General features: G+C 36.4%; 1 protein-coding gene across 1 annotated transcript; it reads left to right on the plus strand.

Annotated features, from left to right (window-relative positions):
- Window positions 1-267: 267 nt before the first annotated feature.
- Window positions 268-45967, plus strand: LOC123527425 (uncharacterized). The gene is made up of 14 exons (XM_053524296.1): window positions 268-400; window positions 17141-17227; window positions 18085-18314; window positions 31343-31497; window positions 32127-32296; window positions 32664-32731; window positions 33435-33540; window positions 34458-34554; window positions 35211-35306; window positions 37696-37746; window positions 38568-38712; window positions 40625-40801; window positions 44160-44298; window positions 45855-45967. Exons 1-14 carry the CDS (start codon window positions 373-375, stop codon window positions 45965-45967), a joined length of 1662 nt encoding a protein of 553 aa, XP_053380271.1. The 5' UTR covers window positions 268-372.
- Window positions 45968-72089: the final 26122 nt, after the last annotated feature.

A 72089-nucleotide genomic window follows, 5' to 3' on the forward strand; every position in this document is an offset into this window, starting at 1 on the left:
ACGATACTTGTCAATACAACATAAACCAGTATCAACATTTGATTACTGATAAAACTTATCAAAAATGTTATTTCATTCAAGATTCCTCATATTTAAGACTGTCTGTAACATGTTTCAACAAATGTTGACTTCAGTTCAGTTTTCCATAGAAAGTGTCGGCTGCGCAGAAAGATGCGCATAAAAAACTATCGGAATTCCCTTTAATGATGCATGTCTCACAATTTACTGTAATTTACAAATCTCGGTTTTAGTGGGTGTTTTATGTTTGTGTAGATGTTTACGAGTAGTACTCAGTGTTAAAGTCTTACGTAAGATATGCAATGAATTGTCCATAACGCAAACCTTGAGGAAAGTATTAGATACATTCTTACTATGGAAAATTCAAAATCTAAAAGTAAAGGTAAGTTTTCAATGTGTTTAAGAAATAACTTATAGCAAAAGAGTGCTTTTAAATTAAAACTATTTATGAACGATGGGCGGTTATCAGGTGCGTAGCGTGATCCATTTAGATGTTACTCAAGGGGAGAGTGTGGGAGGAGGAATCCCCTCCTCTGGTGGGGTCCGGGGAGCCTCCCCGTGGAAATTTTAGAGCAAATTTTTGGTGACTTTTCTAACCAAAACTATGCTCCTTTAGTTTAGAACAAAATATTCACGAACGGCTCGGAATGTAAAGAAAGGTCTAGATAAGTTGATTAACGTTACAAATCGGGGTCGGGGAGAGGAGTGGGGCTGACCGTGATTTTGAAGGACTTGGACTAGGCAGGACGAAATTTAGTATTCACAAATTAACAACACGAGTTCTTTTTCCAAACTTATTTGTTGTATACAAAATTTGCATTCACTATACATTTTATATGGAAAGACAAATGCGTTAATTGTCATAAAAACAACATTAGAGTGATAATATCAATGACCCTTTCCGCGAGATTGCACGCGTAATCTGACGTCCTTCACCAAAAACATGAACAGAATGGTCACGTTCCAAAAATTATTTCAAAATTGGACGCCAAAACTTTGAAAAAGAACATTTAATTATAGCTTTAACTAATTTTTCTGGTGTCAAAAAATACAGAACACGACTGTATGATATTGACACTGGAGTTAAAATATTTCAAACAAAAACCAGGAACTGTATTTTTATCGGAAGGCGAATTATACTTGAACGTGGGCGGGCCTTTTTGACTGTTCTGTTATAGGATGACGGAAAGATCAATATCTTGACATTTATTTTGATTTTCTGATACTCCTAGAAAGCAAATCAGTTATTTTTGTAGCAAGCTATCGTAAAATGTAAATATAAGAATTGAATGCTATTTTTTTGTGCGTTCATTTGGGTATGAACCATACTGGAAGGCCAAGAATCGCTTGCGCGATTCATGAATTTGCAGGAAGTCCCAATGTGCTTTATACCCGTATAAACGCACATAAAATAGCATTCAATTCTTAAATAAAGTACACATGTGTTCATACGTGTTACAACAGAATATATGCAAATTACCTTGCAGTAAATACTCTAATATGTCTATGAACTGATCAGACTGCTGAGGACAAACTTTGACTTATGCACAATTTCAAAACAGACAAAATGATGAAGCTATTTCAACAGATTCTTATTTCATTCTTCAACTAAATTTACGCTAAATTCTCTTTTAAATTTTGCAGTTATAGGAAAGTAAGCATTATATTGATTTCTAGACCAAGTTATTGTTTGCCATCTGTTGCATGTTTTTGATATCACAATCGTCTTCCTTTCAAAATTTACAATTTATCACTACATTATTGGAAACCATCAAGTAAATAATGATACAGAGACAAAGGCCTTGTGACAGGTGTTTAGGCTGAAATATAAAATCTATATCATGAAACAATAATAAAGGAATTGTCTAGACGATATTAGTAATTAAATATTTGCTGGTTCTGAGTATTTATTACACAGATAGATAGATAGTTTATTCAAACAAAAGGCAATATGCACATATGTATATCCTAGGTTTCTAAATTACTTTCTGACACTTATAACATGTGTAAATGTTTAGTTCTACTTGGGGCTAGAGGGCTTGCACTTCCACTACCGTCAATCAAGCCAAACCTGCAACATTTTCGTTTATGTCGTGTTGGGCGACCTGTGGTTTTCCACTTTTTTATTTTAAAGAAATCGAGGTATTACCGTATTTCAAAACGTATTAAGGTGTAGGATGTATACTTATTTCGTGCGTTAAATAATTTTGATTGATGTATTTTTTCTGCAATAAATTTTGGGAGATGCGTGTAAGGGCATAAGAAGAAGGCGGCTGGAATTGAAATTTGGTTTCTTTATATTACCCCCTCCCTCGACGGAGTGATGTAGGGTTGAGTAGGTGCTTTGCAGTATAATGACCCAGAAATATATAGTCATAACGGTATGTTTTCCAAGTAGAAATTAATGAATTGATAGTTTATATGACTGAAATTGAGTGTTATACTATGGCAATGAGGATAACAAAGTCTAAATGTTAATTTATGAATCTGTTCTTTTTGCTCTCGTTGATTCTCTTTGATTATGGGATAGATAATTTATTTTTGTTTAGGAAATAATGCTTGGGAATTGATAGTTGTTACAGACACGGTTGCTTATCCTTCCAAGTTTTACTAGTGATGGACAATTGCCATTATATTAGGAAGATCGTTCTTATAGTCAATACCAGCTACAGTATATATGCATCTGAAATCATACATATATTTAGAATTTTCAATGTATTTAGATTTAAATATGTATTTACAATAACAAGTGCAAGTGGAGCAAGAAAAAACAACAAAATTTATAAATTTTGATCGAAATTTTGATAAAAGAGCAACAGCAATCTGCCGACACAAACTTTATTAGTCAATGACCAAGACAACAACATACTCATATGCTATGACATTGTCCCTACCCCTATACCCATTCCTGATCAGTTTTATATTGCTTCTATGGAGTTTTTAGCCTTTTTAAAATGTTACTCAGTCGAGTAACTGAGTATGCCACGCTACGCGCATGGTTATACGTCGGGCGTGATAATTTCACGTATATAATTACGACGTATTACCGCCCGAGTATATAAGAAGTGCTAAAACACGATTTTGCTATAAATTATTCAATTAAAATAGTAGATAAAATATCGTAGCGCACTTTCTTGGTCGCAAAAATACCTTTGACGTCATCGCACGTTTACGTGATGTCATTCTAGCATAGGCGTGTTTTAACAGAGACAAGCATATTAAAACATCTAAATAGAATCTAGTACAGCCAAAAAGATGCGCGTTCAACTGTAATTCACCATCCGATCAAAATACAGTTCTTGGATATTTTATCTAAACTATCCGTCTAAATCCAATGCAAATCCATGTATTTTTTGTTGGGTTTAACGTCGCACCGACACAGTTATAGGTCATATGGCGACTTTCCAGCTTTGATGGTGGAGGAAGACCCCAGGTGCTCCTCAGTGCATTATTTCATCACGAGCGGGCACCTGGATAGAAGCATCGACCTTCCGTTTGCCATCTGGATGGCTTCCTCACATGAAGAATTCAACGCCCGAGAGATGCTCGAACCCACATGGATGAGGGGCAAGTGATTTTGAAGTCAACGACCTTAACCGCTCGGCCACCGAGGCCCCCGAAAATCCATGTAGTCGTGTCGAATCGTTACCGTGGGAAAAATTCGTTTTAGTTATAATTTTCTGTTCTTTTTGGCGTCCAGTTTTGAAAGAATGTTTCGAATGTCGCCAATTTATTCATGTTTTTTTTCTGTTTTTTCTTCTGTTTTTTTTTTGGTAAATGAGTCAGATTGCACGTGCAATCTCGCGGACCGTCCTTGATATCGTTACGCCAATGTTGTTTATACGAAAGAACGCTACGCGCGAGTGAAAATGTGAACATTTTCTCACTTCGAGGTGAGATATATTCTATATTCACGAAAAACAAACACATTTTCTTTTTATTTTATGCTCAATTACGTTGAGATGTGCATTTTGCAACAATTTTAATCTCAGCGCGGGAAACAGACGCGCGTAAACAGACATGACGTCAGACGTGTTGTGACGTTAGAAAGACGCACACAATATAAAGTTCCATTTTATTTTATTTTTTGCTGCATAACGTTATGAAATTCTCATTAAGTAAAATAATTTGAATCGAGAAATATACTATAAAGAACAAAGTGCGACTACAATTTACATCATGTTTTAAGCAAATAATTTAAAATTCATACACAATGTATGAGGGGGCGGAGCTATATATCTCACAGTGTGAAAATATAAATTGTAAGTGTGAGTGATGAGATATTAAAATATTTAACTGATAGAATACAGTATTTCATTTGATAGCATTTGTTATATATATATATTTTTTTTTTTGGTACGGTTTTTGTTTCGTTTACGTTTAGAACCAAGGATAATTTTTAGACCCGTTTCACGAGGCTGCATGTTCTTATACTTATAGGTATTTCCTAACAATTATTTTATTTAGTTTAAACATATTTATTCCCAAAATAGAGTACATATATTTATACATATGCGCGTAGCGTGGCATACTCGGTTACTCAGCTGAGTATCATTTAAGATCCAAAAATAAAAAATAAAAAGGTTAAAAACTCCATAGAAGCAATAAAAAACAGATCAGGAGTAGGTATGGAGGTATGGACAATGTCATAGCATATGAGTATGCTGTTGTTTTGGTCCTTGACTTTGTTATATTTTTTGTGACGGCAGACTGTCGTTGCTCTTTTATCAAAATTTCTAAATTTTGTTTTTTTCTTGCTCTACTTGCTCTTGTTATTGTAAATACTTATTTAAATCTAGATATATTTAAAATTCTAAATACACATATGATTTCAGATGCATATATACTATAGCTGCTATTGACCATAAGAACAATCTTCCTAATGGCAATTGTCCATCACTAGTAAAATAACAATTGTGTCTGTAACAACTATGAATTCCCAAGTATTCTAACATGGCTCGATTTGATTTCCAGTTAAACAAAGGCGGAAATGCTGTGATTTATTGTTTAATTTACCACGGTTCAGATGCTTCAGTATTTAACCACTCGGGCTAACACCTTCGTGGTTCAATTCCTACGCATCTGAACTCTGAACCGTGGGAAATTAGACGATAAACCACTCGAATGCCTTGATTATTTGTTAATTATTAGAGGCACCTACTCATCCCTACTGCACCCAGTCGTGGGAAGGGGGACTCTAGAGAAACAAAGTTTCAACACAGTCACCTTCTTATGCCCTGACACCCATTTCCCAAAATGTATTGCCAGAAAAATACATCAATCAAAATTATTTAACGCATGAAATAATTATACATACACCTCAATACCTTTTATTTGAAATACGGTAATACCTCGATTTCTTTAAACCAAGGATGCACAAATGTAATAAATGCTCATAACCACCATTTACGGTAAATTCTCTTTTAAATATTGCAGTTGAAGAATAATGTTGTAAGCATTATATTGATTTCTAGACCAAGGTTATTTTAGCCATCTGTTGCATGTTTACAATGTTTACAAGTTGTATGTTGCATTTTAATATAACAGTCGTCCTTGCTACGAACATTGATTTTCTAAAACATGTATCTCTACATCCTTGGAAATCAAGTAAATAATGATACAGAGACAAAAGTCTTGTGACAGATGTTTAGGCTGAAATATAAAATCCAAGTTCACGAAACGATAATAAAGGAAATGTGTAGACGACATTAGTAATTAAATATTTGAACTTGAAGAATGAAATAAGAATCTATTGAAATAGCTTCATCATTTTTTTTTTCGGTTTTGAAATTGTGCATAAGTCAAAGATTGTCCTCAGCAGTCTAATCAGTTCCTAGGCAGTTTATAGTATTTATTGCAAGGTGATTTGCATATATTTCGTTGTAACACGTATGCACACATGTGTACTTTATTTAAGAACTGAATGCTATTTTTCTGGGACTTCTTGCAAATTCATGAATCGCGCTAGCGATTCATTTGATTGATTGGCAAGAAGCCTTCCAGTGTGGTTCATGCCCATATAAACGCACAAAAATACCGTTCAATTTTACGACAGCTTGCTACAAAAATAACTGATTTACTTTCCAGGAGTATCAGAAAATCAAAATAAATGTCAAGATATCGATCTTTTAGTCACAGTAAAAAAGACCCGCCCACGTTCAACTATAATTCGCCTTCTGATAAAAATACAGTTCCTGGTTTTTGTTTAAAATATGTTTAACTCCAGTGATAATTTATACAGTCATATCATTCAGCTGTGATCTTTGACGTCAGAAAAATTAGTTAAAGCTATAATTAAATGTTCTTTTTGAATGCTTTGGCGTCCAATTTTGAAAGAATGTTTGGAACGAGGCCATTTTATTCATATTTTTGGTGAAGGACGTCAGATTACGCGTGCAATCTCGCGGAAAGGACCGTCATTGATATTATTACTGCAATGTTTAACGCTTTTGTCTTTCCATAGTAAAATGTATAGTGAATGCAAATTTTGTGTACAACAAATAAGTTTGGAAAAAGAGCTCATGTTGCTTAATTTGTGAATAACAAATTTCGTCCTGAATAAATAAACAGCCTAGTTCAAGTCCTTCCAAAATGCCAGCCCCACCCCTCTCACCGACCCCGATTTGTATCGTTCATCAACTTATATAGACCTTTCTTTACATTTCGAACCGTTTGTGAATATTTTGTTCAAAACTGAGGAAGCATAGTTTTGGTGAGAAAAGTCACCAGAAGCCACCCTGCTTTCTCTAGGTTTGCTCTAACGTTTCCACGGGGGAGGCTCCTCGGACCCAGCCGGAGGAGGGGATTCCTCTCCCCCACACTCTTCCCTTGAGTAACATCTAAACTGATCACGCTACGCCCCTGCATATCACATACTGTAGTGAAGACAAAACAGGAAAGGATAAGAATGAAAGACATGTCTTATAGAATTCTTCTCCTTTGCGGACAAAATATAACTGTATGGGCATATCGAGCTTTAATCTGTAATGGGGCTAGGAATATAGTTTTATGATATGAAAAAAAAAAGAAAAAAAAAAAAAGAAATAATAAATCGCTGTGAATGTAAAAAATGGAAAGGGGACAATGTATATGGTAGAAGGAAAGTATTCACATAAATGTAGAGATTATAACAAGTCAAAGGTAGAACAGAAGAGAGAAAGTGGGAAGAAATGGGAATGTCTCAGGTTTGCTAACCAAATCTCTTACTTTCGGAAATATATGCCTGTACATGAGTAAATATAGTCATGTTATCCTGATCAGATAGGTCTGGGTTTCCAAACAGAATAGTATCCAAGTCAATTTCGAAATTCCGCAGATTATTAAGAAGATCGTTGCGACAAAGATAAAAATTTCTGCATTCAAAAAAGAAATGGAAATTAGTTTCCATCTGTCCACACTGGCATAATGGTGTAGGAGAAATACTTTTTAGGTAAAGATGTTGATTCAATGCACTGCACTTAGTTCGTAGTCGTGTATGGAGCACCTGGAGTTTTCTGATTCCGGTGTAGTAATAGGCTGGAGTACGCAGCTTGTTTTTATTTAGATTACTTTTAAATGATGAAAGTGTTTCAGAATTACGAATATCTGGTCTCAATAAATTCCAATCACGTACAACGGAAGGCAAAAAAGAATTGAAATATAAAGATGTCCTTGCAGGTACACCATGGATATTTTCAGAGTTTCTTAGGTTGTAACGAGTATCACCTGAGTCAGGAACTAGAGAGGATAGATATGCTGGAGTCAGATTAGATTTCATTTTAAAGAACATAAGAAGTCGATGTTTGTAACGTCTATCGGAAAGTGGCTCCCATGGTACGCCTCTCTAGGTTTTCCAAGGAAACAAGTTTGGTAGCTCCGGAGACTATTCGAGCACATTCATTTTGAATTTTGTCGAGTTGATCCATTTCATACTTTGTACAGTTACCCCACACCACGTCTGCATATTCGAGTATTGGCCTTATGAAAGAAATATAAATAGTTTCAAGGGAGCGACGGTCAAGTGAGAATTTCAATGTACGCATTATATTAACCCTCTTCCAAGCCTTTGCTACAATGTAGTTGATATGAGAATGCCAGCAACAATCATTTGACAGGAATACACCAAGATGTTTATGTTCAAGTACCTCTGGAATAATCTGGTTAAACATTCGAAGAGGAGGGTGTAGTTGAAAATTCCGTTTTCTTGAAATTAAAAGCGCTTCTGATTTGGAAGGATTAAATTTAACAAGCCATTTTTCTGCCCAAGATGAAATTGTTTGGATGTCAGACTGGAGAAGATTTGCCGCAATGTCCGGTTGCTGAACTATAATGTAAAGACTTGTATCATCAGCAAACAGGTTGATACATGATCTGATTTAATCAACGATGTCATTGATAAAGATAAGGAAAAGAAGAGGCCCGAGAATTGAACCCTGTGGAACTCCAACTTTGAGAAAAGCCCAATTCGATTTGACACCTGGCAGTACAACACGTTGACGTCTATATAAGAGACAATCCTGAAACCACATATGAAGAGAACCTGAGATTCCTGCGTATTTTAATTTACATAGTAATCCTTTGTGCCAGACTTTGTCAAAGGCCTTACTTATATCGAAAAATACCGCACGAACCTCTAGACCGTTACCCAGAGCTTTACAGAGAGTATCGTATATGAAAACAAGTTGATTAACTGTGGAGTCACCCGGAATGAAACCAGACTGTACAGGAGTTAGAAAGCGAGAATCATGAAGATGGTTATAAACATGCTTGAAAATAAGGCGTTCAAGAACTTTTTCAATAGTGTTTAAGAGTGATATTGGACGATAGTTATTTGGAAGAGTGGCATCATCTTTCTTGAAGATTGCGCTAACATTAGCTTCTTTCCATGTGACTGGAACAGTAGAAAATTGAAGTGAAGCATTGAAAAGGTCACAAAGAGGAAAAGATAGTTCATGAGAAGCCTCAAGTTATTACAAAGAACTATTTCCACCCATAGACATTCGAGACGATTGATCTCAAGGTCTGATCTACGCATGTAATGTATATTCTCTCTAACATACAAAATAACTCCTCCATGAGAATCACCATCACGATCTTTTCGTTCAGGTTTATGATATGAGTGCAGCACTAAGTCTTCAGAAGTAATTGAGCGATTTAACCATGTCTCAGAAAAGGCTAAGATATCAAATTCAGAAAGTTCTGCGTATAAGATATCGAGTTTGTGTTGTATACTCTGAACGTTTAAATGTATGAAAGAAAGATGGTTTGGTATCGCTTGTGCATACGGTAATGTATTTGTCTGAGATGATACAGAAGAAGAAGAAGTTGATTCTGGACCTGGATTCCTGTGGACATCACCAGCGGTAAGTAGGAGGCATGCAAGCCATAATGAGAATGTGACAACAAGTAAGGAACTCAAAATACGAATAATAAACAAGCGATTATCATGTAGTCGGTTCATGTTCGGCTGCATGGTTCTTCGAGGATATTTTATATCGTTGCAGATAAGAGCATTCGCTAGCAAAGAGTTGTGCAGTGACAGGACGTACTCCGGACAACTATAAATACTTACGAATAGAAGGAAATGGGATAAAACTGGTAGGAAACCGTGGTATCGATACGTGTACGTGACGGCATGTTTTGGCAATGATTTCGTGGTCAAGTGATTGAAAGGGTGGATAGTATGAATTCAAGAAAAGCCGTCATAGGAAGGAGGATGAAATCAGGATAACTTTTATAGCTTACAACCCCGAATGAGACATAAAGGATACGGAAGCATGGGACAGGAGTTATGTACCTGAGGCAAGTAAGAAAAAGTGTACAGAAAAATAGAAGCATATTTATGAAGAAGTAGTAGGTGAGATGTTATCAGTGAGGGAAAACTCTAGTATTGAAAGCAGGCCTCCTTGAAAACGTCATTTGTCATTTTAGTAAAATGGTAAGGACAATTTTGTTCAGACTTATTATCTGGTCGCAATGTTATTGTTAAAGTGAATGCTGTTTCGGCACTACGTTTAGATTGAGAAGAATTCTATGGACAAATTATGAAATAACATATATAACGTACAAATAAAGTTTCACACAAATCAAAAAAAGTGAACATATATACATCCACATACAGTCTTGAAAACATTCTTATTCATGTGAAGAAAGACGGTAGCTAACAATCAACATTTACATTTGCTATCATATAAGCTAGTTAAAGGAAACATATATTTTAAAATGTGTCAATATTCCTAATGGTAACAAATTAGTGTGTAGCATAGTTAAAATACAAACTTGTATGCAAATGTTAGTTATTAGGTTTTTTTCGTTTATAATTTTATATAGATTGTTTTGGAGTGTTTAAAAGTTCAGTTATAATTTTAATATAATGACTTCATTTAAAAGCAGAATTTATGAAAACAATAACATTAAAACTACATACATTACTTGTCAAAACTGAATGTGGAAGAGAAAGAAAAACAAAGTCATTACGTGCAGTTTTTCTAACTAGGTAGTTTAACAAAAAGGAGATCTAAATTAAACCAGGCAGTCTTTTGAATGTACATTACATAAATAATTTGAATTGTAAAGCGACACTAGAATTTTGCTGGAATTTCGTCACTATTGATCGTGGAAATAGTCGCATTGACTGCAATGTATAGGAAAAATAAATAGTTATCACTAGATCGTGCGTATGCAATTTAGTAACTCAAATTCTATTACACGCAAAAGTGAAGTACTACTTAAGAGAAAATGAAACCAAAACAACTGATATGAAACGATTGATCAGTTTAGTGTAAATACGGTACGCCTACTAATCTGACCTCTGGGTATTTCCAGTATGGTTTTCACGTTCTAAAAATAGCACCGAATATCACGAGTTTTACGCATAGTATTTCAAACCGTGTAGTTCTATTTAGTATGGAAAGCCGGTGTAATGAAGTATTTCGACCCCCATAGAATAACGACCCCCCGGTCATTATTCTATAGAAAATGTGACTCCTTTCCTGTAAAATATTGACTCCCCTTATAAAAAACTGACTCCCTTTGAAAACTCTATAGAATAACGACCCCCCGGTCATTATTCTATAGAAAAACTGACCCCTCCAAGTAAAATACTGACTCCCTAAAAATGACTCCCTTCGAATCTCATAGAATAACGACCCCGGTTATTATTCTACAGAAAAAGTGACTCCTTCTATGTAAAATACTCACTGCCGAAATTACTACATTCGAACTCTCATACAATATCGATTCCCGGACATTATTCTATTTAAAAAAGTTACTCTTTCCGTGTAAAACACCGGCTCCTAAAAAGACTTTCGACGATAATATCTATTAAAAAGTGATCCCCACCAAACCTAACGGACAATTGTACTAGATCTACAACTCTAATACCCTCCATTGCCAATAGTTAACATTTTGATTGTACTACTACTACTGGTGCCGCTACTTCTATTGCTATTACTACATGTACTTCTTCTTCTTCTTCTACCACTACTACTACTTCTACTACTACTACTACAACTGCTACTACTGATACTACTATACCTGCTTCCACTAATACGTCTTGTACATCTACCTCTTCTTCTCCAGCTGCTGTTGTTGCTGTCACTTATTCCTCTGCTGCTGCTGCTACTACTGCCACTGCCACTACCACTGCCACTACTACTACTACTACTACTACTACTACTACTTTCTATTGTTGCCGCTACCGTACTTTACTGCCACTGCTAAATATTGCAACTTCTTTTAATACTAAGTTCTATGCTAGCAGTTTCTTATGCAGTTTTCTTCTGAAGAATAACTTCATACACTGGTGTGTTTTGTGAACGTATTGTGAATTGTTATTTTCCTGAAAAAAAAATGTATACACCAAGATACAGCGTCTAGAAATAGAATCCCTTTTCCCGTTGCGGAATGCTCTGATTTCTGTGTCAAGTGATGGTATCTGGGGCTAATGGTCAAACGGAAGGACAGACGGACGGACGGACAAGGGCAAATCTATATGCCCCCCTCCACCGAGTTGGGGCATAAAATGCAGCAATTAGGCCTTAGATACACGAGTTATCACTAAATTTGACCAAATGATCGGGGGTCTTTTTTTTTATGGGAGTCAATATTCTTCATGAGGTTCAGTTTACTTCACGTGGGGGAGTCATAGTACTATGATCTGGAGGTCATAATACTATGACCGGGGGGTCACTTTTTCTATAGAATAATAACCGGGGGTCATTATTCTATGGGGGTCGAAATACTTCATTACACCGGCGCGCCATGCGTGTTGCGAAATGGTCCTTGCGTTCTGCGAAATGCTCCATGCCAATTGCCCAATGTGTTATGCCCCCTGCCAAATGCAAATTGCCCCCTGCCAAATGCCCAATGCGCAATGCCCTATGTGAAATGCTGAATGCGAAATGCGTCTTGCTTCCTGCTAAATGCCCCATGCGGCATGCAAATGCGGCGCGCCACCACGCGCGACCCTGCTACTATTTATAGTGATTCTTGCCAATTATATAGTATCATAGAGGTCCAAGTTTCGACCAATCAGACATAGCAACCGTCGGCACCGCCGCACATGGGGACCCCCGCAAATCTCCGCGCCAAACCGTCATGGAAGCCGCATGCAAGACGCGTGGCGCGTCCCCAAGCAAATTTCCTGCAGCTCACCCTTGTCCCCATTGTGGGGCAAAAGTGATGAGAAAGAAAACCTGTCTGAGATGCAATTTCACTTGCGAAATTGAATACAGGTTTTGTCCACACAAAAGTGAGCTGCAGGAAATTCACCTTCATTATTTTATTTTATAAGTAGATCAATATTCAGATAGTGGAGTCGCTATGACATTCAGCTGTTTTAACATGATTACCGTTTATTAAACGTATTCTTGATCGGCGATACGTTAAAAGAGCTCTCTTCGTAAAAACCGAAGAATACCGAAATCGCATACGGAGAATTTACGGGTCCACTACCTTAATTATTCGGTACTTTAAGGGACGAGAGTCAAACAAAATAGAATTGTCATGCAAAATCGTTGAAACTAAGACATATTTTAGACAGTATATTTTATGTTAAAGAATATGAAAACAAAAATCGTTGCAAAAATCAGTATCTAAACGAAAGCTTTGAATCTTACGAAAGCATGGCTCGCAAGTACAGATTCCAACCAAAATGTGGAACAAAATGAAATGAAGAAAAAATAATAAAAAAATTGTAGAAATTGTAAGATTTTCTAATTTTCCCGAGAGACACTGCCTTTTATAAACAGTTTAAAAGTGTTTTCATTGTGATCATATATGTGCGAGAAATAAATTGACCCTGGAAAAGGGAAATAATTAGAATATTTTAGAATCTTTTGGGAAGCATAGACTAAACTGCAAATTGATAAAGACACATACATGTAACTAAAATGGTAAATTTGAGCAATTCTGTAAGAACACAATTTGATATTTACCCCATTCAAACTCGTATGGTGTAAAGAGTTTACACGTATGTGTGTCATATATAATCAGTTTTAATGTTGAAACTTGTCTTTCATATGACTGATAACCATATTTTATCAAACTAAAATTGATACAGTTTAAGATGTCCTGAATTACACCCCGTTTAAACAGCCATTTAAATGTTATACAAAGGCACAGACGTAATTACAAACGCGGTTTATCCAGAAGTCACAGACGTAATGACAAACGCGGTTAATCCGTAAGTCACAGACGTAATTACAAACGCGGTTAATCCGGAAATCACAGACGTAATTACAAATGCGGTTAATCCAGAAGTCACAGACGTAATTACAAACGCGGTTAATCCGGAAGGCACAGACGTAATTACAAACGCGGTTAATCCGGAAATCACAGACGTAATTACAAACGCGGTTAATCCGGAAGTCACAGACGTAATTACAAACGCGGTTAATCCGGAAGGCACAGACGTACTTATAAACGCGGTTAATCCGGAAATCACAGACGTAATTACAAACGCGGTTAATACGGAAGTCACAGACGTAATTACAAACGCGGTTAATCCGGAAGGCACAGACGTAATTACAAACGCGGTTAATCCAGAAGTCACAGACGTAATTACAAACGCGGTTAATCCGTAAGTCACAGACGTAATTACAAACGCGGTTAATCCGGAAATCACAGACGTAATTACAAACGCGGTTAATCCAGAAGTCACAGACGTAATTACAAACGCGGTTAATACGGAAGTCACAGACGTAATTACAAACGCAGGTAATCCGTAAGTCACAGACATCATTACAAACGCGGGTAATCCGTAAGTCACAGACGTCATTACAAACGCGGGTAATCCGTAAGTCACAGACGTAATTACAAACGCGGTTAATACGGAAGTCACAGACGTAATTACAAACGCGGGTAATCCGTAAGTCACAGACGTCATTACAAACGCGGGTAATCCGTAAGTCACAGACGTAATTACAAACGCGGTTAATACGGAAGTCACAGACGTAATTACAAACGCGGTTAATACGAAAGTCACAGACGTAATTACAAACGCGGGTAGTCCGTAAGTCACAGACGTCATTACAAACGCGGGTAATCCGTAAGTCACAGACGTAATTACAAACGCGGTTAATACGGAAGTCACAGACGTAATTACAAACGCGGATAATCCGGAAGGCACAGACGTAATTACAAACGCGGTTAATCCGGAAATCACAGACGTAATTACAGACGCGGTTAATCCGTAAGTCACAGACGTCGGAATCCCTACGTTTTTCATACGAGTTTAAATGTAATTTCATAGAAGGAAACGCCTTTGGACTTTAAACATTTAAAGATGATCAGTGCGCTTTGTACTGCTTTCCTCAACCACGTATAAAACCTGAAGGCTTAGTATAACGGTTATCAATTTACAAGATAAAACATACGAACCGTTTAAAGACTCTCAAAACTTGCAATTAGTATATGTAAATAAAAAAGATTATTAGACAATATACATATCTGACCAGCTTGCCGTTAGACAAAATACATAACTGACCAGCTTGCCGTTGATCAGCTTGCCGTTAGACAAAATACATATCTGACCAGCTTGCCGTTAGACAAAATACATATCTGACCAGCTTGCCGTTAGACAAAATACATAATTGACCAGCTTGACGTTGATCAGCTTGCCGTTAGACAAAATACATATTTGACCAGCTTGCCGTTAGACAAAATACATATCTGACCAGCTTGCCGTTAGACAAAATACATAACTGACCAGCTTGCCGTTGATCAGCTTGCCGTTAGACAAAATACATATCTGACCAGCTTGCCGTTAGACAAAATACATATCTGACCAGCTTGCCGTTAGACAAAATACATATATCTGACCAGTCTGCCGTTAAAAAATTTGCCGTTTATACATATATGTATACCGATATTTCTTTATTATTTCCCGTAGTAAAATAGACGCCATTTGTAGTACATAAATAGATCTATAATAGTAGTTATCGATAAATGAGTGATTAACTGAAATTGCAAAGGCTTTTTAAATGTGTTGTAACGGAATTAAGGTGCTGCAGCATATAGATCTCAAACATATTTAATAAAAACAATTCACGCATTTATCAAGTTTAAATTTATTGAATTTGTTGATGATTTTGGATGTTAACAACGACAATGCACATAATAATGCATATACAAATAGTGTTTTGCTTATTGTTCGTTTTCACGGAAACACATTCCTTTAAGTTTAAACGTAAGTCAATACTATGTATGTTGTGTATATTGATCTACATGTATTAGTGTTAACATGCTCAACAAAAAGAACATATCCGGATGAGTAAATATAATGAATCATTTATCAATATTGACTAAACTTTAGCGGTTTCATGACGAATAAGCAACTGCGATCAAAATATAATATGTAAAATCGTAATGTTTTTTTTTTATATTACTATGTCACGTTCGCTTATTTTCTGTTTTGTTAGATCTAAAAACAACGTAATTTTCAGCAACATTTCATAAAACCTTGCATATCTTTGAACAGTGGTAGAATATTTTGTACAATGTTTAAATTGATCGAATAGTCTATTTGAAGTACGTTTATGATCAGCGATTAAATTTCAAACGTCAATACATGTATTTAAAATTTTATGATTTACCGATCGTTTAAAAGTTTATAACAGGAAGTAGCAGATACAGGTAAACAGGTGTGTTGACTCATACAATGACACACTAGACTACATGTCATTGATAGCTTTTTTACCCAAACCCGTAATAGATACTGTCAAACCCATGTTTAAGTCCACCTCTGAATACAGGCCACTACTATAAAATCTGCTTCCCGTTCAACGTTATGTAGTGTAAATTTACTTGTTTTGAGAGAACACCTAATATTATAGACCACATTTTTGTTGTCCATGGATTCAAACTTATTATTTTTAGCACACCTACAGATACATTTTTCTTGGCTTATCTAACTTAATGCAATTATTATTCATGTACATTTTCACCGTAAACCACGATCATGTTTATAATGACAACACCCCGATGGCTTTTAATTTTGTTCTTTGTTTGACATGTTTGATATAGGGTTAATGCCGTTATTTCGACAGTATCATTTTAGTTATTAAACATCGGTCATTTAACTTATTTAGTGACCTAGTATAGACATATTCTCCGTATTTACCTGACAACGTGCTAACCTGAAACACACTAAGAGGACAGAAAACTTACGACAAAATCCTTTTCCTTCCGTTACATGTTGCATTTTTATCATGTCTTACTTGGAACAAGTGTATGAACAGTTGCCACTGGTTACCAGGAAATATTGATCTCCTGAAGTCAGAAGACCGTTTTTTCTTTCAAGAAAATGTTTAAAGATACATATATCAGCACGATCCTAAAATATTAATTGATTCAGTAACGTGAAACTGTTGTAAAGCAATCGCATGGGACCTTGGTTTAAAATGTCATCCGAAAGATTGTAAAACAAGTTTAGTCATGGAAGCGTGGGATCGGTATCGCTGCACCTAGCAGTCCGGCGTAGTCTCACTGGACCACTGGGGGATCGAACTAGCGACTAGTTAAGTGTTGTTTTGTGTCCGAAGGGATCGTCGATGAATTTCACTAATGGAACTATCTTGATTTTAAAAACAACAGTGCAACAGAAAAGATCGATTATTATTATTATTATTATTGATATTTTCAGGGCACGAGACCAAGCATCTCCGATCTGGAAACGATGATTTTGTCATCAGTGTCGTAACGAATGGCTCCTACAGCATCATCATCAATGGTAAACTCAAATTTTCCTCAACTCGAAAGAGTCAAAATCTTATATATACATGTTTGTATCTGAAAATTTCTCTCTGTCTGTTCTGGGGGCTTTATTTCACTCTGTCCCTTTGGTCAGATCGCTCAGTGTCTGTACTAGTAGAGGATGATTTCGCGCCCTGTGTGGCTGCAGTTGCTGTAAAGCGCCGTTGAACGTGTTTATCATGAAAAGGGCGCTATATAAAATCTGGTATAATAATAATAATAATACCCAAACCTGTATATAGACAGGGCGTCTTTTAAATAAAAAGTTCGCTATTTTTTAGATGTAAGCATTTCTTGTATATTTAAACCTGTCAATAAACTAGGACGCTTGCAAATAAAGACCACGTGTTGACCCGTAGAAGCGTGGCATTTATATGCATTTTTGGCTGTATTTCGAAAGTGCAAACTTTTATCAATTACCATGACTTTGGTTAATCTTTAGCTTGCTGGCGGCAAGTGATTCTGCCTTTGCGACCAGTGCAGACCAAGATCAGCCTGCACATACGTGCAGTCTGATCATGGTCTGCACTATTCGCTATTCAGTCAGTAAATTTTCAATGAAAACTCCTTCGAACAGTAAATGGTATTGCCCATATTGAAGGATGGACCTGTCTATTTTAGAAATTTAGCAGGCTAAGGGTTAAGCTCGGAAATATTGACTAAAAAAATTATGAAACTGAATTCGGAGACCAGTGTCAAAATTGAAGTATTTGATCGGCTCTCTCTGGATGCAATCTTAGAATAGGCCATTCGCAAGGATGGGCTCGGAGGCTGGTTTTCAAACATAGTTTCATAACTTTTGAACTGACTGGTTAATATTCTTTACATTTATAGGTACAACTTGGCTGAACAATGCGCCTACGTATTTCAACGCCAACAACAAAACGTACAATAGCTCGGACGGAACGCTGAAGCTGGTGCAATCAAGCGCGACTTCCGGGACGGACAAAATCGGACAATGGCAGTCTACCATGTTCTTGTATGAGACAAATGACGCAGCGGCTGTCCAATTTACAGCTATCATCAAGACTTATCAGCAGTTGCCTATCATAATATTCCAGCAAGTGAGTAGAATGTAATTTTACATTTTATATAGTTTAATGTAATGTTTGGCATCAGGAGTCTTTCCTATCAATTTTGACAACCTTAAAAATCCCTTGTGTCACCCCTTCGCCCCAACCAGCTCAGTTTCTTTCTATACACTTATATAGTTGACTCGGCTACATGATATGGTAATTTCATTGAGGGTGGGTCGGATGACAAAACAATTTAATCAGTTCAATAATGGGTTTATTGGTGATAGTTACATGATGTTGTTTTACTGTCAAGAAGTAATTGTAATCTGAAAATATAAAACAACAAATAGTAAACATAAGCGAGAAATAGAGAAACGTCATTTGACAGATGACAGCTGTCAAAAATGTAAACAAACGAGTGTTAAAAAAGGTGTGGTGTATTGTAACATCATTGAATTAAGCCACAGTCAGATATACCTTATTGGCCAGGGGGAGGACGGGGACTTACCCACGGAGATGTAAATTAGTAAGAAGAGATTACATACGTCTGTTCTCTGTGGTGACACTGTAAAGTCTGCTCTTCTAGTTGGAGAATCCCGCCCTCTAACGACTTCCGGAAGTAGGTATCACACCACTAATAATACCAACCTTTAGGAACACGGCCGCTAAATGTATCATCCGTCACAACACTCCCCCCAACTTATAATGAAAGCCTCAGTCCAGTGTGGAGAAATGTTGTGAATAATAAACCAATGATGATTAGAAACCATCACAAATTTATTAGCCTGTGGAGAACTAGAAGTCCTTTAACTGTACATGACTGTAGTTATCGAACTGGACTGGAACTCTGTATATTGGACTAGAAGCCCAATAACTGTCATCTGGAACACCTTCTGTACATAGTTTGGATTAGAAATCCAATGGTTTGGCTTCTGGCACTCATGGACATCTGGTGATGACGACATAAGTCCATCCTGTGCGGACGATGGTGCACCTTAGCCGACTAGAAGTCAGGCTAATGTGGACTTTACGTTACATTACTGGGACTGCCCTCTGTAGAGATACATTGCGTTGGCAACTGTGATCTCTAACACTCGCTCCACAGTCATCTGTCGGTGTGTGGCTACACTCTTGGCTGCTGCGAAGATCTGACTTGGAGATGATGCCTCGAACCCATACTTGGAAAATATGGCGCGTCTGACTCCAGAAGTAAGCGGTTTTCGTCGATACTTTGAAGTGCTGCAACCTGTTCAGGATTGAACGACTCGACCAAGTTGGTAAATCCAAAATAAGTTCTTGGGAATATCTCCAACCATCTCTGTATCACATACTGGTTTCCCGTGAAGCAGTGTAGTGAATGGGGTGATTTTGTCGTACCTTCTGTTGTAAGAAATGGAGAAGCAATAGGAAGGCTTCTGTACCACAATTCCCTTTCATCCCACGGCAATGAATAATCAATATGTGACGGTCTTCAAGCAATGGCAGTACTTTTTCCAGTAATTCCACCTGGTACGACCAGTATTTTATGGCTCGGAATGATCGAGACCTATCTCGCCGAGCGCTTTTACACGAGGATTCTGTAAAAGCCTCGATAAACTGCATCGTGTCCACATCAAGGCTACGTACGCTGTTCTTTGCATGTTTTGATGAAATCCAATAGCAACTGTCATATCCTCTGGCAAGTCTAGAAGACATTGTTCAGACGGATAGCTTCTAGGATCGCAGTAGACGGCGACTGTTCCAACTAGATTGACCTTTTTATCTGCGTCTACTGGAACACAATTGAAAATGTCATCCAGGTTTCCGGCTGATTGATGTTAAGCTTGCGTAGCGTTCTGTCCAGGTGGAAATGGCTGTCGAAGGCTGCTGGTAGGCGTACTTGTGCTTCAACTTGGGGCTGGATTTCTGCGTTCTCTGGTACTGGATAGTAGTCTTGCCAATACTGTCTCTCATCTGCGTCCAGACTTGCAGCAATCAGCAGGACAGCTTTCCAGTGAATGAGGCATCCTGGTGAATTAGCTGGTTCCAATACAAAATTATCAGGAACTGGTATCCGCAGAAATCTGCACAACTCGGCCATGGCTTCTTCTTGTCTAGGTGTTACCTCGGTGTTATCAGCCGTACTGAGCATTCTCTGTATAACAACGAAAGTAACCAGTCATCTAACGAAGCAGGCCTACCCAAAAGCCATCTAGTAGCTTGATTTAAAGCATTTTCTCCTACCCCGTAGAACTTGTTCATCATCAGTCTAAGCCTTTCGTCGAAAATCCGGGCACATGGTACTTGAAAGCGTGTACCTTCATATAGCTGTTTGGTTTTGTACAGCCAGGTACCCAGCAAGTCTGGAACGACTTTTAACCCCGAGGATTTTCTTCTTTCCTCTACAGTTTCTCTGACCTGATGCAGAATATCATCAGTCTTCTGTTTCTTCAGAACTGTTGTAGATATAACCAAAGATTCTAGAGGAACTGCAGTAGCTGATCTCTTCTTCAGGCCTACAGTCGCTTGTTGGTAATCAACGGTCATACCTCTGCCAAATGTCACGTGGCGTTCAACATCTCTGAAGCCGGTTCGATCTGATGATCTTGGTGCCTTCTCATTCCCGTTCTTCCCCGAGCTAGAAGCCCCACTGGAGGTACTGGAATGTGGCCTCGATTTTGCTTCGGAGTAAGCATCCCGTTCTTGGTGATGATGAGATGAACTAGAAGCCCGGTCATCCTGGCGAGACTTAGAACGGTCTGAATGCTTCTTTCTGTCTTCAGCCATACTTGATGTCCTAGAAGTATCTTCAGAGTGCCTTCTGGGTTCATGTCTATTCTCTCTCAGATGTCCAGATGAGGAGCTAGAAGCCCTCTTCTGGTCTTCTTTGTCCTTTGATCTATGTTCTTTTGGATGTCTAGAAGAGGAGCTAGAAGCCCTCTTCTGGTCTTCCTTGTCTGTAGATCTCTTGGAAGCTTTAGGAGACTTTGGTTTGGCGACTTCCTGGGGAGGTGCTTTTACCGGTGAAATCCTGGATTTCTCAGCCAGTCTTGGAGACTTCCTGGGACTGACTTTGGCAGTAGCTGATGGTGAATCTGCCTGCTGATCCACTTCCATGGGTTGTTTTGGATCCGCTGCAGTTTCTGTATTAGACTGGACTCTTGGTGACGCAAGAAGTTCGTCTTCGTTTAACTCCAAATCCAATACATCTTCATCAACACTTTCGTCTCCTACTTCTTTTTTCCAACGCTTTATCTGATTTTGAAGTTGGAAAGTATCGGATGTCCCTTTTCCCCTTTTGTTGGATCATATACTTGTTCCACGGGTTTAGGTAGATCCGGAGCTTCCAAACATTGTTGCTTATCCAATCCCTGTTGGCTACTTGGAAGTCAACATACTGTGTGCTGCCTCTTTTAGCCACTGTGTGTGCCTTCTTTTGTTTCTGGTGGCATTTTTCTTTCCTTCGCAAGTTTTAAACCATTTTCAACAGGGTGTTTAGCAGAAGTTCAGCCTTTTCCCTCCCTGCCAATCTTGGGCAAAGTGAAAGGTTCTTGACAAAGTCATCGGCTGAAAAATAGACATGACCCCTTTCTAGGTGTTCTTCAACTGTGGTCAGGAAGTCCTTGACGTTACTTGATGGTACAGCCATATCTGAAAAGTACAAGCAAAATGACTTACATGATTTACGCTCACCCTTATCATTGTTTTTTGGCCTTACATGCCTTGCACTTATATTTATCAATGTCAAGAGCGTCTGTCGCGGTGATGTTTGATACAAGAGCCGTGGAACCATTCATCACAGTAGTCACACTGTATCATAAATCTTCCGTTCCATGGTTTCCTGCAGATACAATACATATCGTTATCATCATCACTGTCATCTTGCTGTGAAAGATCTGTGTAATCAGGTGATTCCTTGTATTTCGTAATCCACACGGGTATCTTTCGATCCTTGCAAGGCATCATTCTGTCGTGGTTCGTTTACGAAAACTGCATTCCGCAATTTCACCCGATACAAATGATGTGATCTTTTTCATGATGATGGCTGGACCTTTCCAAGGCGAGCAGAGTTTGCGAGATTTGCCTTTCTTGACTGCTGTATCTAGAAGATACACAATGTCACCTTCTGAATAAGGTCTTAATAAGATCTTTAAATCGTAGTCCCGCTTCATGCGCTTCAACGATGTTTTCAGAGTTTCTCTCGCAGCTTCGTGTGCTTTCTGGATGTTCTGCAACAAATTAGAGACATATTCACCATATTCTCAGACTTTTCTGCTTTGGCATTTGGAAACATTAGCTGAGCTGGTGTATTCACCTCTCTTCCCAACATTAACATGTTTGGTGTAAACCCCGTACTTCTGTTTACCGAAGCCCTTATAGCTGCTGCTATCTGTTGGATGTTTTGGTCCCATTTATCTTGCGATTTACCAATGAAACATCTAACAGCATCCATCACCGTACGGTTAAAACCTTTCGACTTGTCCCATTCGAAGACGGTCTGTACGGCGTTGTCCTGGCTTTATGAATGTGTAATGCTTACACAAGGTCTCAAACAATTTACCATCAAAATTGCGCCCTTGGTCTGTATGGATCTGAAGTGGAAAGCCGAATCGACTGAAGAACTCATCGATGGCTGCCTTGGCAGTAACTTCAGCTCTCTGTGAAGGTAGTGGTACACATTCAACCCACTTGGTAAACTGGTCTACCATCATCAAACAATGTTCGTTTCCGTGGTAGTCCTTTGGTAATGGTCCCATAAAGTCTATGTGCACACGTTCCATAGGTGCTCCCGCTTGGAATCTGTCAAAGGACTCTACCATAGCGTTTCGTTTTCTTGTTCCGATTGCAAACATTACAGGATAACACATATGCTTCGACATCTTTTGAAAGTCGGACCCAGAAGAATTTTTCCTTTAACTTGGCTTTCTGTCTAGCTACCCCTTGATGCCCTGAAGAAGGTATATCATGATGCCAAATCAATGCTGCTCTTTCAGACTTTCTGGCACTACCAACTGAAGATCTTCTGCATCTGGATTCTTCTTAAAAAGTACACCATCAATCAACAGGAATACTTCTTTATTAAGCCAGTAGTATTTTGCTTCTGGACTGGATAGGAATAGAATTCCTTCATCCGGTTCTTTCTGTCTTTTCAACCAGTCGATAATGATACGCAAATTTTTGTCTTTTGCCTGTTCTGTTTGCAACTCTTCGAAAGTGAACCCCCAACAAGAAAGTTGAGTTATACTTGAATCTATCGCTGCATTTACTGGGCATGCGCAAAGGTACCGCTTCTCACCATCCCCTATTGTAACGATATCGAAATGTGATTCACTTCCGCCAAGACCCATGAGGTCTACTGTAAGAATACTGTCTAGAAGACTAGTTTTCTTCACTGTTTTTAGTACTGTCTAAAAGACTTGTACTTTTCCCTGTCAGATGTACCATCTAGAAGACCTGTACATCGTTCATGATCCCAGGGCTGTTTAAACTCTGGTTTACTGTTGAACTCTGCATTGTTATACTTCGAACGAACAGTATCTTTTACCATTGCTACCTCTTCTGGCGTTGACTTGTTCATCTCTGCAGTTGCCCCTAAATGAACATTGCTGTTCTTCCTTACGGTTGTCTGACCTTCCTGCATTGACAGTTTGACCGCATCATCTACTTGTTTTGTGAATTGGTCCCACTGGTTGTGAGCTCGTTTGCAGTGATGACAGCCACCACATGGCAAATCTGCAGGCTTTATGCCAGCTATATATGCTGAACACGGTACCAAGGTGTCCGGAATCCTTGAAAGTGCATCCGCATTTCCGTGTTTAACCCCAGGCCGATGTTTTACAACCATGTTGTATTGAGACAGTTCCTCAATCCATCGTGCCAGCTGACCCTGCGGTTCTTTGAACCTTAATAACCAAGTCAAGCTCGAATGATCTGTTCTCACTGTGAAGACTTTGCCTAGAAGGTAATGTCTAAACTGTCTAGTAAACCTAACAATGCTTAAAAGTTCTTTCTGGTGGTGCAGTAGTTTTTCTGTTCTGGAGTCAATGTGAAACTGCTATAAGCAATTACTTTTTCCACTCCATCTTGCACTTGAAGAAGTTCTGCACCTATAGCCTTGTCTGAGGCATCACATCAAGGATAAATGGATCCTTGTTGTTTGGTAAAGCCAGAACTGGTGGTTCAGTTAAGCTTTCTCAACGCCTCAAATGACGCTCTCTCCTTATCGCCCACTTAAACTGATTTTTCCCTGTTAAGTTGTAGAGTGGTTGTGCTTGTTCCGCAAAGTTCTTTACAAAGGAACGATGATAGTTGACCAATCCTAAATATCTTTCTACGTCTTTCGATGATGTAGGTACTGGCCAATTAGCTACCGTTTCTGTGTCTTTTCTAGTCATAGCCAGATTATTTTTGCTAACGATTCTCCCCAGAAATTCGACTTCAGTCTGGAAGAAAATACATTTTCGTGGCTTCAACTTGAGACCATACTTGCGGAACCGCTCAAGGGCGTCTGCTATATTCTTCAAGTGTTCCTCAAAACTTGTCCCCATCACCAGTATATCGTCCAAGAAGGCCAATACTGTTTTCCAGGTCAAACCTCTTAGTATTAAATTTACTACTCGGGAAAACGTTGCTGGTGCATTGGTGAGACCGAAACCCATTCTAACATGTTCGAAGAGTCCAAATTTGGTTAGAAATGCTTTTCTTTCGATCTTCTTCTTTAACTTTTACTTGCCAATATGCTGAATTAGCATCTAGTTTAGAAAACCAGAAACTACCTGACAATGTATCTAGGCAATCTTCCACCAATGGTAGGGGGAATGTATCCTTAATCGTGACGTCATTAAGAGATCTATAGTCAATACACCATCTGACTGTATTGTCACGTTTCCGGATCAGAACAGGTGAGGATGCCCATTCTGAAACTGATTCTTGAATGACACCGGCATCTAACATTTTCTTCAAATGTGCTTCCTCCTCTCCAACAAAACAAGCTGGTGTTCTTCTCATACGATGCTTTATTGGGCGGGCATCTCCAGTGTCAATCTTGTGTTCAATTGCGGTGAAGTTCCCCAAATCAAAATCTTCTTTTGCAAATACATCTGCGTAATCACATAGAAGTTTTTGCTAACTTCTCACATTGCCCTTCATCTAATTTTCTTTAGAAGCTTTAAATACTTCTTGTAAATGATCTGGGATCTGTGTTATTGCATCTTCTTTCTGTTTGGTGCTTGGTTCTTTACTGCTGCATTTATCTTTGACATAGGTTCTCTTTCGACTGTTTTAACAGAATAACTAGAAGTCAATTCGGTTTCCTCATGTACACCATACTTGCAAGTATCTGAGTGGCTATAAGTCACCTCAGATTCTACATCATCTGTTTCCAATATACCCTGTACTTCGAAGGCATTGGCAATTTCTTTACCTTTCTTGAATGTCTTGTAAGAGTTTGTGGCATTGACTAACAAACTATTGGTTTCGTTTCTGAAGATCTAACTGTTCTTGGCATCATTACACCCAACCGATCCAGTAAACTCATTTGGCTCTATGAAGTAGTCACTGAGCTGACCATCCATTGCATGACAACCGAACAGCTGAATTTGGTGGAACCACGGTTCTTTTAGCCACTGTTACTCTTGCAACAACTGGTTTACCTTCTTTGAACTTGGTATTCATTGGAATTTTTCCCCATTTAGCACCAATGTGTCAGAGTGCATATCTAACATCACGCCTAAATGATGTAGGAAGTCGTGTCCTAGCAGCATTTCATCGCTAATTGGTGCTACATAAACTCTTTCGTGAAATGTTTGAGAACCTATTTGCATTCTTAAAGGTGTGTTGTAAAACCCTTTAAGACGGCGTCCTTATCTGCCATTTGCATAACGACTTCTTTAACCTTGCCTGGCTTTTTCGTAGCTTCTCATACACTTGCAATGATAAAATGGTTATTTCTGCACCCGAATCTATTCTGGCCTTGACCTTGGTGTTGCCAACTGTTATGTACACATAGGAAGACCCTGCGCGAACTTGTGTACACTAACCACTTCATCTTCATTGGTTTCTTGTGTAAGTCGTCCCTCTTCTACTGTTGTATGTGTACTAGAAGTATCACAAACTTTACCGGTTTCCTGAATGCTATGTAGACTAGAAGTCTTACAGTTGTTTGCATTCTTGCTAACAGAAGATTGGTTCTCTGGAATATTATCAGACTTGCTCAAGAAATTGACCGTTTCGTCTGTGTGAGGACTAGAAGTCGCTGCAGCATTTTCTGTATCTAGCCCACTTACTTCTTCGGGCTCGGATGAGAGGCCTGCACACCCGGCCCTTCCTTGTTTAAATCTCTGTTCATGCCTCTACCTCTACCTCTGCCTTTGCCTTGTGCTACCCATGCTTTGTATCTAAGGCAATCTTTCTTGCATGGCCTATCTTTCTGCAGAAAAAACACTCGATAGAACTGTATCGTTTGGCTGGTTTTTCTGTACCAACATTCATCTTCTGCATTTTGCCGTCAATTTCTCTATTGCTTTTTCTATCATCTTCTCAACCCTTGCTTCAGATGGAGAATCGACAGCATTCACCGAAATATCTTCTTTACTTTTTCGTGCTTTTGTTTTCCGTCGACTGCCTGTGAGATATACTGGTAATGTCTTACTGAATTTAATGCGGTTTCCATGCTTCTTGGTCGTTCAAAACATGCATTTTTTCCAGCTTCTTTATCAATACACCCCTGACAGAATTTGGAAATGGCCTCCTGCATTCGGTGTTGCTCAGGAAGATCTCTAATGCAGGTGTAGCTAGAGTTAGAACTCTGTCTGACCAATCTTCAAGTGACTCATCGGGACGCTGTGAAGCTTGCTGAAATTTGGCCTTGGATGTTTCCGCCAGTTCTCTTGCACCAAAACGACCTTCAAGTTTCTTCATAATCTGACTGAAGGAAAAGTGATCTCCCATTCTAGTTGTTAACGTAAAGAAATCCAAAGCTTTTCCTTCAAGACTCCAATTCAGATAATCTCTGCTTTCATTTTCAGACCAGTTCAGGACCGACATGTAGCTCTTGAACTTCGTTTAAATGACAACCAACAGGACTTCCCATCATACCTTAAATTCTTAGGAAGTTTCTTTGGGTCACCCCGCCTTTCTTGATACTTTGGTACATATTTATGGTAATCATTATCATCTTCCTCTGAACTACTGTAATAATAATGTCGATTACCATATTTACTGCGTCGGGGTTGAAAGTGTTGTTGTCTATCTGTAGACGAAGATCTAGAAGACCTATGTCTTGAAGAAGTTTTTCTACTGTCATAATACGCAGATTCCTTAGCTTTGGAACTGTATTTATCACTATGTCTTGTCTGTCTACATTTTATGCAAGTACATCGTGACCTTGACCTTTTGTTGGAGTTTGCTTTACTATGATGGTTTCCTGAACTGTGTCTATCCCCAGATCTGCTACTACTACTTGACCTTGATGACCTTTCAGATGACATTGATGATTCAGATGACCTTGAACTTTCAGATGACGATGACCTATCATAGGACCTTGACCGTTATTGTTCGAGTGGCTAGATTTCTGATGTCTTGAAGATCTTTCTTTATATTTAGTATCTTCTGACCTTGATGTATGAGACCTAGCACCCTTGTCATCTGTCCTTGTTCTTGATGATTTAGTGTCATCTGACCTTGCTGTTTTGTCCATCTTTTTCACTGTGTGGATGTTTATGATGTAATTTAGTATTATCTGACCTTGGTGTTCTTTTGCCAGATTTAGTGTCTTTTAACCTTTTTTCTTTACTACCGGATTTAGTGTCATCTGACCTTAAATTGTATTTTTCTTGCTTGTGATGTTTACTGGGAGATGCAGAACGTTGAGGCGAAGATTGATATGGATATGATTTTTTTATCTCTTGACCTTACATCACGTGACCTTGATCTATGACCATTTGACCTCGTGTGGAGACTGAGACCTATTTCTTGAAGAACCATGATGTGACTCATGTCGCGATTTAGATCTATCTGACCTATGTCTAGACGGAGATCTAGAAGAACTGTGTCTAGTAGATCTATGCCTTGTATCAGATCTTTGATGTTTGGGCGACCTTGACCTGTGACGTTTGGAATGTTTATCTGTAATATTACTGTCGCTGGATTTGGTCGGTTCTTCGTGTACCTGTCTGTCGCCTGAATTTTTGTCGCTTGATCCTAATGGCTATCGGGATTATATGATGACTATTTATCTGCTACCGGTTCTGGGTGCGAAATATTTTGGTCAGAGATATTTGTTGGTGTGACAATTTCTTTCTTGATAGGAGACCTTGACCTTGCCCATGTACTAGAAGTACTAGGCCCTGTATGTAGTGATGTTGCTTGATTTGGGCGTTCATCAGACTGTGGTGTTTTTGGTAAGGCTCTAACATTGAAGCAATGTCTGTTCTATTCATGCCTTGACTTAAAGCTAACAACTGTTCAAGACATTCTTCAATTTGTTGATTTAATATTTTGCGTGGGGAATGGGAGATAATGGTCCCAAGGCGCCTGTCATGATGACGTCCCTTTCGGAGTCGTAAAACTATCTGTCAGAGTCGGTCGCACTAGTGGACTGCTTGTAACAGGTGCCTCTGTTGTTTGTTTTTACAGATAAAGTATCTGGATTAGGCGCAGGTTTTGGTGAAACACTAACTGCTACATTCCCCCTGTCTATTAATTTTATCTGGTGAAGTAACTGGAATTGTGAAATCAATATTTTCCAGTATATCTGTTGTTAATTCACCAGGGAACACCATAGCCAAAGCTTCTTTTGTGACAAATCCATATGTCTGTCTAAATGCTATTATTTTTTCCGCCTTCTTCGGTCCTATTGAAGGGATGTTCTGCAATTCCTCTTTGCCTGCCGTATTAATGTTGATGGACATTTTGTGTGTAATTAAATGTCAGTTGTCGGACAAAGCGTAATCACAATTTTTAATATTATGGGTATAGAATACACCAAAATATTTTATACTTTTTGTTGTAAATTGATATAAGTATAGAATACTCAGACACAATTTATTTTTCTTGTTTATTTATTTTCATGTATTTCCAGTATAGAATACTGAAGAAATAATTCAATTTTTATGGTCAAGTAGGTAGAACTGTTTTGTTTTGTGTATAGAATACAACAAAAATAATTTATCTCCAATGTTTATCTATTTAAATATATTTCCAGTATAGAATACTGAAGAAATAATTTAATATTAGAGATCTATATGGTAGAATTTATTTGTTTCGTGTATAGAATACGCCGAAAACAAAACACCTCAGATTACAAGCTACAGACACCCACTTGTGTATAAAATACACTTTTTACTCAAATATTTAAACCGGTCACTCAGACTCAAACAATAAATATTCAAATTTCTTATAGCAGTGTATTGGATACACTAAAATATTTTTCCATTGGTAGACACCACCATTTATATGGAAAAAAGTAAACCAACCTATTTCTGTCTGTATATCTGTTGAAAATAGTAGGTCTAGAAGACTGCTACTCTATAGTTTTTATTCTGTAATCTGTTAGAACCTGTAAGAAGAGCAAAGTGAGTCTAGAAGACTTCACCGGAAGTGGACAGGTTTCGTGAAAAAATTTCAACTAATTTCCGGCAGAAGTTGAAAAATTACTTGGCTTGAAACCTGGAGACTTTACAATTAAATCTATATTTCTTCTCCCAAGCTACAAAAGCCTTTTTCCTGACCGAAACCTTATTGTTGATTATATGATAAATAAATCAAACTAGAAGTCTGGAATTTATTTACCAGCCTGCTCAACCCTTCAGACTGCGCTTAAAACGAAAACCTTCAAGTCACTGCCAAACCTTATGTAGTGATAATCAATTTCGCCCTTATGCCGTGCCGGCCTATGACAAAAATGTCAACTCGAAATTGATGCTGTCTACCCTTACGGCAAATGACTGTATCTGCCCGCTAAATTGCCATTTGAATCCTCGTCGCCATTATTGTAAACATCATTGAATTAAGCCACAGTCAGATATACCTTATTGGCCAGGGGAGGACGGGGACTTACCCACGGAGATGTAAATTAGTAAGAAGAGATTACATACGTCTGTTCTCTGTGGTGACACTGTAAAGTCTGCTCTTCTAGTTGGAGAATCCCGCCCTCTAACGACTTCCGGAAGTAGGTATCACACCACTAATAATACCAACCTTTAGGAACACGGCCGCTAAATGTATCATCCGTCACAACAGGTGGCGCGTAACTGACCGCTTTCGACACAGTAAATTTAAACTCGTAATAATGTATTAAATACATTACATATCAATACAATATATTAGACACAACTAGAAATATAATTGCAAAGTACAAAAATGGTATTTACCTGAATATATATGTAATATATCCAAAGATACTTGGCTTATTTTGCAGAGTATGTAAATATATATGTTTCAAAAGATTGACCTTTGAAGTGACCAGATCGTGATTGGTTAAAATAAGTCACATGCCAAAATATTGGGGAGATTAATATAGGAGGTCATGATTTATTTCCCTTGGACCATTCATAAGTATTAGAGTATTTTGGCAAAAGTATGGAACACCAGACGGGAAACAAATAGGAAAATGAAATAAAATAACCAAAACTTTAAAGAGATTTACGTGTACCGTTATTTTACCCTACGACACTTGCATGAGAAAAAAGGCACTGAAGGGGAATCTCAGATGTACATTTTCGTCGTAAAATATTTAGGGCTATCGTTGTTTCATTAAAGATTTAGGAAAAAGTCGAAAAGGTATATAAAGATAGAAAATGGTGTTATTTCTTTATGGCGACATCTAAAAAATCAGCCTCTACTGATATAGTATGGTTATATTGCTTCGAGTTCTACCTTTTAACTGAAAAATATATTAACCCAATTCTCAGTTTCGTCTATCCTACTGTGACGGAGGGTTGGTGTGTCTGAAACTTGGCATGCGATTTCTCAAAAATCTACCAAACGGCAAAGTGTTTGTGGTAAGAAATATACTGACGATAATTGGAAATGTAAAGTTCTACAATAAAATTCTGTATAAAACATTTTGTGTCCGACATGTTTTTTTTTCTCTATAGTATTTCAACGACGGTGCCACCTGGGCTCAGGCGTCTACCTATGAGTCATTGTGCGGTGGTTTCCCTGGGTTTAAGATGGAAGGTGATCCTGGAAAACTGGGGTTTCTTTCCTTCGGAGGCCTCATGTTTGGCGACACGAATAAACATATAGGAAGGTACGTGTTCCGTTTCGTGTGGGTAAGTCTTAATCCTTTATACCCTGTTAAATTTCGCCCATCTTTCAATTTTGACAATACCATTAACTGTTAAAAGGGGTGCTTACCAAAAAGATACTGACTGAATGGCGAACAGTGCAGATCATGATCAGACTGCACGGATCTATATAGGGAGATGGCAGTCTGTGCGTTAGTATTGGTAGCAGCTGTAGCAGACATTGTGTAAATAGGATTTCCGCTTAAAATTATGCTTCAAAAAAATCAGAGATTTTTTGCAAAAAGCACGATACAGATGTCTATTGTTTGTTGTAAATATTTGCGCAAAAATGAATACTCAGCACTTGCATAGCGTCTGAACAATAAAATTCATTATCGGTACGTGCATTGTTATGTTTATACAGTTACTACAAGCCCGGACACTGCAGTTTTTATGCAAGTGTATTTAAAATGTTCTATTATTCGAATAATTGTAAATTTTGTCTCATTGGTTATTTTTTATATATATTCTTGCTGAACACAACCATGATAATTTCCAAATACATTTAATGTTGTAGAAGCTGCGTGGCTGGAAACCCATCTGAATGTTTTTGTAAAATTTCAGCCCATAGCTTACCCTTTTTATATTTCAGCTGGTCAAACCAAACGAGTACTATAAATGACGGTATAACAGGTGGCCCTCTGGCTCTGTTCGATCAAGATGGGCGAACGCTTGTTATTTCACCTTTCAACAACTTTATGTCAGCGTCCTTCCTCCATGATCAAAATAAGGGAGGCAACTACTACGGTGGCATAATGGGAGGTAAGTCGTATGTTACCGAAGATACAAAAAAATGTTATGAATCTGATAGAAGAATATCTCTTAAGACTTTCTGATAGAAGTTATTTTTTCAGACTATAGCCAGGATTTCGATGTACATGTAAATGCATTCCTTTTTTGTCAGCCATGTAGTTGGAGGCTAGTTGTCCAGTCACCGGACCCCTAGGTACTAACTGAGGTCACTGCGATAGAAGAATTTATGTTATATTTTTGCAGGTGTGACATTGTACCTGCTTTTTCCTTTTGTAGTGAAGGTTTTGAAATCATGAAGTACATACGGTTTCTGTCGTTTATCTATCGTCTTAAAAGCAAATGAAACATTCGTATTTGTGTTTCATTTTTTTTTCAGGTGTGTCGACTATTCCCGCAAAATACCATCAGGATTTCATCATGTATTATGGCAAAGGCATAAATAAGGTAATAGGAATTTTCTACCTCCGGTTACTACAGATATACTTTAACAACATTTAAAGATGAGAGTTGTTTTACTGTAAGACTTTAAATTTGTTGGCACTATCCATGTTTATATTATTTAATTTATGAGTTTGTTTAAGGTAATGGGCCCGATGTGACATTCGGTATATTCCGTTCGATTACTTATAGACCTTTTTACAATGCTATTGGTTGCCCTGATGTTTTACCGAATGTTTTGAGTTAATGCGCATACGCATTTTTCACTCTGTAAGCGACTTCGGCATGTGGATAACTAAGTTATAATTTTAAAATCTTTGGCTACTGATAAGTAGTTTAGACTGGACAGACTGTAAACGTTTTATCTAACTGGAAGCGAACGATATGCCTCTGTAGGGTGGTATACAAGCTTCTTGGAGGAAGCGAAATGATTTTCTTCAATGTTTTCAAAGATTCATGATATACTCAGAAAATTCAGCCTATAAAAAAACTGACGTTCGTCTAATTTTTTGCTTCACAAATTTGGATAAGTGGACTGCAAGAAAGTTTTCACAATGGCAGTCTGTCGGATACGTTTAAATCTATGCTATCGGAATTAAAAAAAAAACCCCCAAAAACGTCAAGCATTGACTTCTGGTAAAAGAGAAGTTAAGAAATAGCAGATAACATTAGTATCATCACGTGATTATATATATATATATATTGACAGGCGTTTGAAGGATGGGGCAAAACTTTAAGAAATTTCTATGGCAAGAGCACAAAACAACAAGATGGCGATATCACTATAAAATATCTCGGATACTGGACAGATAATGGTAAGATCTTCCTACGTATTTTCAGCCTCTATTGTGTGCGAGATCAAATGCATGCCGCAATTATACTATTTTAGTAGCTAGGTTTTTAATCTGGTATGTTAATCACTAGATATCTATATTCTAAAAACTTAAGGTGTATACTGGTGTAACACGGAGTTATTTACTCGTACAATGTATCTAGGTTCTTATACCACTGTAACACGGAGCTGTTTGTAATCCCCTACCGCTAGGTTTACCGGAGGGGACATATGGTTTGCCTCCCCCAGCCCCCTCCCTCACCCTAAGTTTGTCAGTTAGTCTCACAGAGTGGGATTCTGTTATAACTTTTAAAATATAAGACGTTTTTTTCATTAAACTTGACATATGGATGGATGGCAGACTATGGAGAACACGCACGTGTTTTTGCTGTTGCTATTGCAAAACCATGCAGTTATTATGGCAACAAATAGCCAAATAATATGACAAAAATGGCAGAGAGCGATTTTTTAATAACTTAAATAGTACAAATTATCTGTTAATGGGTGGATAGCAATATTGAGAATAAGCACGCCATTTTATTTTGTTGTTATGGCAACAAATGTAATTGCTGACAAATAGTAAAAAAATATGACAAAGAAAGTGGAGTTTGCGATAACAATAAATAGTATCAGATCTTTTTATGAAACTTGATACGCGGGTGCATGGATACATGGCAATAAATATTAATGTTCTATGTAGGCGCATATTACTACTATAACACGGAGAATGGGATTACTTGTTCTATGTAGGTGCGCAATATTACTATAACACGGAGAATGGTATTATATGTTCTATTTAGGTGCGTATTACTACTGTAACACGGAGGATGATATTATATGTTCTATTTAGGTGCGTTTTACTACTGTAACACGGAGGATGATATTATATGTTCTATTTAGGTGCGTATTACTACTATCACACGGAGAATGGTACGAATTATGAACAGACGGTCCTTGGTGTTAGGGATTACGCCAACAAAATGAATATACCCTATAGGTATGATGACTATAGAACAACTTTAGTGAGATAAACTTTAAACTTTTGTAAGGGATTTAATAACTGTTGAATTTAAACTTTATTGGTGAAAGATTAAAGCTTGTTGAACGCCCAGAAACAAGAAACATGGCTAAGTATAATGTAGAATGGACTTAAACCTGTACTGCCTTAAAATCTCGAAAAAATGCATTTAACCCTTTAAAACAAGGTGGCAGTGGGGCAGTGGTTAGCAGGTTAGACTACAACGCCAGCGATCCGGGTTCGATTCCATGTCGAGGTTCATAGTCTGTTTTTTGTTCATTCTGGGTGATTTACTCGGTGTGTTTTGAAGCATTTAGATTCATTGAACCTCTTTTATGTTTACTTGAGATGTATCTTGTCTTCATACCATGCCTGATGCCACGTCAAAAAAGTCAATGTCACAGTTTACGGTATTTTAAATAGATACATACATGTTTCTATATGTAATGCAATTCGGTATTTGACTTTTGAAGAAAGAAACAGGTGACTGCTTTCAACTATACATATGATAAATCATATTGCAGTTATAATTATAGTTTAGAAACATTTTTCTTTATTGTGCCCTAGAAGTTAACATGATGTAATTGTTGCCGAATTGCCGTGATGTGACTGTATTCTCACTTGCATTTTTTTAGGTATTTTCAGTACGATTCGTGGTGGTATTACAAAGGGATTGGTGGCGGCGTGAAGACCTGGGTCGCTAGGCCGGACGTATTTCCTGATGGCTTTGAGTAAGCATTTAGTCAATAATAAACGATGTCTTTCAGCTACGGTTCAGTAATGATTGAAACTCTTGATTTCTGTTTATTTCTAATAATGAAGTTAGAATTCTTCAGACCAAATGCTAAATTTATAAATGAAAAAAGGTGCTCTTCAGTGTAGTTTAAACTATTTAGTGAATACTGGTCAGTGACAGTTTTGAGAATGCTATGAATATTTGTTATCAGGCAATATTGACAGCACCTCTAAACTGGATACTTCTCTTAACCGAATAGCTCTCTAAACCGTACACTTCTCTAAACCGGATACCCCTCTAAACCGGATACCTCTCTAAACCAAACAGAAAGCTCGATCCCAAAGCAGCCCGGTTTAGAGTGATTCTCTTGTACCATGAACACTTAGCCAGAAGGTAGTATTCACATCTTTACGAACTTTACTTAGTAAGTAGTACGCACAGCGCCATGGACGCTATTCAGTGAACAATTTTCAGTGAGTAATATTCACTGAACAATAGTCATTTAGAATTTATCAGTCAATACTGGAGTACCGCCCACTTGACAATTCCAAACAAACAAACAACAAACGGACTGAATGCAGAAACGAATGACCGGTGGGCCACATACACGCATCACCGGGATGTCCGCTCTTCTAAAGAAAGTAGAAGATAAAGACAGTTTACTTACATGGCTCTTTTCGAATAGAAATATCATAGGGATAAGTCAGGAGCCAACAAAATTTGACACAAAGCTTCTGAGTATGATGTATGAATTAGAAAATGTAAAACAATTCGAAAGGACATATGTAGCGTCAGTTAGTTTTACGTTTTGACATTTAAAGTACAGAAATTGTTAGTATCAATTTTTGACAGATCTGAAGCTGATATGAGCCGCGCCATGAGAAAACCAACATAGTGGCTTTGCGACCAGCATGGATCAGGATCCATGCTGTTCGCTAACGGTTTCTATAAATGCAATAGGCTTTGAAAGCGAACAGCATGGATCCTGACCAGACTGCGCGGATGCGCAGGCTGGTCTGGATCCATGCTGGTCGCAAAGCCACTATGTTGGTTTTCTCATGGCACGGCTCAATTATATTTCTTATGCTTTTTAATGTGATTATAAGACTTTTGAAAATTTTAAGTATCATTGAAACGGGTTGTAAAATAATGTATTACAATATAAACGTTTTGTTGTGAAATTCATAGCTTAACCGCGTAATTTGTGAAATTATGTGTAAATCTTGATGCTTGAGGGTTCATGGTGACATGTTAATAGAATTAAATATTAGCATATTAGCAAATAATCATCGTCTTTATCTAAAAGTTCAGCGACGTCGTGAATAAATTCAAACAAAGAAATATAGACATAATCATACATGCAATAAGAGTCTTTATTACATACTCGTTTCTATTCCCCGTTAAGTTACACTGGTACCGGAAACGTCAATATTTTTCCATACACCGACGCCTGAATTTCATATCGGGTGCGTGACATAATTCAGTGTGTGTTGTTGCACTATTTTTTCTATTTAGTTCAGTATTGTCAATCCTTTTCAGGCTATTGAACATATTTATGATATTTAGATAATATTTATACGTGTAGATGCGTATGTAATAAAAATGTTATTATCTTTGCATCGGGAAATATGCACTCGTTCTTCAGCGGAAGAATACTGCGCTCCTAAAGTCGCGCAATATTTCCGCTGAAGAACTCGTGCATATTTCCCGATACAAAGCTAATAACCTATAAACAGCTGATGTGTTCGGACTCTTATGCAGGGTGTGTGATGGTTACTTCCCTTCTTAGCGACAACTTGCGTAACGATGTTCGCGTTAGCTAGATAAATATTGAGAATATTATCTTGTTATCTTGTTAATATTTGCGATATTTTTTCTCAAGTAAGATGAATATCGAAATACAAATAATAGTTCTAAGAGCACAGGCACTAGACCAGAAAGAAAATGCCACTGTATATGTTATACCCTACCCCTAGGTATACTATAAGAGCCGTGGTCATGAACGGGAAAATACACTAACCCATTTCAATCGCGCATTTTTCACCTAAAATGCGCAGTTCGGTAAATGGGTACTATGCATATTGAACAAGTGGTAATTCATCTTCCATCGTTCACCGTCACATTATTTTAATATTTCGGAATATATCATTTTGATTCGAATTTCGGTTATTTCAAAGTAAAACGCTCGATCCCTTAGAATTCGAGATTCCGAGTTTTAGTTTTAGAAAAAAGAAACTGACATGAAATACACCTTAAAAGCAAAAAACAAAAAATATATATATAAAAAAAGAAAAGAATAATAATAATAATAAAATAAATAGATAAAAAGAATCATTTAAAGGTGTAAGATTTCTGTATGTACCTTTTGATTTTTTTTCTTTCAGAAATGTTACAAAAATGATAAAGTACCCAGCAGCTGCTCATAACAGATACTGGTAAGCATGTTTGCATAGTCCCGCCCTTCCTACGTTATAAAGTGTTAAATATGTATATTTTGTCATGTTGTCGCCGGACTACACCAGTTACCGGCCATGTGTTAAAAGAAAAGCTTTGGCCAGGCGGATGGTATACACAACCAGTAATAGCAGTTTCAAGTAACGAATGGACCCGTAATGACAACATGCATTTTACGTGATTGAATATTGAAATCTCCCAACGAAACTTTGGCATTCTCCGGCTGCTAATGTAGCTGTACGAGCAGCCAGCCGGAATATACGGGAATATGCCGAAGTTCAATACGGAGAACACGTAGGCGCCCGGAGTCCATATTCATTGCAGTTCCATTTCCGTATGCACAGTAGCGAGTGCGGCAATAAGTTGAAAGACATGCCAGTTTACGTAATCAGGTTTAGCCTTTCTACCATTCGTGAAGCATTTATTTCTCTTTTAGAAAACTATAATAATCTCTGGACACGTTTAGTTTTGACAGATTCGCTAAGAGTTTTCGTACAAGATCATACCGCGTTCTTGGATTTGTTGACCCCTTTGTCTCATTGTCCTGTAATTTCCCAGCTGCGTGGCATTACGCGTATGACTAAAAAGTATTTTTTTATCACATATTCTCAATTTTTATCGTTATTCTCCATTTTTATCATTATTCTCCATTTTTATCAATTATTCTCGATTTTAATCAATTATTCTCCATTTTTTATCAATTATTCATCACTTATCAATTATCCTCCACTTATCAATTATTCTCAGTTTTTATCATTAAATTTTTTTCTACATTTTTTTAAAATTATTCTCCAATTCACAGGGCTTCGGATACAACTTATGCTAAACAAAATGGCGGGAAATACGATTTCATTGTTGAGAAGTATAAAGCCGTACCGATCTCTAAGCAGTTCTGGATGGACCTTTTTAGCGAAGCCAAAAAATGGGGCATGGTGCTATACGAGCAGGTAACTTCTGGCCTCCAAAATGGTTCTGCTGAAGTATATAGTAAACCAAACCAATGTTGACGGTGACCGTTGTTTAAAAAAAGTTGATTTGCAAATCAAATAGCAAAATAAAAAACAATTCAGTGGTTTCCCTTCACTACTGTATATGTAAATATTTCTCCTGTGGCTAAAATCAGATGTTTCTGCAGTTTTATGCATATGTAACAAAAAATAATATCTTGAAACTATGTAAAGTAAAAATACATTTTGGTGACTTTCATCAAATATCCACACAAAAAAGTATTTTCGTCACAATTTTGTTTCGTCCTTTTGCAGTTCATTCGATCTTTACAATTTTTGTACTAAAATATTTTTTTCCTGAAAAGAACATTTTTTTCAGAAATTTTAAATTCTAATACACTTGTACATAAAAGAACACCCTTAAGAAAAAAGAAAACCAGAACTTGATTTTTTTTTCGATAGGTTTTTATCTCGACTATTCGAAGAATAGTCTAGCTATTCTACTCACCCTGGCGTCGGCGTCGGCGTCGGCGTCACACCTTGGTTAAGTTTTTGCATGCAAGTACATACAGCTATCATTTAAAGGCATATAGCTTTGAAACTTATTTATTCTTTTTCTAGGTCAATTACCAACCTCACTGGGTCAAGTTCCATAACTCTAACATGTATTTTGAGCAAATTATGCCCCCTTTTGGACTTAGAAAATTCTGGTTAAAGTTTTACATGCAAGTTACATATCCCAAAACTAATGCAGATATTGAATTGAAATTTCACATGTGTCTTCCGGGGATTAAAATAGTTGATAGCACCAGCCATAACATTGCGACATTCATTTTGGCCAAAGTAGCGCCCTTTTGGATTCAAAATTCATGGTTCATTTCGTATGCGCAGTGCAAGTACTATTACAGCTATTACTAATAGGTTATTTAATTCTGAAACATTTTTTCTCTTTTAGAAAATTACCTACTCTAACCGGTTACAGATCCTAAACTACGACATAGTTTCTTGGAAATTTTGCCCCTTTTATTGTCGGGTAATTTTGGCTGCGTGCATTACGCTATGACTAAAAGGTATATAAAGATTCTCAATTTTATTTTTTCTTTTTATCTGACTCAATTTTATCCAATTACTCATTTGATCAGATCCCATTTTTTTTTACATTATTCTCAAATTATCCCCCTTTATTATCCAACCCGGTTAAATTTTTTTCACATGCTTTTAAAATATCTCCAATACACTACAATATGTAAATGAAATTTACATGTTCTTGGGTTTAGAAAAGTTGAAAGCCGTACCATAACTCTAAACAGTTTTTGGACGCGAAAGGTTGGCTATCGGAGGCGGCCCCAATGGTTCTGGACGTATAAGTAAAAAAATTCTGGTGACCGTTTTTAACAGAAGTTGATTGCAATCCCAAAATAATTCAGATTTTCACTCTGAAATTAAAATTTCTCTCGTGGTTAATAAAACTAGTTGTTATGCATTCAAAAATTATCTTGAAACTAGATAGTTATTTTGGTCTAAATTATCCCCTTTTCGTAAATTAATATCCTCTTTTGAATATTTTACATTTTTGGTTAATATTTTTTCTGTAAGAAATATTTTCAGAATATCAACCTTGACTGACTTACGGAAAACAGCTCTTGTTACTCATATCTTGAACTTGAAATACTAGCAATTAAAATAATAGATTTAGATATATCTGTCTGACTTCTATTTTACTTATTGTTAAAACATTCACACTTCAGGCTTCCTTCTCCCACACCCCATAGTTTTCACTCCTGACATTAGATTGTAGAAATTGTGGAATTTAAAGGTTTTTTTTCTCTTCTTAGTAGAATACAAATCAATTCAACCATCTTAATAAGGATTTCTATATGAAATGACATGGCATTTTACTTTTTCGTTTTAGGATTGGTTAAATGTTGAATTTAGCGGCTTGAATGCGTTTCTACATGACCTTGACCTTGGAGCGAAATGGCTGACCCAGATGGCGGATGCAGCGCAGGATAGCGGTATCTACATCCAGTACTGTATGGCCAATCCTAGACACGCAATGCAATCCCTTCTGTATCCGGCAGTCACACAGGCAAGTACCCAGACATGCCGTTTCTGCATGTTCAGACAGGCTGGTTGTTCTATATCGAATACTATATGGCCTAACTTTAATGCTAGACACTATTAGGCGCGCAGGTTGGTTTGTGTCCAATGCAAGACACGTTGGTTCGTGTCCAATGCCAGACACGCTATTAGGCGCGCAGGTTGGTTTGTGTCCAAAGCTAGACACGCTATGAGGCGCGCAGGTTGGTTTGTGTCTAATGCTAGACACGCTATTGGGCGCGCAGGTTGGTTTGTTCCAATGCTAGACACGCTATAGGCGCCGCAGGTTAGCTGTGACACAAACGTGCTTGGACCAAGGTGGGCTTATCCAATGCTAGACAACGCTAATAGCGCGCCAAGTTGTTTATCCATGCTAGACACGCTATAGGCGCAACATTGTTCTATTCCAACTTAACAAAGGCTGTTTTTCGTACAGACCCCGACTATTAGGCGCGCGGTGGTTGTGTTCAATCCAGAATTGGTTTGTGTCCAATATCTAGCAATCCTTTTTGGCGCGCAGGTAGTTGTTTTCAAACGACCAGAACATCTATAGGGCGTTAGGTTTTTTCGTCCAATTTCAGACACGGCTGTTTGTGTCAAGTAAGACAAAAGACACGACCACAGTTGTTTTATCCAATGCAGACACGCATTGGGCGCCATGTTTGTGTAATTGCAAACGGAAAAGGGCACACAAGGTTGTTTCTTACCAAATCTGACACTCTTTGTAGCGCCAGGTTTTTTGTCAGTCTAGACCAACGCTATAAGGGACCCAAAAGTTGGTTCATTCCAATGCTAGACACGCTATTGCACCAGTTCTATTGTCCAATATAGGCCGTATGGGCCGCGCAAGCCTATTGATTTTGTCCAAGCTAGCACGCTTTAGGCGCGGAAAGAGATTTTGCCATGCCAAGTAGAACACGCTAAAGCGCGAGGTTTTCGTCCATAATGCTGGAAGATTGGGGCTTCAGGTTTTTTGTCAAATTTCTAGAACACGTATATTGCGCGGTTTATATTTATGAACACAATGCTAGTCACGTATCGCGATTAGTTAATGTGTAATGTAAACCTATTTTAGCTAGGTTGGTTTGTTTTCCAATGCTAACCGCTATTGGGCGCGACAGGTTTGTTTTGACTAATAAATTCGCTTTGATTGCGTAAGGGGTAGGTTGGTTTTTCCAATCTAAACGTTGGATTGTGTCCATGCTGACAGCTATTGGGCGCGCAGGTTGGTTTGTGTCCAATGTAGACACGCTATTGGGCGCGCAGGTTGGTTGTGTCCAATGCTAGACACGCTATAGGGCGCGCAGGTTGGTTTGTGTCCAATGCTAGACACGCTATTAGGCGCGCAGGTTGGTTTGTGTACAATGCTTGACAGGTTGGTTTGTATCCAATGCTAGACACGCTATTGGGCGCGCAGGTTGGTTTGTATCCAATGCTAGACACGCTATTAGGCGCGCAGGTTGGTTTGTGGCCAATGCTAGATAGGCTGGTTTGTATCAAATGCTAGACACGCTATTAGGCGCGCAGGTTGGTTTGTATCCAATGCTAGACACGTTGGTTTGTGTCCAATGCTAGACACGCTATTTGGCGCGCAGGTTGGTTTGTATCAAGTGCTAGACATGCTATTAGGCGCGTAGGTTGGTTTGTGTCCAATGCTAGACACGTTGGTTTGTGTCCAATGCTAGACACGCTATTGGGCGCGCAGGTTGGTTTGTGTCCAATGCTAGACACGCTATTGGGCGCGCAGGTTGGTTTGTGTCCAATGCAAGACACGCTATAGGGCGCGCAGGTTGGTTTGTGTCCAATGCTAGACACGCTATTGGGCGCGCAGGTTGGTTTGTGTCCAATGCTAGACACGCTATAGGGCGCGCAGGTTGGTTTGTGTCCAATGCTAGACACGCTTTTGGGCGCGCAGGTTGGTTTGTGTCCAATGCTAGACACGCTATTGGGCGCGCAGGTTGGTTTGTGTCCAATGCTAGACACGCTGTTGGGCGCGCAGGTTGGTTTTTGTCCAATGCTAGACACGCTACAGGGCGCGCAGGTTGGTTTGTGTCCAATGCTAGACACGCTATTAGGCGCGCAGGCTGCTAGAAACGCTATATAGGCACTCAGGTTAGTTTGTGTCCAATGCTAGACACGCTATTAGGCAAACAGGCTAGTTGCTCTTCATCCAGTATAATACAAATTATGCATCTACAAGGAACGGTTTCTTATCCAATCCTAGACAAACAATGTCTAATGGACACATATGCCAACAGTTCTTTATCCAGTCCTAGACACGCCATATAGACAATACATTAAATGTTCTATATCCAACCTTAACACACAGGCAAATTGTTCTTTCGTACAGACGCACGCACTAGTTCAGACACGTCGTTCGTACAAAGAGGCTTGTTGTTCTATATCCAGAATTGTATGACCAACGTTATCCTATGCAATCCTTTCTGTACCCGGCAGTCGCACATTTAAGTTGTTATTCCTAAACGACCAAGAGACACACGGGTTAGTTGTTTTCTTTCCAGTCCTATAATATGCAGCCACACAGGCAAGTTTTCTCTTATCCAGTTACAGACAAACCGCACAGACACACAGTAAAATGTTCTTATCCACTCCAAAACGCACCATTGGGCGCACATTTCAGTTGTTATTTATCTAGTCCTAAACGGAATATGTTTGCACACAAGAATGTTTTTCCTTACAAAATCCTATACTTACTATGTAAGCACACAAAGGTTTTCTTCATCCAGCCGTACTCAAACCGTGCAGAAACACAGACAAATTGTTCATTACCCAATTCTAGACACGCCATACAGTCCAAAAAGTAATCCTACTTGCAGTAATATATGGCCTAATGGAGACTCGTTTCGCAAGCTCTTCTCAAAAATTGTCATTTTAACCACAGTTGCAAGACCTGGACGTGGAATGACGAAAATATTGCCATGCCAAAACGATAAACAAACAAGACATAAACCCGTTTTCATCCAAAGAAACTGAGATAAAAGAATTTCACTTCTAGATATTTCTTAGTCTAGATATTTCTTATTTCATAAGAGAAAAGTATCATTTTACGCGGTACTTTATATTTATAAAGACAAAACACAGTATCTCTATCTACTAATATCGCGATTACGATTAAATGTGTAAGGGTAAACTTATTTTACTTATTTTATGCTTTGCCTCTGTACATATTTCGACTTTTATTTTAACCAGCTAAACTTTGTATGTGAATTACTAGTACCTAGGCTACAATTATATTTTGACTAAATTAAACTTCGCATTTGTATTGCGTAGGCTAGGGTGTATTTAAGTTTTTATTGTGAATTCTATAAGATTGTTGAATGTCTTAGGCTAGGGTATCCAATGATTACCATCCTGGGGATGGCCAATGGAGCATCGGAATATCTTCTATTTTCGCAGCGGCGATGGGCGTGGCTCCATACAAAGACACATTCTGGACTACAGAGGTACAACCTGGAAATCCATACGGTATGTGTTTGTGTTACAATGTAACGTTTCATAAAGGATATTACTGAAAAAATGCAAAGAAATCAGTTATCTCGTAACTGTTGTATTAAGAAATCAAGTCCACTTAACCCACGTGGACCTTATATAGACCTTTCCGCAGCAATGTTCTCTTTGAGGTAGTAGATCCGTAGTGACACTTGGTAATTTCCGTATGATGACGTATTCTCCTTAGGCAATTCGGCATTCTCCGGACATAAAGTAGCTCAATGCGTGCACAATTTTCCGTAAAATAACGGAAAATACCGAAATTTCACACTCAAAATACGTAATTTGTTGGCTGTCATGGAGTCATTAAGATGTCGATTCCAATAATTTTTGATAGGGTACATTTCAACTACTTTGGACATCATTTTTTGAATATCAATTTTCACTCTTTAAAAGTTTCAGGATAGCTTTGTCAACATAAAAACAACGTTTCCCTGTAAAAAATGTAAATTTTAGAAAAAAAAATTTTTTTAGAAATTTTTCATATTTTAAAAGGAAAATGCATTTTAGCATAAAAATTGAATCATGAAAAAACATTTTTCAAATTAAAAAAAAAACTTGCTAGTACCATCTCAGGAGATTTAGAATGACGTTTAACTAAATATTGCAAAGAAAAGCCGAAATCAAAAAGAAAACTGTTACGAACAAGATGGATTTTTTGTAGCTTCAACTCAGATTTATTTTTAATATTGATTTGTGAACAAAGGAAATAAAGCCCCAATAATGGCCTCAGTATACAGTTTGGGTATCATCATAATCAATTTAACGTGTTTGATTTTGAATTGTTAAAGCTAGAAAAAAAACATTTAATTTCTAATACCCCATGATACAAAGTATTTCTGGGTGGGGGGGGGGGGGGGGGGGGGGTGCGGGGGCTTTTGGGAGCACGCTTCCATCCTCTGTCCCCCCTTTAACCTATCCCTCACTTTCTTAAACTGGCACAAATCAATTTTGGAAGACACAATGGGGTCTATGTTTTCAAACCGTAAACTAAAAACAATCCCGATCAAACACGGTGCCACATTCGGGTAATAGGTCAATAATAAAGGTCCGCTGAGGGTCAAAGGGTAAAAACCCAGGCCAGACATGGGTGGCTTTGCCCATACTTCAAAACTACTAAAAAAGATTTCCAACCTTAAAACTTCCCAAGTCGCATGCTTTTGGAAAAATCAATTCGAACTTTAAATCAAAGGTCATGTCAAAAACATTTTTTTACCCTGTTAAAAACGGCCTCTTGGGATTAAATACCTTAATGTAGCTCTATTGCGTATTTTCTTTTCAGGCCGTACAAACCAATTGGAAACTAATATACTTTTCCACTTAAGTACGGGACCTTGGGCCCAATGATATGATGGGCTAAAAAATGTATGGGTTTGAAAAGAAAGTTAGCGAAAACAATTTTAAAAGTGAACGAGTAAAGGGTAAAAATGTTCGATTTGATAAGTCTATAGCGAAAAACAAATTAAATGAAGCATGTGTGGAGCTAAAAAATTTTCGATGTTGATGAAGTAAGATAGAAAAACAATTTAAAGGAAGCGATGAGATTGGAGCTACAAATGATCGTGTTGATGAGAAATATAGAAACAATTTAAGTGGCGTGGAGGGGGCTACAAAGTATCTATTGATAGAAGAAAGAACAAATTAAGTAAGCGATGAAAGGGGCTACAAATGGATCGTTTGAGAGGATGGGAACAAATTTAAAGTAAGCGATGTTGGGTAAAAATTATCGATTTGATAAGTAAGAAAAGGGAACAAAAAATTTTAAAGTGAGCAGGTGTAGGGTAAAAATGTTCGATAAAGTAATTGGGGAACAAAAATTTTAAAAGTGAAGCGATTTGATAGAAGTACAAATGTTTCGATGTTTAAGGGTTATGGGGAACAACAATATTAAAGTGAAATGATGTGATAAGCGCAGAGTATCGATTTTGATGAAGTAATATGGGAAACAATTTAAAAGTGAAGCGTGTGATGGGAGCTCAAAGTATCGATGTTGTAAAAGAAAAGAAAAGGAAAAAAATTTAAAAGTAAGTAAGTGATGGGGCGCCGATTCGATGTTGTGAATAAGTATTGGAACAATTTTAAAGTGAAGTTGTTGGAGCTCCAAATGTAGGGGTTTTTGAGGGTTTAGATAGAAAAATAAAAAGGGGTTTAGGGGATGAAGTAAGGAAGGGTAATAATAGTTAATGTTTTGACAACTTTTAAACTTGTGCAGGGTTGAGAAACAAATAAAAAAAACAATAAAAATTTGAAGCGATTAATTTGTATAAATGTAATTATATTGATTATTAAGAACGATCAAAAAAAGGATATATATAACTTTTGTACAGAAAATGTAATCTATGTGAAAATTGATAGGGGCAAGAAAAATCCTATTAATATATTCTGTTACGTGTATGAAAAGATAAAAATTCCCCTAACAAAAGACGAGACGTTTAGAGATATTCACTTAATGTATATTTGAAATGAAATAAATAATTACGTAAGCACCATCGATTGGTTTTACATGGGTTCTTTTTCCCCCGGAAACGAAATTTTAAGTCGTCACGGGTTGGTCAGCTTTTCGGGGAAAGCATACACATTTCATAAAGTGTTGTATGCCGATTTTTTTTTGGGGGAGGGGCGAGGTTGAAAATTTGGGGTGGGAAGTGGGGGAGAGGGCGGGAATCCCCCTGCCCTCTCTAAGTTATGACCTTTTTCTTCCACCTTTTTAAAAAGGCTTCAAATGAAACTTAATAATAGATCCGGAAAAAGTGGATCTTTTTTTTTTTGATGGTAGATTGGGGACACTGTCCTTGTCCCCGCAAAAATTGTTTTTTCTTCTTCAAATGAAATTTATAATCCGTGCCGAAGTTTGACTGTGTCGGATGGCCCAAATGTGTTGCGCTCGTCCCCCATCCCCCTCCGGTGTGATTTTAATTCCTTCTATGCTTTAACGGGGTTCCACACTTTGATTTTTTTTTGGGAAGGGAAGCGCGCCCCCTTTAAAATTTCCGAAGCGGGGGGGTATTAAACACATTTTGAACTCCAATTATTTTTGGGACTAACATTTTATTCACTTTAACAGAGCTCGGGAGGTGTTTTTTGAACCCGAAATACCCTACTGCTTAGATCCAAAAATAAGGGGTAGGTACTGGCAAAATTTAGTTTTTATAATAAGAACGGCTTTAAAACAAGGGCTTCTTCAACTAAAAAAATTTAACCTTTGGGATGGAAAAATCCCTTTTGGGTTTTAAAAAAGCTACTCCCCATATTTGGGTGAAATTTTTAAAACTTTTTGTTTCCCGGGTTTGGCATGCATATATGACCTGAAAAGAAAATTTGGGTGAAAAATAAAGTAAATTACGGAAAAAAAATGCAGGAAGAATGAAATTTTCCGCTTTTTTAAAAAAAGGGGTTGAAAGGGTTTTCTCCCTTTGCAAAATATTTAAAAATTATCGAAAAAATTTTTATTTTTTCGAAAAGTTTTTACCACTATCACTTTCGAGTACCCCTTTTCAGGTTTTTGTTGAGAAAAAATTTTTTCCGTCAAAAAGGGCGGGTAACCTTAAATTGCTGTATTCGGTCGTTTTTCTAAACAACTCTTATCATCGAAAAAGGGTTCTGTTTTTGTACAGTGGCAAAATGCTCCCCGTAAAAGCTTTTCCTTGGAACTCATGCCGGGGGTGGTTGGATCCTTTGGGCAAAAATCATTTTTGGGTTTTCTCGGGCCCCGCTCACTAATTAAATTTTTTGATCTTTCCCTATTTTTTAGGATAAATTAGAAAAACCCAAAATACGTATCAAATTTGTTTTTTGCACGGGGGCCTACGGGGTTTGGTTTTTTGTACACGGGGCCTTTCCGGGCAGTGGGGGCCCGATGGCGAAGTCGGGATTTCCTACACAACATTGGGGGTCTGAGATTCCAAACCTTTTAGTACAAACCCGGGCAGCTGGATCTAATTACCTTTATCCAAAAGTTTCCGGGCATATACCCCAGTAAGTATTTTATTTATTAAAATCCAAAAGTAAAACCCGTACGTGGGCCTCCGTGGCAGGGTTTAAAGGGTCGCTGACTTAAAATGAACAGCCCCTGCCCTCTCCCCCGATGGGGGTCTGGCCCCCCGGGGAGCTTTCCCCATTGAAAAATACCCAGTGTCCTACGGAAGGCATGGTTCTACGGTCCCGCCTTAAATAAGGGCCGGGGGGGACTTTTTTGCCCCCTTTCAAAGTTAAAAGCTGGAAAGTCCATAGCCCTATATTTGTGTCAGACCCGTCGTGATAAAATAATGCCGGGGGGGCACTTTTTCCTTCCTTCAAGTTGAAACGGAAAGTCGTCATAGACCTTTTTTTGGTCAGATGCCGCCGGATGAAATATGCCGGGGGGGCATTGTTCCCCTTCCCTTTAAAAAGTTAAAAGCGGGAAACATTGCCCTATTTTTGTTCAGTCCCGTCGTGATGAAAAAATGGGGGGGGCACTTTTTCCCTTCCTTAAAATGAAAGCTGGAAAGTCTCATATGACCATTTTTGTGTCAGCCCAAAAAAAACCAAACCAAAACCCCTTTAAACGTTGCCTTTTTTAAACAACAGGTCACGTCCGTTAGTTTTGTGCTTAAATGCCCCAAACCGAAATGTCAAAGGGTTTCAACCCCCTTGATATGTGTATATACTTAAAAGTTTTTTTTTTTCGAAAAAGGTAAAAAATAATTTTCCAAAATTAAATTTTGGTTTGCAAAAGGGACCCACCGCAAATGAGTGTATTTTTTATTTTTCAACATGATTTGCAGGGAAACAAAAGAAATGAAAGTATTTATTTATTCACATTTTAACAACGAAAAGGATTAAGGAGACCCGGCTTTGATGTTTACTATCAAACTTTTTGATATTTTTAAAATTTCTTTTTGCACAGTATTGAAATAGCTAGTTTAAAAATACTTTTTTCTATATTGCAAGAAAAAGCTGGATTTTAATACTTAGATAAAAGGGGAAAAACGATTGGTTAAATAAAAAAGCAGCTAATGCCATATGCATGGGCACTTTAATACATAATATGCATTTTGATGAAAAACACCATAGCGCCCGGGCCCAAGCCAAAAACCCTCACCATTTAAGCTTCTTGAATCAAGGTTTTTAAATCCGCATGGCATTTCACGAAACCTTCGTTTCACGGTCTGCTTTTTTCACCAAAAAAAACCCCTTAATATTAATCCAAACAAAAAATCCTTTAGACATTTACTTTTCATTGTTCTTTTTGAAAAATGGTTTTTAAACATTGACAAAATTTTGACAATTTCGCCGTCAAACAATCGGGGCTTTCGAATTCATGCAAACAGTGTTCAACGTTCGCAAAAAAAATCAACCGCGTGCGTGTAATTTTAATAAATATTTAAATTCTATTATTTAAACCTTTAACGAATATACAATTTTGTTTTCCCCGGGCAATTAATTTTAACCCCCTTAGATAAAAAAGCGTTCCAATGTCTAAAATAAAAAATTTGACAATTTTTAAAACCCCTAAAATTTACGTTTAAAAATACACCGGGTAAAAAAACCCAAAAAAAAAGATTTTTAAAATAAAATTTTTATTTTATAAATTTTCATGTGGGGGAAAAACGTGGTCCTAGTTTTAGGGGCTTTAAAATAAGGTTTAAAATGTTCATCAAAAAAAAACTCACTCTTGGGTTATTTCGGGTGAGCGATAGGGCTTAATCCCACCTTATGATCCGGGAAAGGGGGGTGTGTTTAATTCATTTACAGGTCCACTTTTTTACCCAAATTTAATCCGACCGGGTGCCGGTCCCAATCTCAAAGCAATCCCCGGTGGAAAAAACCACGTGTTTTATATCATTCCTTTTCCCGGTTTGGTCCGGGGAAAAATTGGGCTATTGCCTCCCGTATACCCCCTGCGGTTGGGTGATTTTGATTACCTTGGCGGTCATTTTTCGAAAAATTTAACCCAAAAAGAATGCTTTTCCCCATATATCCAAGAAATTCCTGGAATGAAACGGGTTTTCTTTTCCCGTTATCGTTCAAACTTTTGACTTTGTCTTACTTGAGTACAGAGCCCCCTCAAGGTGCCTTTCGGGTTCTATCTGTGTTTCCCAATTTTTAAAAATGAAGGACGGGAACCTGGGGTCCTTTCCATTTAAAGGTGAAACCCCCCTTTGGGCGTTAAAGGGGAAAAATTCTTTTTATCAAATGATGCTTTTTTGAAAATTTTTTTTACAAACCTCCCCACCAAATTATTAAAATATTTTGATTTTCAAAAAAAACAACTGGCCCCCGGGGGACTGGCAAATTCCCTTATGTTTTAAAGAAGTTTAAAAAATATTAATGATGATTATTTCCAAAAGGTTTTTGATTAGGTTTTGGGCAAACTTTAGCCACAAAACTAAATGGCTGTGAAAAATTTTATTAAAAAACGGACTGTTGTTTTAAAAAAAATTCCCAGAAATGCTTAAAAAACTGGGTTTTCTACAAGATTTTTTTGATCATTTGCTTTACAAAAAAGCAGACCCCAAAAACGCTTGCCTGTATATAGAAGGATATCTAAAAGTTATTATTCTTACTAAACATCTATGCCACTCAAAAAAAAGAAAAAGAATTAATTTTTCTAAACCCTGTCTTGAATTTTCAAACAAAAATTTCAAATAACATGCATTTGCTTTAGTTTTTGGGGAAAAAGCTGGCTGATTTTGAAAGCCATTGTTTTTTTAAAATCCTGTTGGACATTTGTGAATCAAACGCTACATTTTAATGCGAAATAATGTAAATAATTTTTTGTTCCACCCCAAAGTTTTTTCTGTGCTTTTAAAAATTTTTGTAGCAACTTGAAAGGGAGTTCTTTTCCCGGTTCGTTCAAAATTTAGGGCTTCGAATAAATTCTGGCCAATAAACTTTCCATTTTTTCCATTTCCCAAAAATTTTTAAATTTGCGCACAAAATGAAATTTTTGCTATTTTAAGTTCACTTTTGCTAAATTTTTAGGTTTTTTCAAGCCCCAAATCCAAAATCCCCAGCCATTAAAAGTTAACAAAGATTTCAATACAGTAAGAAGAAAACATTATGGGTTTTTGGGGTTTGTCGCTAATTTACCCGGTTCATCTTTCGGGTTCAATTTCTGCAATGAACTCTAAAAAACCATGAAAATTCAGGCGAAAAAAACAATTTAAAGGACACGGGTTTTTAAAGAAAAACTGGGTGTTCTTCTTAAATTTTCCCATTTTGTTTTTCTATGCACTTCGTTTTCTATTTGCTGGAACAAATTTTTTAGGTTTAAATTTTTTGGGGCGATAAACCCAATAACCAGGGGTTTGACCTCTACTGCAAATTCGGGGGAATGTAAGGCTTTACGCACGGGTACACAGTAGGGAAAGCAGGTGGGAAGGCCTGTTACAACTTTTCTTTTAAATTTCCTGTTAGGCTTCCTTTTTTTTGACCATATTGCCAAAATATTATTTGCTTGTGCCTTTCATTTTCCCTTTTTTCTTTTTCAACACGTTATTTATGAAGTTTCCTTCTTATTGCAGAAATAGTTCATTGTTATCTCACATTTTTTTTTTTTTCCAATTTTTCTTAGGGGCATTGTTACAAAAAAAATTTCAAATTTTTAGTTAGAAAACCAATTTAGGGAATCCCTACCCTACTGTTTCGTTGTTTTAAATTTTATCATTTTTTTTTAGTTTTTTTTTTAAGCATGTCTTTTTCGAGGTTTTGGGTTTGAGACGGTAATTTTGGGGGGAATGGATAAAGGGGCCCCGGGTCACACAAAAAAAACGGGAATCACGTGGAAAATGACCCCACAGTCCATTGAGGGGCCCCCCAATGAATCGTTCGTTTTCTGGTTATCTGGGCAGCAAGGAAGTGCCGTCCGTCCCCTTAACGTTTCCCGGCCCCGCCGTATTAAAAAGGACAGGAATTTGGCTAGCCATTTTGTTCGCTAAATATAAATTGCGAAAAAAATCATTGCCCTCACTGAATGTGTCTTTTCGTTGGCTTTTGCAATCTTTTTCTTTAAAGCCAATTTTGGCCAAAAGAAGTTTTCCCCAAAACGGGAAGTCCTGTTCATATTACGGGTGAAGTTCAAAAATGTGTTCCATGCTCTTTGACAAAATCGGGTATAATTAACTTATGAAAGTAGCAGTTTATTTTTTGTCTAATGTTTGAGAAAAGTTTAAAATTTTTTTTGTGAATTCTGGTTTTATTTAAACTTGAGAAAATAAGTTAAAAACAATTTTTTCTGAAGCTTTTTCAAAAGGGTAAATTTTTTCAGAAAGATTATTTACTAATGAAAAACAACATTTTTAACGCTTTTATTTTACTTTGCTAAAGGGCATGTTATAAATTGACTTTAGGTTTCATTTCATTGAAAGCCTAAAGTATGAAAATAGGTGTAAGTTTCACTTTTATTGTAAAAAGGACCTGATTATAAGTGAAACCCAATAAATTTTGCCGTCGGTTCATTCTTTTTAATTTTTTTGTTGTTCCGTTAAAAAATCTTTTTTTGTAATCCCCAATTTGTATAAATCATTGATCACTTTGAAATATGTGGGCGTAATCTAAATTTTTTGTAAATTATTTTTAAATAAATTATTTTTGGGCGTTCTTCCGGAATGAACACAAAATAGGAGGGCAAATCCATGACAAAATGGGATCCAAATCTGAATCAAATAGTGATTCAATAATTTCCCGATTTTTTCTTTTGTTCATTCGCTGAACTCCAAAATAAAATTCTTTCGTATATAAACATTATTTTTTTCCAAATGAAAACAAGTTTTTTAAAAATGCATAATTTTTGCTTTAACTTAAATCGTTTCCCGTCTTCTTTTCATCAAAAAAATTGCGAGTCATCTAAAGAACTTCTCTGGGGTTTTAACGGGGACGTCCCCAAAAGCGGCCTCCCCCTGGGCCTTGTCGTGCTTTGATCCTTTTTTTGGTTTTCATACAAAAAAAAATTTATAATGTTCAAGGAATAAATGGCGAATGTAAATTTTAAAAGCCCGGGATTACTTAACCCCCGCCCCGTTAAAATAGGAAAAGGGGCAGACATGGGGATCGGGGCCCCGTGATTCGACCCCCGGGCGAAGTTTTGGGCCAAGCAATGTGTTATTTTTTGAAATTTTTTTAAAGTTAATAAGGGTATCCCAAAAACCTGTGTATAAAGGTGAGTTTCCCCCACACTTTTTATCAAAGTGTGTATATTATTGTTCATTATTTAAAAAGATATAAAAAGGGAATGACTAAAATTTTTGCAGTGAAGTTGTGAAAACACATTTAATTATCGGGGGCAAATTTCCTCATGTCTCTGTAAATATATGTAATTCCCAGTATTTCAAATTTTGCCCAAATTCAGGGAAGGGAAAAAAGTGGGTCACTGGTTGGGTTTTTAAAAGGCTATAATATTAAATTCTTTTTAGAAAAAATTTAAGAAGTTATATCTTTTTTGCATATTTTCTCTTGAAGAATGACGATTCTGGTCAAAACAGTGCAAAATTTGATATTTGTGTTTTCTGTGTTTTGGGAAATATTTTTTACGATGAACACCAATCAAAATTAGTATATCGTGGATTGGGTTCTCGATAAAACATTTTTGGGTTTAATGTAAAAAATTTTTTTTTTGTTTTTAAAATGGTTTAAAACCAAATTTTTATTTAATTTGTATATCATTTTTTATATTTCCGATGTGAAATTTTGTTTTTTCCCCGTATTTCAATGTAACAAATTTGATTTTACAGGACTTTAGACTGTGTGTTTAACGAAACCCGTTAGTCATGCTGTTTTGGTTTTACTTTTGCAATTCGGTCTTTTCCCCACATTTGGGGCTTTAATTATTTGAGGGATTTGCTTCAACTTAAAATAGTTTCCTCATCATCACTCGCTACTACCAGGGCCCATACTCTTACACCAATTTTCTAATTTCCCCCTTTTTTTCTTGAATTTTTGGGTTAGTTTTTTTGCACTTTCACTCTATTTATTTATAAATATTGGATTTGATTCAAACTTAAAATAGATTTGTTTCCCATCATTACCAACATCTATGAACAATGTCCTGACTTAACCCAATCTTTCTAATTAGCCCCCTTTACTTGGGGTTTTAAAATTTTAATTTTTATGCAAAATCACTATTTTCCCTGTTAACAAAGAGCACAGATTCAACTTAAAAAGTTTTCCACTCATTCTAACTATGACCAAGGGGCCCCAAAATTACCAATATTTCATGAGTTTATCCTTTTTAAATTTCAATTTTAGGTTAAAATTTTGGGGCATTTACTTTATCTCAGTTTTAAAATAAAAGTATTTAATTCAAATTAAAATATTTTTTACCGACAATTTTAACAGGGCCATAAACTCGGCACCATGTTCGGAATTATGCCCCCTTTTATTAGAAAATTTTATGCATTTTATTTTATTCTCTTTTACAGAAGGTTTCTTCAAATTAAAAAAACTGTTAAAAATCGTCACAAATCATAGAACAAGGACATAACTTAGCACCCGTTTTCAGAATTTCTCCCTTTTTTCTTTGAATTCAGGTTGAAGTGGTTGCCTTTCGCGTTATCTCTTATTACTAAATTTTATTCAAAATTCAAGAGTGTTCCCCATCATCCCCCCACCATATGACCCAAAAAATACACCAAAACTTCACCAATTTTCTTGATTTAGCCCCCCTTTTTTCTTAGAATTTTTTTTGATACACTTTATCTTTATTCCTTTCATTACTTATATTTTTGAACAGTTACGCTGTTGTCCAATATCTTTATCCACATGGATCTTTAAACCTCCAGGACGCCCCGCTTTCTCAGATGTGCAAGTTTATTATCCAGCATCGAAATTGGGGCGCTGTCTCCTGTGCAGCTCTGTTTGTATTTTCAAATTTGCAATGTTTTGATGTCATTGTCCCGCCGTGTTTTTTCCGTAAGTTGAGCGCTGTTTTGAGCATTCTCCCCTCCCTTTAATTTTTATTTTTGTTGCGACACAATGTTTTGCGTCTTGCCCCCGCCTGTGTTAATGTAAGTTCAGTCCCCTACCCCGTGTTTTATATTTGGGAATTTGCAGCGACAATTTTTTGCATTATTTGTCCCCTACCTGCGATAAATTGATAATTGCAGTGACAATGTTTCGGAGTCCTTGTCCCCTGCCTGTGTTATACTGGTAATTGCAGTCGACAATTGTTTGACATTATTCGTCTCCCCCTGTGATATATTTGTAAAATTGCAGTGACATGTTTTTGGATCTTTGTCCCTGCCTGTGTTATCGGGAAGTTGAAATCGACAAATTTTGACATTTTTCGTCTCCCCTGTGATATAAATTATAAATTTCAGTCGACAATGTTTTTGGGGTCATTCGTCCCCCGCCGTGTTATATGGTAATTTTTTCGCTTTTATCAGGGGAACTTTGGGTTCGGAAATGGAAAAGAGGCGGTTTTCATGTTTTCTCTAAGTTTTGGGGGTTTGCGATCGAAACCCAAAGAAGGGTTATTGTGCGAACGAGCAAATTTTTCTGTTTTTTTTAGCGAAACGTCTTCCCGGCCTTTGTCCCCCTTTTTCTTCGTTGGGCCCAAAAATCATTCCCCTTTAAATTAAAGTCCGAACGGTCGGGTTAAAACGCATTCAGGCCCCCGTATATCCTGTGTTAATGTTTAACCGCGCCCCGAGAAAAACCCCCTTTTGGGGGTTGCGACCGCCCGAACCAAAGTGCGCATCCGCCTATTATTGGTTTTTTGGGCGGGCGGGTCATAATTGTTAACAAACGGTTTCATCGTTTTTCGTTTTCCCACCGGAAAAAATTACAAAAATTTTCAAGAAAAGCCTTTTTCCTTTTTTTTTCATTAAAAACAAAAGGCAAAGTTTAACGACTGAATTTTTCAAATGCAACAAAAAAACAAAATTCCCCAACAGCACTTTTTTTGTTTTAAAAACCCAAATTCCCTCGGTTTCACAAAAACAAAATTTTTTTAAAATAATAAGAAAATTTTTTTCAAAAATTTGCATTTAAAAGATTAAAATGAACAAATTAAAAAAAAATAACGGGGCCAAAAAATTTTTCCCCTTTTCATTTTTATACCTTAATTTTTTTAACCCAAAAACAAAATCAATTTTAAACAAAAAATTTTGGGTTTTTTATCCTTAAATTACCTAGTAACAGAAAAACATTTCGTCCCCCAAAAAAAAAAAATTTATTTTAAAAAAATTTCTCTTGCACAAAACAAAATCACCCCCAAAAAATAAATAACACCACACTTTACAAAAACCCAACCCCTTTTTTTTTAACATTCTTAAAAAAAAGGGGGCAAATAAACTTCTAAAACCCCAAAAAAAAACCCAAAAACAACAAAAATTTTTTTCTTCTTAAAATACTAGGCAAAAAATGGGGCCAATTTAAAAATTTCTTTTTATTTTTCAAAAAAAAATTATAAAACAAACCCCTCCAAAATTTCCCCCCAAAACCCTTTTTTTTTTCAAAGCCCCGGGAGGGGAATATTTTTTGCGCAATGAAAAAGTGGTATCAACCACTTGTTTTCCTAAAAATATTTTATTGGGGCATAAAGTAAAGATTTTTTTATGGGATAAAACCGAGGTACAAAATACCAAAAGCCACTTGACCAGTGTGGGCAATTCTTTTTTGTTTTTTTTGGGGTTAACGCGCCCCACCATGAAGGTCATATGGGGCCCTTTTCCGCTTTTATAGTGGGAAGCCCCAGGGGCCCCCCCGTGCATTATTTCACACGAGCGGCCTGGGTAGAAACCATACCTTCCGTAAGCCCGCTGGGTGGCTTTCCCGCTCTAAATTAAACGATACAGAAGAAGACGTTTTAACTATTTGTGACGACCCGGTCATTTTGGGAATTTTTTCCTGTAATAAAAGCGAAAAAAAAGCAATAAATGTTTGATTGCCCCTCGAAAGCGGAAAATTCGTAAAAACGCTGGAAAACAACTAATTAAAAAAAGATTAATTTCGAACCCGGTGTTCCTAAAAAAGAAAAAAACCGAAAAGTTAATTAATTCTTCTTTTTAATATCCCCCTCACGCAGATATTTTTTCCATTTAAATTTTTTGAAACCCAAAAATTTTTTTTTAAAGGGAAAAATCAGTGCTTTTACAATCGTTGGGAGTGAATTATTTACGGTAATAGCTAAAATTTTTTTTTAGACTTTTTTCAGTATCATTTAATGCTGATGAAAAAATACTTTTGTTTTTATTTTTAACCCCTTTGCCTCTGGGGGCAGGAATTTTGCCTTTTTCACCCTGCGACCAAGATCAGCCTGCACTCGTCGTTGATCTGGTTGCACTGTTCGCATTCGTCAGTAATTTTTGTGAAAAAACCCCTTTTAAAAAATAATGGGACGTCCCAAAAGAAAGATGGCCACCATTTAGAAATTAGCACTAAGGGGAAGAGATCGAAAATCCGAATTAAAAACAAAGTTCCCTCGAAAAAAAATAAAACCTTAAAATACTTTAAGCTAAAAGGGCCATTTAAAAACAAGATTTTAAAAAAAATCGAAAGGGCAATTTATCGGGATAAATTTTTGAAAAACCGGGTTTAAAAATGTCATTGGGTTCACAACGGGGACTAAAATCTTTTAAGTTTTTCCCCAAATTTAAAAAACATATAAAAATGATGTCAATGATTTTACTCATTTTTAAACATAAGTACTTGAAAATGGATTTGTTTTCAGTTATAATTGAATTATTTCCCCAAAACTTAACGATTTATCTTAAAGGCTTGTAAAAATTAAAATTTTAGTTTGTATGTTTTTTTGCCACATCCTCAACCCCTTATTTTCGCTGCCCAAATTTAATTTTCGTCCGGTCGCGTCTTTTCCATCAAAAGTGTTTGGGGGCAACCCCGAAAAAAAGAAAAACTGATTATTTCAAAAAACCAATCTACGAAGCATTAAAGGGTTTTTTTTTTAAAGAATTTTGGTAATTTAGGGAAAAAAAGTTTTTGTAAATTAGCATTAAGGGGTTTTAGTTTTATTGATTCAAAATTTATCATAAAAGAGTGCATGCTAAAACATCATTTTTGGGAAAGGATCTAGAAAGTTTTAAACGATCAGAAATTTTTAATGATATAAGTTGTTAGGGGGCCGTACAAATTTTTAAAAGTTTGAATAGTTGATTTTAAGGTGGTTAATCAAATTTAAAAAAATTATTCTAATGTAATACGTAGGAGTGTTTTTTGGATTAAATTTGTAAAAAACCCAAAAGTTGGTTTCCATGATTTTCGCAAAAGAAAATAATTTCCCTTCTTAATTATATTTAAGTTTTACAGTAAAAGTGCTTTTCTAAAAAATGTTTTTTTTCTTTCCCGGAGTATAAGAAAATTTTAAATAAAGTCACAAAAAAAAAATCATTCAATCCCTTTAAATTTAAATTTTTTCTGTAAACCTTTCCCCAGTATCAGAAACAAAAAAATGTAATTTTTTTAAATTTTTTTTGGTGTCCGTTTTTAAAAATTATTAGAAACGCCCTTTTATTTTTTATTTTTGGTGAAGACAGTAAAGGGACAAACCCCACATGTTAAGCAAAGAATAAATTTCTATCATAAAACCCTTTAAAAAATGAAAACTTGAAAATGACAAAAGGGACAAATATTATTTAAACAATTTTGGCAATGTTGAAAAAGGGGCATTGTGAAGTTTTTTATAATGAGGGAATATTTGAAAAAGACTGTGTTTTGATATTGTGGATGGGCACACGACGGGCACCAAAAAAACCGTACTTGACCTTTTGGGGCTTAAAAAAATGGAACATAACAAAAAATTTGAAAAAAGTTCTATTTCATTTTGGAATTTTTGGAAGCAAATGAACCCTTACCTATTCAGCTTATTATCAAATTTTTCTATTTCAAATAGTACAGTTGTTTCCCGAAAATTAATTTAAAAATTTAGAGTCTAAATTTAACAGACGAACTGTTTTGCATTAGTAAGATTTTCACGGTTTTGAAAATTTTTAAAAAATTAACAAAAAAAATAAATTAACAAAGAAAAATTTAAAAAAACAAAAGGGGGTCCGGGGGAGAAGGAAATTTGGGTTCGCCATGTTAAGGTAGCATAAACTCATTGTGCTGATTATAAAGGGTTTTAAGGGGGACGAACGCGTTGTCCTTTTTACCTGTCAACATGACTCAGAGTGAAGATTTTTAGCCCTTTTTTCCCCTAGGCCTTACTAAACTTCATTATGGTGAAATACCGGGGAAAATTACCAAGCAATCCAATTTGGGACATTATTCAGGCGGGATAAAGGGAACAGGCTAAAATCGTGCTTAATACGGACGCCAAAAAACAGGGACTTTTTACTTTCAGCACCAAAAGTGTTTAATATACAAAAAAATACCGTTTGTATTCCTTCTATGTAATACATAAATTGAATGTAAAATTTCTGTAATGCACCATGGAATGTGTATATATACATGAAAACAATGACTTATAAATTGCCCTTTAAAAATAAAAGAAAAAAAATTTTAAAAAGTTTAGAAAACTTAAAAATTACCCGTTCCAAAAAGTTTATACATCTTCTGGACTTTATTTTCTTGGAAAAGTTTCTAGTTTATTATTTTTTTTTTTTTTTGGGGAAAAATCATTAATCTTCGATTAAATGTGTAAAAACCAAATTTTTTTCTCACATGTAAAATGCATTAAAAAACCCAATCACGTGCGCCCCTAAAATTAAATAATTTTTCAAAAAAAATTTTTTTACATTTGAACTATCAGCCGCATTTGTTTTGGTCAAATTGTTATGTCAAAAATGTTAACTGTATGACTTGTGGGGATTTTTTTTAAAAATTTTAAAATTAATTTTTTCTCAATACAAAACTAATTTAAAAGGCAAAATTTGGGTACTAATCACATGTAATATTTTTACTTTTTGCCGAAAAAAATTGATATGAAATGGGAATTGCCTGTTTTTTATAAATAAAAATGCTACACATTTCGAATGAAATCACTATTAAATATTAATCTAAATAAAATTTTATTCCATTTGGGCACATGTGTTCATAAAAAGTCATTGGCTCGAGAATTTAAACCCGCAAAAACTTCAAGCAAAATTCTGGGGGTTTGTTTGCAGTGACAAATTTTAAAAATTAAGACGTCAAGTTACAAATTTTTTAAATTTTAATTCATTTTAAGTGATCGCATTGTTGAAGGTTTTTTTAACGCAATTATGGCCTTGGGTTCGGTTTTTATGCGATTGTATCAATTTTGGAAAAGTAATAACTTTCCCTTTTAATCATAGTTCCTACGCTGTATAAGGTAATTACACAAAGGGTTTTCTATTTTGACTTTTAAAATCAATTTTGCATTTCAAAATAATACCCCCCGTCCCCAGATTTGCCCAAATTATGCCCCTGTTTGCCACTTATTTCCCTGGAAAATGACAATTGGGGGAAATAGGGGGCATTAGCTGGGTTTGGTGTAATTCCACTCTTTTTTTTCCCCAAAGGGTCATTTGCCATGAAAAACCACTTTTTTGGTGGAATTTATGTGCCTAGATGGAAATTTGAAAAATTTTTTTATGGTGGGAAAAAGGGGGGAAATGTTGGGAAAATAAACTTGTTTTTTAGGTTTAATGGGGGGCTTTTGGGAAAATAGGGCTTAGAAAATTTTTTTGGGGGGAATAGGTGGAAAAAAAAATTTTGAATATGACCTCATTTAAAATTAGGTATTTCCCGTTATAAGTGATCTCCGTACAAATTGACTTAGACCAAAGCATTCTGAGTTTTTGGGGAAAAAAAAATTTTTAATGTTTGGGGCAATGTGACTTGACCTTTTCCAATGACCTCAAAATCAATCGTTCTGCGGGCATGATCAACCCCCCTATTGTTTCTTTACCGGCCCCCGCGTTCCCAAATTTTCGGGCCGGGAAAGGTTTAAAAATTCCAGGACACTGTGACCTTGCATATAACCTTAAAATTTTAAGGGGGGCATTCGGGGGTTGACCAACCTCCCCATAAATTTTTTGTCCTAGGCCCCAAACGTTCTTGAGTTATCTCCCAAAAACCCTTTTTAAATGTTTTGGGGGCCCTGGAACTTGACCTTTATCGATGCCTCAAAATCAAGAGGGCCATGTGTGACAAAAGCAACCCCTCTTAAATTTTTTGATCCTGCCCAACGTTCTTGAGTTATCGTCCGGAAACCAAATGGTTTACTTGAACACTGAAGACAGACAAAAATTGCAAAACATATACCCCTTTCCTCTTCAAAATGGGATCGGGGGGGGGGGGTAAATATGAAAGTGTCTGACCTGATTCCCGTGGTCAAAGTAATTTCATTTAAAAACAAAATTTTTATTTTTGGGGTTTTTTTCTGAGAAGAAAAATTTTTTACTTTAGAAAAACCTTTGTTTTTTCTATCCGCTTTTTTAATTTAGATTTTTTTTCACATTTATTTTAAAATTATTATATACGACCCCGATTTGATGAACTTAGAAAAAAGAACTTGAAAAATTTAAATTTGGTTATCAAAAAGGTTATTTTTGTTTTTATTTAATTAAATACAAATTTTCATTTTTTCAATCAACATTTTATAGAAGAAAAATAAAATCATTATCAGTGTTGTTTTTTTGGGGAAAAAAGGGGGTAAATATGGGGAAATGGCTATGGGGGATTTTTTTAATGTGTCTGCAGTGATTATTTTTTTTTTGAGGAAAATGGTTAAAGAAAAAATCAAGGGTAGAAAGTTTCAAGATCACACATGATGTAGAAACAGTTCCCCGGTGGGAAATTTTTGGGCAGTTATCAGCAGGAAGCATCTAGATGCAAAAATTTTTCTGTGTGTAATACCAGAATTTTAAATTTGGGAATGATGTGTATCAAGGGGTTAGAAAAAAAATGAGGGAAGAATATTATCTGTTTTTTTGTTCAAATTACTCTTTCTTTAACTTGTTTACCCACTTACTCTTAACAAATACTTGAAAATGAAAAAAAATCATAATCTGGTAAAAATTTTTCATTTTTGTGATTATTTTCTTATTTAAATTTGCATTATAATAGAGACTTTAAACTGTTTAAAGGAAACCTTCTAAAAACGTGCAAATTTGGACATGACTCCTGCCTGACTGTTATATCTTACAATACAGCTTTTTAGCAGAAAAGAAACTATAATTTCGGGAAACATAAATAATGTGATTTAAAAAAGTGAAGAAAAAACAAAAAAAATTTATGGGAAAAAAAAATGCCATTTTTATCTTTCCCCCAAGGCGAGGGATATTTTTTTGGTGTTGTCGTTTTTTTATCTGTCCCTCCGTTAATTGAAAATGCTTTGTTAAAAGTATATTTAGCTAAAATCACCAAAACCTATGTAATTTATAAATTAGCAAAAAAATAGTATTAACCCCGATTTGTTAAAAACATTGAAAATGATTTTATTGGAAAAAATTTAGCTAAAAAACTAACCTATAAATTATAATATAATCATAGCATTCTTTTTAGTATCCCCCCCCCCCACCCCCCTTTTTCCCGTAAAAGAAGAGTTTTCCTGTATCTATTGATGGATCTTAAAAACTTTACAAAAATGTTCCTAAGGCAGCATCGCCTGTGCAATTTTCGTCAGGGTCCTTCGGGAACCAGGTTTTTGCCCTTAACTTTTTGCAATCCTACATTCCCACATAACAAATAATCCTTGAAAGATATTTTGAAAATTTGACACAGTGTAATCACTTTTAGGCAGTTCATACACATTTTTTCATCAAATCCAACAGTTAGCAGATTATTGCCTTAAATGTTTAAAAGCATAAACTTCATTTTAAACAAAGTAACCTATTTGTTCAGGAAAAATTAATAAAAATTTATCATATAGAGCAACGTTTTTTCCTTTATGTGTATTAGTATAATTTCATTTTTTCCCAAAGCAACTTACTGTTTATAACTAGTTTTGAGACATTTTTGTTCTTTATTGATGAAACCTGGTTTGGTGGGGAAAGAAAAAATTTAATTCTAGAAGGGAACCCCTGTATTTATTACCACAAGTATTTAAAAAGATGATTAATTTGTAGAGTGTTTTTTGTGTCAGTGATTGTTAGCCCTCTTATATGAAATTTTTTAAATTTTTACAAATTATTAAATATTAAAAAAATTTCTCTTAATGATGGTTTGCTTTTTCGGTTTTGTGTAATATGGCCTTTTTCCAAAAGGGGGAAATTTGAGGTCATTCGCCCCTTACGAAGTCATCCCCCAAAAAATGAAAATATAAATTCATGACAATCCGATATCTTTTTAGATCTTTTGTGTTTTCTTGTGAAGCGTTTTTGATTTTTGCAAAAAGATGAAAATATAATTATGAATATAACTTCATATTTGCTTACTACTGATTTTTTTCAGATCCTGCGGGTTCCACTAGTTCCACCTATTTTCCACCTATTGCCAGCTATCTGGTGGCATTTAGTGGAAAGTAGGAGTGCCACCATAGTGGCATTTTGTTATAAATTTGTCAACTAACTGCCACCTTTTAGGTGGCGATTGGTGGAAATAAGAGGCGTTTCGTGGAAAATAGATTGTACACCACAATGGTGGCGTTTTAGTGGTAATTTGTCTAAATACTCCACTTACTGCCACCATGAAGGTGGAAATAAGTGGTATTTAGTGGCAAATTTAAAAAGAAATTCACCATAATGGTGGCGTGATTATGGTGCGAAGATGTGACATGTACTACTCTTTTTTTTTTCAATTGCACTTCTCTTTTTTTATGTCGTGCCCACGAGATACTAACTTGAGGGAACGACTTAGTATGTCATGGTAACGAGTTACTTAGTCGTAGGAACGACATAAAGAAGAGAAATGCAATTTTAAAAAAAGTATTGCATTGAAAAAAAAGAGTAGCGCAATAAAAAATTTGATTGGTTGACTAACTCGTGAGAACGAGATAGCTATGTAGTGGTAACGACTTACTATCTCGTGGGAACGAAATAGTTAGTCGTTCCCACGACATAGCTAACTCGTTCCCACAAGTTACTAAGTCGTTTCCTTCTTTTTCTATTGTACTATTATTTTTTTTATTACACTACTCTTTTTTTTATTGTGCTACTCTTTCTTTTTCAATACAATACTTTTTTAAATTGCACTTCTCTCTTTGTATGTCGTTAAAAAAATTCCCACGACTTAGTAACTCGTTACCACGTCATACTAAGTCGTTCCCTCGAGTTAGTATCTCGTTGGAACGACACAAACAAGAGAGGTGCAATTAAAAAAAAAAGGGTAGTGCACGTCACCTCTGTGTCACTGTACTTGATGGTGTAAAACTGTCTAAATACTCAACTTATTGCCACTTAAAGGTGTACACAATTGGAAAAAGGCGGAATTTAGTGTAACACAGGTTTGCCACCCCCCTGTTCATTTTCTCACCATTTTGGTGGCATTTTAGGTGGAATTGTGGTGGAAAATTGTCTAAATACTCCAACATTGAAAAGGGTGGCATTATAGTGGCAAATCTAGGGACGGGACTTGTTTTAATTGTTATAAAATTCATTTTATTGATAATTCAACAGCGCTTCACCAATGGAACGCTTCAGGGGGTTGCACAGCATAAAGTGTTACTACAAATGGATATTTTGCACCAGCAAGTTGATTAAATAGACCACTTTAAAAATAGAAATTGTTAGTTTAACTGTATGAACACAAGTCTCGCTTAATTCGTTGAATAATGTCCAAATGTCATTGTCTAATAATTTTGCCGTCTTACCGTATATTTCAAGAAATATGCGCAATATCGTAAGCTGTGAATTTTTGAGCAATTAGTAAACGAACCAATCATAGACACGACTCTGCTGTGGAAATCTGCTGCACTCACATAGTTTTTGTTGAAGTAGACATAGTCTGAATACAGTCTGAAAAGCAGTACATATTATCCGAATACAGTCTGAGAGCGGTAAATATAGCCCGAATACAGTCTGAAGGCAGGAGATATAGCCCGAATACAATCTGAATGCAGTAGATATAGCCCGAGTACAATATGAAAGCAGTAGATATAGCCCGAATTCTGTCTGAAAGCATTAGGAATAGACCGAATACAGTCTAAAAGCAGTAGATATAGCCCGAATACAGTCTGAAAGCAGTAGATATAAACATGGATATAGCCCGAATACAGTCTGAAAACAGTAGATATATCCCGAGTACAATGTGAAAGCTGTAGATCTAACCCGAATATAGTCTAAAAGCAGTAGATATAACCCAAATACAGTCTGAAAGCAGTAGATATAGCCCGAATACAATCTGAATGCAATAGATATAGCCCGAATACAGTCTGAAAGCTGTAGATATAGCCCGAAAACAGTCTGAAAGCATGTTTTTCTGTCGAAAACTACAAGAATATGCAAGCGCAAAAATGCAAACTGAAATGATGACCTGTTATATGTAAGGTATGCACCGTGACTGTTTACCTTATATTAATATGAAAGCGCAATGGGGTACCTTGCTGTCCCGTAACTACAGCTGCCTCGGTTATATTTAATAAATTGTATTGTTTATATCTTTTAAAATCGATAAAAATCGATTTATTTTAATATGCACAATCTACCCTAAAACGTCGAAACAGATAGATTTATGTATCAAAATCAATCAAAGTTAAATCCATTTATCAAATTAATTTATGTCAAATGAAACATCCAAGATCATTCTACAACATGATTTTATAATCAAGATAATAAGGACGAAAATGCATTTTATAAACACATCGGACAAATGTTTATGAGGAAAGTCTATTTGGTCTTCCGCTTTTGCCTACGTGGTCATGAAAATGCCTTACTACATTGTACATCTAGTCCTCTCATTTCACGTACGTATTTTGCACACTAATCCATATAAATATGTATAGAAATTATTTTATTCTTGCAACTTGTATTCAAATATATTTATATATGCACTTTTTATCCATTAAATTTGATCTAGTATAATGGTTTCTTATGTGGCACTTGAAACATTACCGTTATCACCTGTGCACGTGTAGCACGTGTAGGTCGTGTTGTTAACCACGTCATACAAAAACACTGCGGTCGTTTATAGAAATTAAACGTTATTACATATTCTAACACGAGCAGCAAATAACCACCCGACCAGAAAGAAAATGCATCTGTACATTAGACCACGATAATCCGTAAATAGTCAATCACAAAGCAGACTTGTACCCGTCTATATTTCATATACAACAGTAGCGTTGTATATATATCGGGGGAAACTTGGGCAAAAAACGCGTGAATTTCGTGTCAGTTTACCATCTAACAATACAGGCTAACGCCGGAGTAAAATGACCTTGCAATATTTTTACCAGTTATCAATGAGATAAAAAATAAGATTGACTTGGAGGTAAATTCAGTTGACAACGTCTAAATATTAATATCTTAAAAATGAGCCCATGTAATTGGATATCAATAAAAGGGTTCACATGACTGAAATACAATACTGGAATAACTATGCATATAAAAATCAAATTGGATTACAAGAAACTCCATATTTGTAGTGTAGAACCAACTGGGTAAATACGTAATTTACACATTCACTGAAACGTTTCCAACAGTTGTAACTTTTTATGTTCACTTGTTATAAAATAGACATGTCAGCACGATCCTTACATTTGCAAACAACTGGATCTAGTTGTTTGAAACTTAAACAGGCGATTGAGCTAACGGTCGATTAACTTTATAAGTATATTAGTTTAACAGCTTAATGCAGGGGTCGTGGGTTCGAGCATCATTGGGGCCACGACCATGACTTTTAATATGACACCAGTACTGGTTTTCACAGGAAATGGACTCGAGAGCGGTTACAATAAGCTTAAAGATTTCATCACAATCGAGCTAAAACAAATTAGTATAAACTTAACTAAACTAAACTAATAGCCCGTTAAAGTTTCGAACTAGGCCCTGTGAGATAGTAGAACAACTACATCATTCTTACAAGAAAGGCACGATATAGTAAAAAGTGTTCGTAGTACTACGAGCATCTACGCACTAACTATATCATGATAAACAAAATAAATAAATAAATAAACACCGACACTGGTTCCTGTTTTTATAAGAATAAAAAATGAATATAACCATAATTATTTTGTCACTTTATACCGATTGTTGAAAAGTGATTTCTAATAGAATCTGATAATTTGTATGTGTTTATGTATATTACCAGTAAGCACTAGTCCTTACTTAAAATACCAGATTATTTTAAACAACAGTAATATTTTTATCCAACATGTTTACCTCCGATTTGCTGTCAGCCTTTTTTGCAGTTTCGGAACCTGGCTATCTTCTTGAATCAACGTATCTGTCATCGTGTTTTGCCAACATGCAAACTCCTCACAAAAAGTAATTGTTCAGCAGTTCAGTTTTGAGTATTTTTGAGAAATCCATATTTAACCGTTTAGCATTTTCGATTGCAACTGACTCAAAGTGTTAATGAACGTCAAATTTTAGTAAATCCGGTATTTGAGTAAAAGTGAATTTATACAAAATATCCTGCATTCTTTCATATGCCCTACTGACAAATAAGCGCTAACGGTACAAAGATAATATCACTGTTATAAAAACACGTTAATCCTAATTTCTATAGAACGCGTGGGACAGTTATCAATAATTGCAGTTTTTATATCACGTGGTCTAAGTCGGATAGACAACTCGTGCCGTTGTCTACGGGATATATACAACTCGCTTTGCTCGTTGTATATATCCCGTAGACAACGGCACTCGTTGTCTATCCTATACATATACCCTACCCCTAGGTATTCTATAAGAACCATGGTCATGAACGGGAAAAATACTGACCCGTTTCAATCGTGCATTTCATATCTAAAACGCGCAGTTCGGTAAATGAGTACTATGCATATTGAACAGGTGGTAATTTATCTTCCATTGTGTACCGGTTACATTTCTTCAATATTTCTTTTCTTAGAGAAACAACGCATACTTTTTTGAAACTTGGTTGAACTTCCCAAGTGAGTTTTATTGTAAAACAGTAAATACTTTGCATTCAGATTTGTTTGTTTACATTTCGCCGAACATGTGACCTCTAGACCGGATGTTCATTAGGGAAGTTCACGCAAGTTGTAACGTTGACGAAAGCATAAATATGTGGAGTATCTCTGCAGTATAAAATATTGAGACAATGTGAAGATAAATTACCACTTGTTCAATATGCTGGGCACCCATTAACCGAACTGTGCGTTTTATGTGAGAAATGTACGATTGAAATAGGTTAGTGCACTTTCCCGTTTATGACAATGGTTCTTATAGAATACCAAGGGGTAGGGTCTGTTGTATAGACACATTTTCTTTCTGGTCTGGTGCCAGTGCTACATACATGTAGAGCAAAATCTATCTCGGGTTATTCTGCAATAACCCACGCGCGTGCAATGACGTCATCCGATCCAGGCGCGTTGCACGGTCGTAAAAGTAGTTACCATTTTTTTCTAACACTGTTGATACTAGTATGTCGTGTTAAAATCGAAATAACAAGTTCCCAAGTGTGATTTATCGTAGAATAACCCGAGTGTTTCGTTCTTACGCGAAACAATATATCACTCAGGCCGAAATCGACTACAACCTCATGAACAACCTTTCTTTCAATTTCAAGACATTTCTTAAAATCAAGGTGTAGTAATCAATGTCGTGTTGACTTTTTATCTCCTCCAAAAGAGATGTTTCTCAAAATATTTTATTTGAACCCTTTAAATAGACAATATTTACCGCGATCTAGTTATTTCAGTGTGGGAGAGAAACCGACATTAATACTGGTTAGGTTGTGACACTACAACGCGAGCGTTTTAAGTTATGTGTACGTCACCTGCGCTGGCGTTTTGCAAACGTTATACACAAAATTCATCTTAGCCTTTCATCTTTAAAACAAGAACTATTTCTTTTTTATCTTTAAATGTGTAACGACTTAAACGAATATTCAATATTTTTCCAAGGACGACAACCAAATCTTTATTTATCCAGAAAAAAACACACACCATGAGCGTCAGTCAGGCCTCATTAAGCACAAAGAATTAACCATCTTTTCGTCCTTATTTATCATGCATATTTCATAAATATATGAATTTAGAATATTTTCTTGAATTAAACTTTCATACTGCTTAGATTGGATGTTTTAAAAGTCATTGAGTGTATTCTGAAAATTTTGTTATTTGTAATAACTATTTCTACGTCAACTGCAGAATTTTGCACATATTTCAAACTTATTGTGAATATTTCACCTTAAACTGATCCAAAAATATATATTTCTGTGAAAAATATTTCTTCCATCCATATTTATCACTAACAGACTGAGTAAGACGTGCTTGTTGCATGGTGGCGCAGTCAACGGGTATATAGCAATTAAAATACAAGTACTCGCCATGTAAAAATGATCGTGTAAGACTATGTGTACAAAGTTCTATAGCATCTGCATCACAATGAGACAAAGTAGTATTGAGCTCAATTACTTCTAATAAAATAATACAATACAAAAGTATTTATCATCTTTTAATTGAGAAAAAGAATTACAGTAAATGTTAATAAGACATTTAGGACCCTCCAAAATATTTGTTTCCGCATGACTGTCTTTCTGACTAATTGTGCACCAGAAAGGTATTTTGTACTGTCGATAGATGCATTCTCTGTCTGTATAGACGGATTTTGTGCAATTGAGTTATCAACAATTAGTTAAACAGCATATATATGGTGATAGCAAGTGCATTATGTTAATATTTCGTACTAACATTGCTTCTCCAAGATAAACTTGTAGTTGGATTCTAAATTGTAACTAATATGTACATCAAATATTTCATAATATGAAGATGTGTCTGAGGAGCTGATATTAAGTAACAAATAAACTATGACTTATTTAAATCTCATCTGTTCTCAACGTATGAATTAAAATTTTCAGATACATCGAATTTAAAAGCTGCCAGTTTTACCTTATAATTGATAATGTAACCAAACGTCGTTAGACTGCATTATGATAGCTTCAGCATAGTTTGTTTCTTTTTTGGACCGTTTCCTTCAATTTGATTGGCTAACATAATTTTTTTTACAAGTGTGTAAAACAAATTTATTCGGATAACTTCTGCGCTGCTCCCGATGTTGGACTACTTTTTTCACTTTTTATTTATACTGCCAGTACAGAGATTTGAAATAATTTGTAGATCTACATTTGTAAGAATGACTATAAAAAGAAACAAAAGTAATAAATGTCATTTTTGATTTTTGTTTTACACACTTGTAAAACCCGAAACCTCGTACACATATCTACGATAACGGATATGTGTACTTCGGTTTCGGGTTTGCCAGTCGTTATCGGATATGTGTACTTCGGTTTCGGGTTTTACAAGTGTGTAAAACAAAAAAAAAACATATGACATTCATTCCTTTAATAATGTAGAAAAGCATCTCTTATCATACGGAAAAGATTCCTTTTACCGTGTGCATTCAGCTGAATATTCGTTTTGTTTAAAGTCGTGAAAGGTTGGTATCCATTCCCGATCATAAACAAAAGTTTGTCATCATTTCTGTACACATAATCTGGTTTTAACTTGGTTTTAGCATTCACATTTGGTCATTGTGATGTTAACGCTCTTGAAAATGGAAGTGGTGTACAATTTAGTTTGAAAGATTACTTCTGTAAAAGCAGAAATTTTCGCAAGGGTTTAATTTTCGCTATATTCGCGAGGCCCTACATCTCGCGAAAATTAATCCTCGCGTAAATATTCACCGTTTAGTATAATTCAAATTCAAGTTGGATACCATTTTTATAATTTCGCGAGTATTAGACCTCGCGAACATACTCAAAAATTCAAATTCGCGAAATTTTGACATAGCGAAAATATGTGCTTTTACACTATTATATTTCTATTATTTCATAAAAGTTCACTCTCTTATAGTAAGTCGACAATTAAGATAGGTGAGGTGTTGGAGAGAAAAAATGAACAAAGAGACGGTAAACAAAAAAATACTTTTTTAAGATGGCTTTCCCATATATTAGAGAAAATACACAAACTCTTTCAAACGCTATTGAAGTAACTTTAATCTGATCATTCACAATTACCTCTCTGGGTTCAGCACCTTTAACTGTGAAACAACACTTGACTATCTAATCAAATATAGGTATAATCAACTGCTGAGTCCAACAAAACAATGGAGAAACTCTGTTCATGCAGCAAATAGGCTACAGAAGCAACGCTACCTTAAACATCTGAGCCGCGCCATGAGAAAACCAACATAATGGCTTTTCGACCAGCATGGATCCAGACCAGTCTGTGTATCCGCGCAGTCTGGTCAGGATCCATGCTGTTCGTTAACAGTTTCTCTAATTGCAATAGGCTTTGAAAGCGAACAGCATGGATGCGCAGGCTGGTCTGGATCCATGCTGGTCGCAAAGCCACTATGTTGGTTTTCACATGGCGCGGCTCAAACTTGTTTCTTTCAAACAGATATAATATGGATATGATAACATGAAACCATATATCTTATATAGAAAGAAGCATACTGCATAATATTAACTAAAGAAGTAGACAGAGGTATATGCAACGTTTGTCTTTGATACACATGTAAATAAACTCCTCCAATAATGTCCCACCACGATATATTGCCAGGAGAGATGAGTTTACAAAGGAAAATGTAACAAATGGGCCATGATGACCTTTAATCACTCAAACATGTAACAATTTTGTTCCAAGCAATATTTCTGCCGATTAATTTTGAAAACTGACCTGAAGAAGAGGTACTCTTCGAAGTTTGCTTTGGCAATTCAAATGGATTTGAAACTGAGAAGAATGCCAAGGAGCATTTATGCGAACATATTTTAAAATGGTACATGTGGTTTAGATGAAGAGGACG

The sequence above is a fragment of the Mercenaria mercenaria genome, chromosome 15, assembly GCF_021730395.1.
Source record: "Mercenaria mercenaria strain notata chromosome 15, MADL_Memer_1, whole genome shotgun sequence".
Classification (NCBI taxonomy): domain Eukaryota; kingdom Metazoa; phylum Mollusca; class Bivalvia; order Venerida; family Veneridae; genus Mercenaria; species Mercenaria mercenaria.

Excerpts from the sequence above, each read along its gene's own strand:
- LOC123527425 (XM_053524296.1), top strand. The coding sequence starts at position 373 with ATGGAAAATTCAAAATCTAAAAGTAAAG. Across the intron at positions 32,297-32,663 it reads CTACGGTGGCATAATGGGAG|GTGTGTCGACTATTCCCGCA; the intron begins GTAAGTCGTATG and ends TTTTTTTTTCAG. Across the intron at positions 44,299-45,854 it reads ACAACCTGGAAATCCATACG|GAAGCGATGAGATTGGAGCT; the intron begins GTATGTGTTTGT and ends AACAATTTAAAG.